Genomic DNA, 72,089 nt, shown 5'->3' with positions numbered 1-72,089 from the left:
TAATTATATTTAAATAGCGTGGACTTAGATAAAGTAAGGTTAATTCCTAGATATGTAATGTAATGCTTTGCATGTTGGAAGTGAAAGTTCTCTACTATTGAAGCTTGTTCGCCAGGAGGAGTGTTCAGAAACATAAACTCTGATTTATCGATATTGACCTATAAGCCTGAGATTTCCTCAAAAGAATTAAGTGTATTTAAGAGATTCGGCAGGGATATATGGGGATTTGTCATGGTCAGAAGTAGGTCGTCGGCAAACAGACTGACCTTGTATTCATGTCTACCTATAGTTTGGCCTGTGATATCGGGGTGTAAACGAATCTTCTGCGCTAGTGGTTCCATCACTAGAGCGAATAGGGCTGGAGATAGGGGGTACCCTTGCCTGGTTCCTCTGCCGATAATTATTGGTTCTGGAGTGGTTGAGGGTAATTTTAAATAGGCAACCGAGTATTGTATAGAAGTTTAAGTGAGTCGATTAATTGTTGTGAAACCCCCATTTTGTGCAAGATATTAAACATATATGACCAAGTAACGGTGTCAAAAGCTTTCTCTATATCTAAAGCTAGCAAGGTTAAGGGGGTTTTACGTTTGTTGGCGTTATGTATAAGGTTTAGGTTTTTACGAATATTATCCGCGGCTTGTCTGGTTGGGATGAATCCAACCTGATCTTTGTGAATAAGACTAGGCATTTATTAATTCTATTGGCTATTATGGAGGAGAAAATCTTAAGATACATGTTCAAAAGGGATATTGGCCTGTAATTTTTTTGTGAGCAGTGGGTCTCTCCCTTGTTTTGGGATGACAGTGATATGCGCCGTAAAGAATTCCGGTGGCATTGTTTGGCCTGTTAGCATATTATTGCAGTATTTTTGTATATGTTTTAATAAAATATTTGAAAATTTTTTATAATATAATGCGGTCAACCCATCGGGGCCACAATTGCAATTTTAAATGACTTTGTTAGGCTTCCGTTATAAATTTAGCATCTTTAAAAGCATGGCGGGCATGAGTTTTAATGAAATCAACTTCACTTGGTGGATTTTCTGCACAATAAAAAAATTTAGTTTATGCTATGTAGGAAAATGGCCTAAAAGTGCATTAAAGGGATACTCTCAGGTTTCAAAGTTTTTCCCTATCCATTGGATAGGGGATAACTTTCCAATCACTCGGGGTCTGACCACTGAGGCCCCCAGCGAGCTACAGAACATGAGCTCTGCAAATTCCTATTTGAATGGCATGGTGGTCAATCATCCACACTGCTGCGCCATTCATTAATTTTTAATCCATTCGATGGCTAAGTCTGCGCTCCCCTGGTCTACAGCATTCCTGCCTAATTAGTATACCTCACCTCATGCAGTGGTGCCATTCCAGAGACGTTGGCGCTTCTATTCCTGGAGGGTGATGTGACACTGATGTATCTGCTGCAGCCTGTCAGCAGCCGCTCTGTCTGCTGCAGCCAATCAGCTCATCAATGTTCCGTTTGGGCAATCACTGGTGGACTGCAGCGGACACATGACATAGGGTAAGTACAGTAGTTCACATAATTCAATTTGCCATTTTAAGCAACAAGTCTGCTGTGTGTGAATTCAGGCCCATTTCCACCAGCAGATTCTCTCATTAGCAATCGTCATTAGAAATACATTATGCAAACGAATTGAACAGACAATTAAGGCCCTGTTACACTAAGCGAGATCGCTAGCGAGATTGCTTAAGCGTCACCGATTTTGTGACGCAGCAGCGATATTGCTAGCGATATTGCTATGTGTGATACTTACCTCCAACCGGCTCCCCCGCTGGCTATCGCTGATCGCGCAAGAACGTCCTGGACCATTTCTCGTGGTCAGCTTCCTGCTGGGCTTCCTGCTGTGGCGACGAGCGACGCGTGGACGCAAGCGGGAGGACGTCTTCATCGCCGCGTCTGACAGGTAAGTAACGACCGCCGACCGCTGCTATGTCGCTGGTGAGATCTGACTGTTTGGCAGCTCACTAGTGACCATTTAGCGATGCACCAGCGACCGGGTCGTATCGCTGGTGCATCTCTAAGTGTGACGGTACCCTTACACACAAGGCCACTGTCCAAGCGCTTTTCTACATGTATCATGGGTCACCTATTTTATGTCAGGGTGCAAAGATGATTCAGGCTAGGTAAAAGAGGATATTTTTGGAAGTGGAAAATCTGTCGTTATTTTTTTTTTTTAAGAAATTAGACAGTCAAGTTTAAAGCTGAGTCCATGATGGCATCCGTGTCAAAGAAGGGATGTTGTGGCGCCCCTGAGGCTCAGTCGCCACAGAGGTACTGCACTGTTATGATGAGTCACCGAAGGAGGAAAAAACAAAATAGCAGCTAAGTCCAGAAAAACCAGAGAGGTTGGCAGCTATCGGATTGCAGACCCCTGAACCTATCCACAACAACTAGCAGTAGCCGTGGGGGGTTCCTACGGTGCCCTAGACCCCTCGATCACAGCCGGAGAACTATATAGCCTAAAGACAGAAAGGGGAAAAACTAAACTGCCCCAGAGCAGACCCCAAAGCAATAGGCAGCCCCCAACATATAATGACGGTGAAGCAAGATGAAAACACTAACACAGACAGAAAGATAGGTTGAGCAAATGATGGGGCCCAAGCTAACTACATAGGACAGGATAGGAAAGCTGCTGTCTGCCATCCGCAAAAACCCTATCAAAATGAGCCAACCGACTGATAGGAAAAACAGGCCCTCAAGTCGCTAGGCTTCAAAAGACTATATCAGCACTCAGGTATATTCTGAAGACAGAGCAAAAGATCAACAGATCAGAGACAAAAATGGAGTTCAGCTCACCCCCCGGCCGGGGATGGCAGAACTCCCAAAAAACAAGGCAAAACAAAAACAAAACTCAAGAGTACAAAGAAGAGCAGAAAAACTTAGCTTTGAGATGCAGGAATCAGACTGGTCTCCAAGAATCCAGCAGGAAAATCATCAGCCAGGAAGAAGGGCGTCGGCAGCCTTATATCCAGTCCTCAATTCCAGCCACCCAGTCATCATCTAGCTGCCCAGGTGTTTGGTAATCAGCCTCACTACCTTCCTTCACTAGAGGAGGGAGTTCATCAGCCCTCAATGGTGAAGGGAACAATGAACTCACAACACTGCACCTTCTCCTAAGGTGTAGTGCCCCACCAACTAGGTAAGTTGGGAACTCCTTTCCACACTCCAACACCTGCATCCCACACACAGGATAGTTCAGTAGGTCCGCCTAGCAGCTTCAGGCTGGGGGTAGCAGAGCACCCTTCGTGGAACCCTGCTTCGTAACACGAGATGTGCTGGGAGGTGGGTGGAGTTAGTATAAAAGAAGGGGAAAGTAGAGAATTGTAGGTCAGTCTGACAGTAGGTCAGTCTGAGAGAAGTTCAGTTCTGAAGTTCAGTTTTGAGTTCAGTTTGAGTTCAGTTTAGAAAGAGAGTGCTGCAGCAGCCTCAGTGATCTGAGCCAGCTGGCACGGGAAAGAGAATAGAAAGAGAAGGACGTAGACCTGCAACCTCAGCTTCCATAAGAGAGAGAAGGAACAGCGTGGAACGAAGGAGACAGAGAACAGAGAGGAGTTGTGGGTTGAGAGAGTACCCTGCCTGTAGGTTCTCAGCGCAAGGCCGGGGCCCGGTCCCCGAGGTTGTATGGACACTTATGGTTCTGCAGCAGACACCGGAGGAGTAGTTGGCTGTAAATGCACTACTTCCATCCAAGACTTTGTACACAACAGCAATCGATTTGCGAGCCAGGACTCTGAGAGGAGTCCCCGATAGAGGCTACAGCTGTCTGTCATACAAGTAAGGTTCTAGGAACATCTGACAGGAGGAATTCCAGAGAACTACGGTACTGGAGCTCTTCACATTAAAAGGCGCAATAGAGGAGTCGTTCAGGAAAGGCACATGTTGGCGGAGTGTTGGAGAGGAGAACCCTGACTTGCCCGGGAGGTTGATTGAGTCTCTACCAGAGAGGACATGGCACGGAGGCGGGCACCAGTGGGTACCACGAACTGTGAGTAAAGCTTTGAAACTGCAAGCCCTGGTGTCCTCCATTCATTCGCCGCTAACACCTTCAGCACCACTACATCTGGGTACCAGCATCTATACCATTCTCCGCCTCGCCTCATCCATTGCACCTTCACTGCCCTGGGACTACAGCTCCACCTGTGGTGAGCTACACATTCTTTGCTGCACCACACCATCTGTCCCAGTGGATTTGCATGCAGCGTTGGCTCAACATCTTATTTGCCAAACCCCACGGGTGGCGTCACGAACTATCTATATAAACTATACTATTAACATCAAAGCCATTGATATTGGGCACCCAGGGCCACGGACCGGGTCACCGCTGCTGTGACACATCCCCCTGACACCGGCCCGGTACCGAGTACCTCGCTGCCCTGGGTGTGAGGGGCGACCCAATTTTGGCATCACAAACAGGATGACGAGACCCGATGCCATCGGGTTCTGTGCGCCTGACATTTGTGAGACTTTGTGCTTTTGAAAATGTGCAGAAGACCAAATTTAATAGACTGTAGAATGGACATTAGAAATGGCCGCTGGCGCGGAGAAGAAGGGCGTGAAGAGATGGGAGGTCCTAATAAAAGACCGCGAAGAGTATTGGGCCTTCCCTGCCTGAATTACTATGTGACAGATACATGCCCACCCCCCGAGGGGTACGCATCCTGCCTTTGTATGGAGGCGCTGGAAGAAGACGCCGCCCCCGGAAGGAGGGGCAGAAGAAGCCAGTGGCGGGAAAGGGGCCAAGGCAGGAAGAAGAACGCCAGAACGCCATTTTGGAGAGTGAGGGAAGGAGGCCTGCGGAGCGCGGGGAAACGGATCTTCCTGGTGCCATGGCTGACGGCTCCAACCCGAACTCCGGAATGAACCGCCAGCAACTAGAAGCTGAAATTGCTGAATTGACAGCCAGCCCGCAGCTGAGGAAGGATGCCTTGGAGAAGCTGAGACGGCAGCGCGCCCCGGTGGGGCCTACACCAGCAGTACCCCCTCCATTGGTACCTGCCGCTACCACACCGGACTGTACCTGGGCAGCGCTGATCTACACTTCTAGCCTGACCGTACGGCTGAGTACCGCCTGCACGAAGGAGTTACCGGAGGACCCGGGAGTGGAAGCGGAGCTCCCGCCCGGACCTGACGCGGCTGCGCAGGTCCCCGCAAAGACCCCTGCGGATCCGGAGCCACCATCCGCTCCATCACCACCTGCAGCGGAGCAGAGACCGCACCGCCAGGAGGCCCCAGGTATGACGGATGTTCCTCCACCTGGGAAGGCCCTGGGGTGTACCGCAGTTGCAGCAGCTGGCCAGGTCGTCCTGGATCTGGTCTGGGACCGGGATGCTGGTGCCATGGGTGAGCGCAGGTCCCGGGAAGATCGGGAGAAAGAAGAGAGTTGGGCAGGATGTCGGGACACCATTCAACAGCTGGCAGCGGAATATCGGGAGAGGGAGCAGAGAAAGAAGGCTGTGCTGGGCCCGGATCTGGCCCGGAAGGAGAGGGCCCGTGCTGGGTATCATGGTCTCCGGGATGCAGCTGGTTGGGGGCAGGTGCTGAATGTAAACCGAGAGAAGGGGTTCGGATTTATTGTGGACCCCAAAAGAATCAGCGACCTGTTCTTTAACCGGCGGGACATGGAGCCCCATCTGAGGAGGGGGCATCCTGATAGAGACCTGCAGCCTGGGGAGTATGTGACCTTCACCCGGCATGAGGGACTCCGGGAGTGGTACGCCCTGAATATCCACCGTATTCCGGAGGAGTTTATCGAAAGGTACAAGCCAAAGAGACCTGTTGCTGCCCCTCCATCCACCGGTACCACTCAGACTGCTCAGGTACCTGATACTAGGAACCAGGCTGCTCTTGTATCACCTCCAGTCCGGCAGCGCAAACCAAAGATCCGTGGCTTAACACCATGGGAAGAGGAGTACTTGAGGATTGCCAACAACTACTTGGAATCTGGTAGCCGTTAAAATACTTTTCAAATCTCGTTACCCAGGAGGGTTTGTTTGCACCAGTTGTGCTTTGTTGTTTTGCTATCATGTTTTTCCAGTAGCACTTTTGTTGCCCTGCTTTTTATTGGCAGCTTTTTTCTACATTTGGAACTGAGGAGATCATGAACGCTGTATGATCCAAAACTTTTATTGTAAATAGTTTGCACCTCTTTTGGTGCCCTTTCTTGGCTTTACATTTAGAGACGCTTAGCGAAGATAATGTTTTTGCATGGACACTTTTCGAAGATGATGTCTACCTCAAAGGACACTGCAAGAGATCCCGGCTGGGAGCGGTGTCCAGCACCTTACAAGAATAACTGTTGAATGTTTTACTGTGAAGTATTTGATAATGTGTTTATGAGTATTAGTAACTGAGAAATGGCTTTTATAGAAGAATTAGGAATGTCTGATATGGAGATGAGTGATATGAATAAAGAATTGAAAGTAGACAGGTGACGGACCAGGTACTTGCGGTCAGTGTCTTGCGTCTAGAAGAGACAGTGAAAGTGGAAAAATAAATGTGTACTAGAGAAGAAAAATGAGAGAAAATGTGTTACAGAGAATAGCACTTTGAATTGAGAATTACACTTAGAATTAAAAATTTTAGATTTAAGATAGAATTGTTTGTAACGTTCAAGATGAGTACCTCCTATACTAGGAACATTAGTATAAGAAATGTTTATGCATTACAAAATTTTTTGTATGTTTCTTTGCTGTCTACTTTGTTATCTTGCAGCCCGCGGACGTGCTGTGTTTAACGGGGGGTATGTGGCACCCCTGAGGCTCAGTCGCCACAGAGGTACTGCACCTTCCCCTAAGGTGTGGTGCCCCACCAACTAGGTAAGTTGGGAACTCCTTTCCACACTCCAACACCTGCATCCCACACACAGGATAGTTCAGTAGGTCCGCCTAGCAGCTTCAGGCTGGGGGTAGCAGAGCACCCTTCGTGGAACCCTGCTTCCTAACACGAGATGTGCTGGGAGGTGGGTGGAGTTAGTATAAAAGAAGGGGAAAGTAGAGAATTGTAGGTCAGTCTGACAGTAGGTCAGTCTGACAGAAGGTCAGTCTGACGGGAGGTCAGGCGAGAGAAGTTCAGTTCTGAAGTTCAGTTTTGAGTTCAGTTTGAGTTCAGTTTAGAAAGAGAGTGCTGCAGCTGCCTCAGTGATCTGAGCCAGCTGGCACGGGAAAGAGAAGAGAAAGAGAAGGACGTAGACCTGCAACCTCAGCTTCCATAAGAGAGAGAAGGAACAGCGCGGAACGGAGTTGGAGAACAGAGAGGAGTTGTGGGTTGAGAGAGTACCCTGCCTATAGGTTCTCAGTGCAAGGCCGGGGCCCAGTCCCCGAGGTTGTATGGACACTTATGGTTCTGCAGCAGACACCGGAGGAGTAGTTGGTGGTAAATGCACTACTCCCATCCAAGACTTGGGACACAACAGCAACCGATTTGCGAGCCAGGACTCTGAGAGGAGTCCCCGATAGAGGCTACAGCTGTCTGTCATACAAGTAAGGTTCTAGGAACATCTGACAGGAAGAATTCCAGAGAACTACGGTACTGGAGCTCTTCACATTAAAAGGCGCAATAGAGGAGTCGTTCAGGAAAGGCACATGTTGGCGGAGTGTTGGAGAGGAGAACCCTGACTTGCCCGGGAGGTTGATTGAGTCTCTACCCTGGAGGACACGGCACGGAGGCGGGCACCAGTGGGTACCACGAACTGTGAGTAAAGCTTTGAAACTGCAAGCCCTGGTGTCCTCCATTAATCCGCCGCTAACACCTTCAGCACCGCTACATCTGGGTACCAGCATCTATACCATTCTGCGCCTCTCCTCATCCATTGCACCCACACTGCCCTGGGACTACAGCTCCACCTGTGGGGAGCTATACCATCTTTGCTACACCACACCATCAGTCCCAGCGGATCTGCATGCAGCGTTGGCTTACTATCTACCTTGCCAAACACCACGGGTGGCGTCACGAACCATTCAATTAAACCTTAACACCATTAACATCACCGCCATTGATATTAGGTGCCCAGGGCCACGGACCGGGTCACCGCTTCTGTGACACATCCCCCTGACACCGGCCCGGTACCGAGTACCCCGCTGCCCTGGGTGTGAGGGGCAACCCAATGTCACTTCTTATTTTCCTCTATGAGGTTTCTGAAACCTCTTTGGGGAAGACTCTCCAATAACTTACCCTTATGGGAATGTGCACAGTTTTTTTTTCTCAACTAAAAAAGAGAATCAGACTGTACTGTCCTATAGAAAGGGCAAACGGCAAAAAAGAATTAGAATAATGAGCCAAAAAGTGTCCATTATGACTTGCACCACATTTATTAAGACTAAGGTTTGTGCAAATCGATTTGCAGGAGCCGATCCACCGTCCACTTCAGTAATCTGGAGTTGTGAGAACCACCTCTGACCTCCGTGGCTCTTTTTCTGGTTAGACGGTTTGATCTGACAAAACACATGTGCATCAGGCTGGCTAATGACAGGAGGAGCCGCAGATGCCAGGAGATCGGAGGTGGTTCTCACAACACCAGATTATTGACGTGGATGATGGACCTGAAAATTGATTTGCACCAACGCTAATAGTAGGTGCACACGATCAGTGAACACTGCGGGTTAAACGCTACGTACTTGTGCAGTGTCCAGATTTTACAGCATAGTGGATGGGATTTCAAGTAATCCCATGTCCACTATGCGTCCACAGACGCGTCCAAATTGCTGCCGCTTCTGGATCGTGGGCATCTGAGTCGGGTCTAGAAGGACTCAATCCCCGTGTCCTTGGGGCTGAGTCCTGTGACTTGTCACTTGCGCTCATCTTATGTCACAGCGGCCCTGTGAAGTAACAGGGTTCGCCTCTTATACACTGGGTCAGTGGTTACCTGCAGGGGTTCATTTAGTTCTCCGCTATTACCAAGCAGCAGCTTTCCATCTCTGCACGGTGGACCCTGGGCTGCTAACGCACCTTATACTATCTTCATTATTTGGTGCGTTCCGCTAGCCCTTAACACCGTGTGTGTACGGGGTGTGCGGAGCGGAGCAGTGTGTGTACGAGGTGTACAGAGCGGACATGTGTACGAGGTATATGGAGCGTAGCCACATGTGTACAAGGTGTACGAAGCGGAGCCGTGTGTGTACGAGATCTACGGAACGGAGCCGTGTGTGTACGGGATATGCGGAGCGGAGTCGTCTGTGTACGGGATGTGCGGAGCGGAGCCGCGTGTGTACGAGGTGTACGGAGCAGAGCCGCGTGTGTGCGAGGTGTACGGAGCGGAGCCACGTGTGTACGAGGTGTACGGAGCGGAGCCACGTGTGTATGGGGTGTGCGGAGCAGAGCTGTGTGTACAAGGTGTGTGGAGCAGAGCCGTGTGTGTACGAGGTGTATGGAGCAGAGCTGTGTTTGTACGAGGTGTACGGAGCAGAGCCGCATGTATATAGGGTGTGCGGAGCGGAGCCACGTGTGCACAATGTGTACGGAGCAGAGCCGCTTGTGTACGAGGTGTACGGAATGGAGCCACGTGTGTACGAGGTGTATGGAGCAGAGCCGTGTGTGTATGGGGTGTACGGAGCGGAGCCGCGTGTACAAGGTGTATGGAGCAGAGCCGTGTTTGTGCGAGGTGTACGGAGCAGAGCCGCATGTGTATGGGGTGTGCGGAGCGGAGCTGCATGTGTACAATGTGTACGGAGCGGAGCTGTGTGTGTATGAGATCTACGGAACGGAGCCGTGTGTGTATGGGGTGTACGGAGCGGAGCCGCGTGTGTACGAGGTGTACGGAGTGGAGCCGTGTGTGTATGGGGTGTACGGAGTGGAGCCGTGTGTACAAGGTGTACGGAGCAGAGCCGCATGTGTATGGGGTGTGCGGAGCGAAGCTGCATGTGTACAAGGTGTACAGAGCGGAGCTGTGTGTGTGCGAGATCTACGTAACGGAGCTGTGTGTGTATGGGGTGTACAGAGCGGAGCCGTGTGTATGAGGTGTGTGGAGCGGAGCCATGTGTGTACAAGGTGTATGGTGCAGAGCCGTGTGTGTATGGGGTGTACGGAGCGGAGCTGCGTGTGTACAAGGTGTACGGAATGGAGCCGTGTGTGTACGGAGTGGAGCCGCGTGTGTACGAGGTGTATGGAGCAAAACCCTGTGTGTACGAGGTGTACGGAGCGGAGCCGCGTGTGTACGAGGTGTATGGAGCAAAGTCGCATGTGTACAAGGTTTACGGAGTGGAGCATGTGTGTACAAGGTGTACAGAGCGTGGCTGCGTGTGCACAAGGTGTATGGAGGTGTATGGAGCAGAACCGCGTGTGTACGGGGTTTACGGAGTGGAGCCATGTGTGTACTGAGTGGAGCCGTGTGTGTACGAGGCATACAAAGCGGAACCGTGTGTGTATGAGGTGTGTGGAGCCATGAGTGTACAAGGTGTATGGTGGGGAGCATTCATACCTCCCAACCATCCCGGATCCAGCAGGACAGTCCCGATTTTGAGAGTCTGCCCCACTGCCCCGGCCAAGAGCTTACTTTTCCCGTGGACACAGGAGTACACGGCAGAGCCCCAAGGAGCACTTTAAAATTCGCACATGATGTTCCACCAGAAGTGACGTGCTAGAAGCTGACCGTAAATGAGGTAATTTCGGGAGGAGATTGTGATGGAATCATGGAGGCACTTCAGGGAATGCTTCAGATCCATCACCGTGACCATGTCCTCCTCCGATAACGCGGACAGCGGGATCGCCTTGGACTCGGGGATGTCAGCCATGTGAGTGGATCACGATATGTCCTGCACTGGGAGGCTCAGGTGGGCATTACAATGGCAGCCGGGATGCTATAGTATCTTTATAGAATCTTTCTTTATTTCTCTCGGTTTCTTTCTTTCTCTCTTTAATCTTTCTTTTTTCTCTCTCTCTGTTCTTTCTTTCCTCTCTTTCTCTCTCTTCTTTCTTTCTTTCCCCTCTTCCTTTCTCTCTCTCTGTTCCTTATTTCCCCTTTCTTTCTCTCTGTTCTTCCTTTCCTCTCTCTCTCTTCTTTCATTCCCCTCTTCCTTTCTCTCTCTCTCTGTTCTTTCTTTTCCCTTTCTTTCTCTCTAATCTTTCTTTCTCTCTGTTCTTCCTTTCTCTCTCTCTGTTCTTTCTATCTCTCTTTTCTCTTTCTTTCCCCTCTTACTTTCCTCTCTTTCTCTCTCTCTGTTCTTTCTCTCTCTCTTTTCCCTCTTTCTTTCTCTTCCCCTCTGTTCTTTCTTTCTCCTCTTTCTTGTTTCCTCTCTCTGTTCTTTTTTTCTGTCCACTCTTTCTTTCTCTCTCTGCTCTTTTTATTTCTTTCTCTCAGTTCTTTCTTTTTTTCTTTCTCTCTCTGTTCTTTCTTTCTCTGTTATTTCTTTCATTCTTTCCCCTCTTTCTCTCTCTAATCTTTCTTTCTCTCTCTAATAATCTTTCTTTCTCTCTGTTCTTTCTTTCTTTCTCTCTGTTCTTCCTTTCTTTCTCTCTGTTCTTTCTTTCTCTCTCTGTTCTCTTTCTTACCCCTTTCTTTCTCTCTGTTCTTTCTTTCCCCTCTTTCTATCTCTCTCCCTCTGTTTTTTCCCCTTTCTTTTTTTCTCTCTCTGTTCTTTATTTCTGTCCCCTCTTTTTCTCTCTGTTCATTCTTTCCTTCTTTCTTTCTTTCTGTCTCTCTGTTCTTTCTTTCTTTCTTTCTCTGTTTTCTTTCCCCTTTCTTTCTCTGTTCTTTCTTTCTCTGTTTCTTTCTATCTCTCTGTTCTTTCTTTTTCTTTCTTTCTCTCTGTTCTTTCATTCCCCTCTTTCTTTCTCTCTCCCTCTCTGTTCTTTCTTTCTTTCCCCTCTTTCTTTTTCTCTCGCTCTCTCTTTGTTCTTTTTTTCTGTCCCCTCTTTCTTTCTCTGTTTTTTCTTTCCCCTCTTTCTCTCTCTGCCCTTTCTTTCCATTTTCTCTCTTTGTTCTTTCTTTCCCTCTCTCCCTCTGTTCTTTCTTTCCCCTTTCCCTCTCTGTTCTTTCTTCCCCCTTTCTTTTTTTCTGTTTTTTTTCTGTCCCCTTTCTTTCTCTCTCTGTTTCTTTCTCTGTTATTTCTTTCTTTCCCCTTTCTTTCTCTCTCTTTCTTTTTCTGTTTTTTTTTTCTCTCTGTTCTTTCTTTCTTTTTCTCAGTACCAGTGTGCCCACAGTGCCAGTCAGTGTGATCAACAGTGCTAAATGGGTGCAGTTGGGGTGTGGACATGGGTGTGACTAGTTGTGAAATGGGTGTGTTTGGGGCATGGCTTAAAATTTCCGAGCCACAGCTTTTGTCCCTCTTTCCCTTCTTCAAAAGTTGGGAGGTATGCATAACTGCGCTCTCTTAGGCTACTTTCAGATTTCCGTTTTCAAGCATCAGGCGCGATGCGGCGAAAAATGTTAAAACCGGATCCGGCTTTTTTCCCATAGACTTACATTATCGCCGCATTGCGCCTGATGGCCATGCGGCGTCCGGCTTTTGCCGGAAACGGCAAAAAATGCCTGTCCGGCGTCTGCAATAAAACGTTCCATGCAACGTTTTTTGACAGCGCCAGACCACTTTTTTGCAGAGGGCATGCGTGAAGACTCTCTCTCCCTCTCCTGCACCGTATCCGGCAGAAATAGATGATCCGGAAATCTGAAAGTAGCCTTATAGACCAGCATGGCTGCCTACTGGAGGCGATCCTGGTTACCAACCCCGTAGTCTCACTGTACATGACATTACTATTCCAAGCCATTACAATGTCCAATAAGACACCACCACGTTTTATGTCCGAGGACATCAATGTGACCATACAGCCACATGAGACCATGTACATGACATTACTGGAGGTCAAATATTGGGGAATTGTTATTTTAGCAATTGCAGGTTGCCCCGCCAATAACATGGCGGCCCCGAGACTGCCTGCGTATACGACACACACCACTTTACGATAAACGAATCTCGGCGCTGAACTTCAGACTGTCACGTGACTCTACTACGTGACCTTCTCCTATTCGTCTCTCTGAACATGCGGGCACTGGAGCCTCGCTTTGACTTGGTGACGTCAGAGCTATATAAAGTGGGCGCTGTCTTTGTCCGCGGTCATTTTCTTTCGGGAGCAGCGTGAGGAGAGGTTGTATAATCGGTGAGTGATATCGCGGGGCCTCGTGCGGCGTTGTTCTGGGGCGCATACTCGCTTTAGAAGCTTTCCTCCGCTTCACGTGTGCGCAGCTGCGCCTCTTCCCGCCTCAGAGCGCGGTGCACGAGTCTGAGGGCGCCAGCCGCCATTTTGTGACGGCGCGTGGTGACCATCTTAGCGCCGCTTCGCCTTTCTTATGAGACCTGGCGGAGCATGTGCTTGGGTAGACTGCGGGTGTGCCGGACTGGGGCATCAAGGGAGCCCTTGCCGCTATTTTTTATCACGGTGTGACAGCTCCGCCCGCCTGAGGCCTCTTCCCGCCAGTCCGGACGCCCCCTGCACGGTGCGGAGCCGCCATTATGCGGCATTTCCTCTGTCCGTGCTGCGTCCTGTCAGGCTGTTACATTTCTGGACTCCCTAATCACTAGCTTGGGCAGTAAATGCATAATTTAGGCGAGATTTATGGGCTCTACACCCGAGCCTGGAACCGCATGGTGCCTTGCGGCGTGCAATAAAGTGACTGGTTATCGGGGTGCGATTAACCCTCCACCTCCATGTAAGGCTACGGTCCCATGATCAGGAAGCAGCAGCGCTTTGGATGCTGAGTATTTTTGCTGCGTTCTTGTCACATGTAAATCTGCATGTGTTCACTGAACCGTGTGGATTTGCTGCATTCAATAGTCTATTGTGGAAGCTTGTGTTAAAGAGACTGGCGTCTCCACAACACAAAGCTATATGCTATGTCTCGTAAACCTGTGCCGTGGGTGAGTATTCGTGGAATCAAATGGAAACACTGAGTATGGGGATTACTATAAATGTAGTGCAAGTATGCTCCGTCCAAACTGCTGCTATTCCAGAACGTATGCAAGGACCCGAAGACGAGCAGCGTCTGGGTCTGTGATCCTCGGATCAGTACAATAGGGGATGCCTGACCTCTCTCACAGCTCTATAAATCTTTCTGGCCTGTGAAAGAAGTGCCAATCCACTGAAGATAACTGGCTTGGTGGGTGTCTTTACAGCAGTCGGGCTGATGGCCATCCCTTCTGAGACTGCTGGGGAAACCCCAGTGGCTGCATGTTCACTACTGCTATAGTTTAAGGGTGAGTGCACACGCTGCGGATTTTGCTGCGGGTTTTTTCACGTGGAAACGCAGGTAAAGTGACCTGCGGTTTCACACCTCTACTATGTTAAAGGTGTGAAAGCGCAGCAGAATCCGCAGAAACAATTGACATGCTGCGGAAAAAAACGCAGCTTTTCCGCAGGTAAAAAAACCGCAGCGTGAGCACTGCGGTTTTGAAAACCCATAGGCTAACATGGTAAAGTACCATGTCTGCGGAACTGCTGCAGTTCTGCAGGGCCAAAACTGCAGCGTGTGCACATACCCTAAGGGGGAGGAACAGTTCTGCTGATCAGTGGTGGTCTGTCCATGGTGACCCTCAGCTTATCCCTAACTTCACTAAACAAATAACTTTAATTTTGCACTTATTTGAGTCATTGTCTCTGTTCCCACCCCTCAGTTCCCATTGCCTGGGTGTGTGACTGCACTACTGCTCTTCATGTATGGCACTGAGCTGAGTGCAGAGCTCCCAGACTATGCATTTGTCCTGTAGATTAGTAATGGTTTATAATGTGCCAACTCTTAACCCCTTACTGACACCGGACGTACACTTAGGCTATGTGCCCATGCTAGCGTTTTTAAACGCTCGGGAAAACACGTGGAAAAAGACACGCGTTTTTTGACGCGTGATTTCTGGGAACATTGGGGATGGCTAAAAATGCTCAGCTATGTGGAAAATAATGTGCATGCTGCGTTTTTAGCCGCTAAGCGATTCCTGAGCGGTTAAAAAGGCATGCATTGGCACAAAAAGCCAAAAACGCATGCTAATGAATTAGAAGCATCATTTAAGCATTTCTGCAGCGTCTGAGCCGGCACAAACGCTGCGGAAACGCTTACAAAAGCGCAACTTGGACACACAGCCTTAGGCTATGTGTCAACGTAGCGGTTTTTGATGCAGAATATTCCTGAGCGGAAACGCACACCCTCTTCCCGGGAAAATACATGCGTTCTATGAAGCGCTTCTGTAAGTGCCTTGGGCTATGTGCACATGTTGCGGATTGTAAGTGTTTTTCGCCGCGGAGACGCTTGCACAATGCAACCCGTTGAATTCAAGTGGGATTCCGCAATGCTGTGCTAATGCTGCATAGTTTTCCGTGGCGGAATCGCATTGTGGAAAAATACGCAGCATGCTCATTCTTTGTGTGGAATCGCGGCGATTCCGCACACATAAAAATGCGTTGATCCGCTTACTTTCCGCATGTGGCTATGCTCACCGTGCACAAAGTAAGTAGATCATGTGCAGATGGTACCCAGGGTCTGGAGGAGAGGAGACTGTCCTCCAGGCCCTGGGTACCATATCCCTGTTTATATATAAAAAGAGAATAAAAAAATTGATATTCTCACCTTCCGGCAACCCCCCCCCCCCCCGCAGCCTTCCCGGTCCTTGAGATGCTTCCTGGCAACTCCCGTATCCAGTGATGCTTGCAACAATGACATGTGATGGCGTAGCGGTCTCGTGTGATGCTGCATCATCTGGTGTTATTGTTGCAAGGCTTCACTGGGTACAGGAGTTGCTGGGAGCATCGCGAGGATGGGGGGGCTGCCGGGAGGTGAGAATATCACTATTTTTTTTTTTTTTAAACATCTTTTTTCTTTTGATGCTGCATAGGCATCATCAATAGTTAAAAGAAAAAAAAAAAAAAAAAGTTGGTCACACTTGTCATACACTGTTTGACGAGTGTGACCAACCTGTCAATCAGTTTTCCAAGCGATGATACAGATCGCTTGGGAAAACGCTAGCATTCTGCAAGCTAATTATGCTTGCAAAACACTAGTTTTTAGCAGGAATAAGCATGCCAATTCCGCATGTGTATTTCCTGCCGCAGAAATTTCCTCAGATATTCCTAAAGTGTGCACATAGCCTTTCACCGATGTCTGTATCCCCCGCTCTGACGTGGGCTGTTTTGAACAACTGACGTGCCCGCAAGTGGAATCACGATCTGCCCACGGCTATTAACTAGTTAAATGTCGCTGTCGAACTGACAGCGGCATTTAACAATCGCTTCTGGCAATGCGCTCTCTGGTAACCCGCGTTATGTGATTGAGTGTCACTGGGGTGTCTCCTTGAGACTTCTTGTTGTTGATGCCAGATTGCTGTGAGTGCCACCCTGTGGTTGGCCCTAATAGCAAGTCTGCAATTCATCAAAAAATGAAAGTCTGCAATTCAGCTACATAGAGGTGATCTGAACATGGCCTCTATGTAGCAGAGCTGATCAAGTTGTGGCATCTTCTAGCCTCCCATGGAGGCTATTGAAGCATGTTAAAGAAAAATGGTTTTAAAAATATAAAAGTTCAAATCTCCCTCCCTTTCACCCCATTCAAAATAAATCTGATTGCTAAACGGTGTAGCGGGGAAAAAAATCGAAACGCCAGAATTACGTTTGTTTTTTGTCGCCATGACATTGCATTAAAATGCAATAATGGGCGATCAAAAGAATGTTTCTGCCCCAAAATGGTATAATTAAAAGCGTCAGCTCGGCACACAAAAATAGTCCTCACCCAACTCGAGATCATTGAAAAACTGAATTTTTTTTTTTTTTTTTTTTTTTTTAAAAGCAAAGTTTGGAACTTTTTCCACCTTAGATAAAAATGAATCTTGACATGTTTGGTATCTATGAACTTTGTAATGACCTGGCGAATCATAATGGCAGGTCAGTTTTAGCATTTAGTGAACCTGGTAAAAAGCCAAACAAAAAACTGGGATTGCACATTTTTTTTTTTTTTTTTTTTGCAATTTCACCGCACTTGGAGTTTTTTTTTCCTGTTTTCTAGTACACGACATGGTAAAACCAATGATGTTCAAAATTACAACTCGTACCGCAAAAAATAAGCCATTACATGGCCAAATTGATAAAGAAAAAAAAAAATGGCTCTGGGAAGAAGGGAAGTAAAACTGAAAAAAGTCCGGCCATTAAGGGTTAATCACTGGAAAACAACGTATGCGTACTAGTAACAGAGGGTCCTGAACACTTTAAAAAATTTTTTTTTTTTTTTTTTTTTTTAAAGAATTAATGGCGCAGTGGTTCCTGAGGTGCTTCTGCTCTCATTGTCTGGGAGAGTAGTTTGTTGCTGTCAATACTATAAATCACCTCCATCCCCATTGTCTCTAGTTATCCTTTATCCTATGGACATGTGATAACTTATTGGGTGTCTGATTGACCTCCACTCATTCTGTGGGACTGTTGAAGGTAGCATAGGGACATACTAACAAATCACTGGCACTCCCATAGTGTAGTGGAGACTCCATTCAGATCGGTGAAGGTCCCAGCTGTCGGGCCTCTAGGAATTGTCGAATTATCCCCTAGTTACTGGAAAGTGATAGCTCATTAACTTGGTGTGACCCCTTTAATAATGTGAATTAAGGATCAATTTGTCATTTATCTTGTGGCAGAGAAACTTTAATGGGCCATCCTTGAAGTCTCTTGGGTGTTCCTGTGTTTACGCCTATAGGAGATAAATGGCTGCCTTTCACCTGGCAATGGGTTTTCTCTTTGGAAACAGCTACCAGCTTTTGTTGCCCCTTGTACTAATTACTGTGCAATGAATGGAGGTGGTCCTGTAACGATGTTGGTCTGAGCAATGCTCACAGAGGATCTTTGAATAAGTGACTTTGTAATTTGATGCAACTTTGATACAAAAGTTTGCAACTAAACAATTGCCCACGTACCCGCAGAAGAATTTCACCTGTATGACTGTTAACTTGATGGATTTGTAACATTTCTCATTTTAGGCTAGAAAATGTTTGAAGCGGATCGCCCCGGCAAGCTCTTCATTGGTGGTCTGAACACCGAGACCACAGAGAAAGCTCTGGAAGGGGTGTTTGGGAAATATGGCCGTATTGTTGAAGGTGCGTTCTTCATGTGGTATTCAAAGGAACTGAAAGCGCTGTGATGAATTTTTTGGCAGTGATCAAGTTTTGAGCTGATGAAGCCTTTTGTCCTCTAAGAAGCTCTGAGCGTTTCAGTGGTGAACTATAAATGGTCTTCCTAAAAGCATGTATAACAAAGCATTCTCTTTCTGGCAGTCCTTCTGATGAAAGATCGGGACACAAACAAGTCCAGAGGTTTTGCCTTTGTCACTTTTGAGAGCCCATCAGATGCCAAGGATGCAGCGAGGGAACTGAATGGAAAGGTAGATTAATGGCAATCTGCTCATCCCTGGGTTTGTGTTGCTTTAAGATTCATATCCTGCAGTCATGTGTATCTAAAATTAATGAAATACTGCAAAGCAGATAAATATCACAAAGGGGTCATGTACTATTGCACAACTTAGTCACTTCTGTGCACCATAAAAAAAAGCAGAAGTTGATGCATTCCCTGCAGTGTCAGTGCTGCTTATTCTCTGGTTCACACAACATTGTATACTGATGGGCATGTGACATCAGCAGGTGTCCGCTCTGTTGGAATAATAAAGGCTGCAGCTGTGACCTGCTGAGAATAGGATCAATGTCATTGCAGGAATGACACCTCTGCAGGACACTAGAATCAGTTTTCATTTTATGGGCCACTTAAGTTCAGTTGGGGATGCCTATTAGTGGGAAAAACCAAGTAAGGTCTTGGAGGTGTGCCCTGGTAATGTGCTGATTCTCCACATTACTTACTCTGCAGGGATTCACATATATTATCTTTTGCCAAATGCTTGGCCACTGAATTCCTGCTAATATGACTTGACACTCTCTGCAGCTAGGCATTCATTTGCTGGGTGTGATTCTAGCAAACAAGACTTTACAGCCCCACCTGTAAATGATTCTCTAGCCTATGCCCCTCATTCTTAAAGACAGGAATTTTGCCCTCCAGTCTGAGTTGTGCTGTTCTAAGATGTGCCAAATTCATTAACTGGAATCTTGTCACCCCATTTTAGCCCTATCAGCTGCTGGCACCGCCCTCAGGGGCTTATCTACAGTATTCTGTAATGCTGTAGATAAGCCCCCTATGAAACCTGAAATATAAGAAAAACGTGTTAGGTTATACTCACCTGGAGGTGGGTGTTGCGGTCCGGTCCTGCGCCTCCCATCTTCATACGATGTCCTCCTTGCTTCTACCTCTGTTCCTGCGCAGGCGTACTTTATCTGCCCTCTTGAGGGCAGAGTAAAGTACTGCAGTGTGCAGGTGCCGGGAAAGGTTAGAGGTCCTGCGCACTGCAGTACTTTACTCTGCCCTCAACAAGGCAGATAAAGTATGCCTGCGCAGGAGCCGAGGGAGAAACAAGGAGGAGGACATCAACATATGAAGATGGGAGGCGTTGGACGGGATGGCGACACCCATCAGACCGGACAGAATGCCAAGGTGAGTATAATCTAAAGCCCCCGTTACATTTAGTGATGCACCAGCGATCCCGACCACGATTTTACTCGGTCAGGATCGCTGGTGCATCGCTAAATGGTCGCTAGTGAGCTGCCAAACAGGCAGATCTCACTAGCGATGCAGCAGCGGTCGTCACTTGTCAGATGCGGAGATGAGTCTTCCGCCCGTGTCCATAGCTTGCTCGTCGGCGCCAGCAGGAAGCCGACGACTAGAAATGGACTAGGCTGATCTCGCGCGATCAGCGATAACCAGCGGGGAGGCCAGTCGGAGGTGAGAGTCACATATAGCGATATTGCTGCTGCGTCACAATCGGTGACGCTTTAGCGATACCGCTATGTGTAAAGCCCCTTGAACTTTTTTTTTTTCTTTCAGATTAAGCCCCCCGTCGCACATAGCGACGCACCAGCGATCCCGACAACGATATGACCTGGTCAGGATCGCTGGTGTCGCTACATGATTGCTGGTGAGCTGTCAAATAGGGAGATCTCACCAAGCGATCAGGACCAGCAACGATGTGGGTAACAAGCGCGTGCGTTGTTTAGTTTCTTGCTGTGTACCTTGGATACCAGCGTGCTTGCTCAGGGAGCTGATATCCAGGGTAACTAAGCGCGTGGCGCTTAGAAACCCGCTGTTTACCTTTGATACCAGCTCCCAGCGCGAGCACGCTGGTATCCAAGGTACACAGCGGGTAGCTAAGCGACACGCGTGCTTAGTTACCCGCTGTTTACCTTGGATACCAGCTCCCAGCTTCTGCTTACAGCGCATGTCCACAGTGGTCGGTGCTCATAGCAAGTGAACATTTTTGCTACACAGAGTAGGACTTCAGCTTCTCCCATGGAGACTATTGAAGCAAGTGTAAAGTGAAGAGAATTTTTTTTAGAAATGTGTAAAAGTTCAAATCACCCCCCCCCCCTTTTGCCCCATTCAAAATAAAAATACACATTTGGAAGCCTGCATTCAGAATCACCCGATCTATCAATATATAAAAAGAATGACTTATCAGCAAACCGCATAATGAGAAAAATCAAGCTGCCAAAATTTTTTTTTTTTTTTGGTCACTGCAGCATTGCATTTAACAGGTGATCAGAATATTGTATCTACACCAAAGTGGTATCAATAAAAACACCAGCTCGGTATGCAAAAAATGAGGCCTCGCCCAAAACCAGTAGTGATGCAGTGCTGGAATCTGGAACTTCCCCTATAGTATTCTGCTCTTGGGTGGGGTGACAAAAACCTGATGACTGACTCCTTTAAGCTTGACAGCCTTTCTGAGCAGTCTTTCTGACCACCAGCCTCATTGGTGGCTCACTGTCTCTGGTTTCCCTGCCTGACATTTGTGCTATGTTACTGGCGCACTTCTGTTTAAATCCTTATCTGAGCAGATCTATATATTTCAGCAGTTTATTCTCCCCTCCCATGTTTCCCCAGGACATTGCTGTTGATAAGATTTTGATGTAATTGTGTGCATGGCTGTGTTGTCCTTTCTGATTTTATTTTTTTTTTTTTTCTGCTAGGCTTTGGATGGAAAGCCAATCAAGGTTGAACAAGCCATTAAGCCATCTTTTGGTGCAGACAGTAGGCGAGGACCCCTTCCACCTAAAAGCCGAGGCCCGCCCAGAGGTCTTAGAGGGTCTAGAGGAGGTATCTCTTGGCTAAAATATTAAAGTCCTAGCTATGCTACATTAATTACTTGACTCATTTGTAGTACAAGACTAAATGTATACTGTGTGAAAATGCTGTTCCCCATTCCACACATGGCTGGCTAGTCCTTGTTGAATGTACTTGAAATATAAATGCCAAAAGCCTCCACTACTTAAACAATCCCTTCTCAATCCTTATATTTCGCCCCTGTGAGGGTATGTGCACACGTTTCAGATTCTGCTGCATATCCGCAGTGGATTTGGCCCTGTGGATCAGCAGCAGATTCTCCCGCGGTGTACAGTACCACTCCAATCAATGTAAAACAAAAACGCTGTGCACATGCTGCAGATTTTTCCACGATTTGCTGCGGATTTGAATCCACAGCATGTCAATTCTTTGTGTGGAATCTGCAGCGGTTTTTACACCTGCTCCATTATAGAAATCCACAGGTGTCAAAACGCAGGGGAAATCGCTGAAAATCCGCATGTAAAACTGAGGTCATTTTAACTGGATTTAGCATAATCCGCACCAGAATCTGCAACGTATGCACATACCCTAAGAGTTGCGGCTCCTCACTTCCTCCAGACTTATGATTTGTCCACAGGCGAGGAGAGTGAAAATGGCAGTTTGGCTGCAGGGATGGTGTGACATTGTTACATGTTCCCTGGGAGAGCCAGTGCCAACACTGCAGGTGAGTAGCTCTTATTTTACAAGGTGGAAATGTGAGGGGGCTTGGCGTAGTGGACAACCCCTATAAGTTTATGAAATGTGGAGATCAAAAATATGTGGCTTTTCTAAAGTGGTTTGCATGTAATGTAACAAAGGGACTGTTTAGCATGGTGTTTACATAGTACTGATCCAGATCCTGGCTGCATGATGGCAATCTGGTATAGTTTTCTCTAAAATGCTTTGGCATTTTAAAGATTATTTGCTTTAAAAAAGAAAAAATTCCCTTAGTTGCTAGAGCTGATGGGTCCTATGGGTTGCTATAGTAGTCCTCTCGACATAAATCTGCATCTGGTGGAGGATGGTGTCTGACTAGCCTGCTATTGTCTCCCTGCTGGATCTTTAACATCCTTAAATTGTCTGAGCGTTTCATAAAATTTACATGACTGCGATCAAGTCAGGCTGATTCATGCTGCCTGTGGTTTGGAAAGCATAAATCAAGTGTCAAATTCCTTATACATGTCCTGCAATAAGGACATGAGTGCATAATCAGGTTTGGGTTCCACTAACACTGTAGATCTCTTGCTGTAACCATCATCCCAAATTAGTGGGTCAGTGAATTATCCAAAAAGTCTTCTTCCATAACAGTGTAACAGGTTGTGTGGCATTGCATTGTTTAGATGAGCTTGCAGCTAAAAGGAACTGTGGACTGTTGTGGCACAATTTCTGTAAGCAGTAGTACAGTATGCCTTTCTGAAGTGGGCAATTTGTACCTTCTCATTGTGACCACTTGTGGAAGTTTTCATCATGTGTTGGGGTTTTTCATAGGTGGTTCATCAAGGGGACAAATGCCTCTGAAAAGAGGACCCCCACCCAGAAGTGGAGGAGGTCCACCACCGAAGAGATCTGCACCATCTGGTCCTGTTCGTAGCAGTGGCATGGGTGGAAGAAGTATGTATTTGCTTGTCTAACTCTATTTTAGTAGTGCATTACTAAATGCATGTACAGTCAGTGCCAAAAGTTTAGAAACCGACACAAATATCTGGTCTTTTGGTGCTCTGGTCTCATCATTTTGGGCTTATGTAACAATTTCTGAGCCTTCAGTGGCCTGCCTCTGATTTTAAATGCTGTGCCTGTGCACTTAATATTCTGGTCTTCAAAATGACATACTAATGGAGCATGCACTCTTATCGGCAAGCGATGCTTTCAATCTGCACACTACAACCGCTGTTACAAGATCCAGTGCAGGAGTGCGCACAAAACGAGGAAATCATGGCTGCTGAATATGGTAACCCTCCGGCGGTGTAGTCCCTGTGGCCCCATTTTGTTAAATGCTTTAAGGCCAGAATATTAAAAAGGTGGCATTTAAAATAGGATTCAGGTCACTGAAGGTTCAGTGACGTGTCATCTAAGCCTAGAGTGAAGAGTCAGAAAACCTAAAAATGATCTGCCCAGAGCATGAGCATCTCATTATCTGAAAACTGCAGTCAGATTAAACAAGAACCACAGGATGGATTTCTTCAACCCACTTTTTAATCAGTGTAACAGTGCCAACCTGACAGTGCCTGTAGTTTACTTGTCAAAATCCTGATGACAGGTTTGCTTTAACTTGGCACCCACCTAGCAGTTGGGTATTGCCTGTATATTTTGCTTCTATTTCAACTTTTCTTGTCTAGTCCATGTAAGTCCTATAGTCCCTATAATGAATTCCCCTGAAACATGGGTCATCTATCCTGCCAGTTGGCTAGTGTTGGTTTTAAACTGGGTGAAGTAGGGACACTCTGAGCAAATTGCTCCTGACTTGTTCAGAGAAGATTCTCTTGTGGGGGATGTTTAGTTCCCACATGTCAGTCTTACATTTTAGCCAATGGACACTACATATTTTTTCCTCACTTTCTTGTTGCAATGCAAAATTGATAAAACTTTGTTCTTTGTAGCTCTATCACGTGAAAGAGATGGCTATGGAGGACCACCTCGTAGAGACCCTATGCCGTCTCGTAGAGATGTGTACTTGTCACCAAGAGATGATGGCTACAGTGGTAAAGACCGGTATGACGGGTAAGAGAGAGGCTTTTATAACTGGGGTAGGGACTGACGACACTTAACACATCAGGTAATGAGACTTGTTGTCTAGTTACTCTGGCAGAGATTATGGAAGCTCCAGGGACTCCAGAGATTATGCACCACCTCCAAGAGATTATGCATATCGGGACTACGGTCACTCCAGCTCCCGTGACGATTATGGCTCCAGAGGATATGGGTATGTTTATGTTGATGATCGCAGATTTTTTTATATTTTAATTCTCTGATTAAACATGGAAATGTAACTTTGTTTAACTTTATTTAGTGATCGTGATGGATATGGAGGTCGTGATAGAGATTATTCGGATCATGCTAGTGGCGGTTCATACAGAGACTCGTATGAGCCTTATGGTAAGGTGTCATTTTGCACATTGCTCTGTCTTTCAGGATATATGTTTGCCCCGTGCTGAAGATAATACTAAGAACAAACAAATACTAGTCTATTTTGGGGCAGAGACGAATTATACTCTACCACACATGGAAGGCCAATTGCTCTACAGCAAGATGTAAAAAAAATAAATACAATAAATCTGAAGCAAAAACAACTCAATGGATAACATGTGGCAGAATCTGCAATCTGAGCTGCAGCTCTGGAGATCAGTGCCCAAATGAGATTTGTCTTTTATGGTTATGTGCAACCTTAGGTTATTTACATTTCCGTCCTATTCAATAGAATTTCCTGAACCAGGCAGACAATGCAAAGTCAAACTACTTAAAAAAAAAAAAAAAAAAAATACAAGCAAACGTAAATAAGCTGCAAATATCAAATTTCTATGTGATATGTAACAAAGTATTGCCCTATTGCCTGACCATTGACCCTGCAGGTAACTCACGTAGTGCTCCACCTGCCAGAGGCCCCCCTCCATCATATGGTGGCAGCAGTCGCTATGATGATTACAGCAGCACTCGGGATGGATATGGAGGCAGAGACAGTTACTCAAGCAGCAGAAACGAAATCTACTCAAGTGGTGGACGGGATCGAGTTGGCAGACAGGACCGTGGCATGCCACCACCAATGGATAGAGGCTACCCACCTCCACGTGATTCATACAGCAGCTCAAGTCGTGGTGTCCCCCGTGGTGGTGGGCGAGGTGGGAGCAGATCTGATAGAGGAGGTGGCAGAAGCCGATATTAAAGTAAAAGCAAATACTAAACAATGGACCAAAGACCTTTTATTGAATGACATGTGGCATATGCTTTGCCTTTACCACCAGCGGACGACTATAAAGGAGTTTGTTTGGTTTTTATTTATCCTTACTTTTTTTTAACCTGTAAGTTTTTTTATTTTTTTCCCCCTCCTCCCATGAATCTTGTTCAGTAGAGGAAGTTAAAATGCTTAATCTTCACATCTTGTTAGCCTTTCTCTGAAATGTACAATGTGTAGTGAAAGTTGTGTATTAGTGTTGTAACTTTTTTTTTTCAAAAAGTAAAAAGTTTCAGTGAAACGCCACATCTCAGCGTATTTCATACCTTCCCCCATAACTGACCACACACCAGATGCAATGGAAACTACAAAATAAGAAATAACGCAGCTCATCTGTATAATTGTAAACGAGTGCTGCTAACACAACAAGCCCTGTCTCTCCAAACTTGTGTCAAATGGGTATATAAAGGATCTTAAGATATACACTAAGCCTGGATAATGCATACCCAGCTTGCCAACAATTGTCAAACCAAAAAAAGGACTCCTTGCACACCCACCTTAATGAATTTGACACACGGTTAAACAACATAGTCCGTTCATTCAAAGAAGCTTCCAAACCAAATGTACTTTTACTGTTTCAATGTGTTTGCAAATCTGTAGTGTCACTTTTTAAAGGATTGACTCTAAAGGCAAATGAAGAACCAAATGATGTCTCAAAGAACATGAGAGCCTAAAACAAGTGAATCTTTCCACTGTAAATCACCATATTCCTGAGATACTGCTGAGGGTAAGCAAAGACAAACACCTTTTTGTTTTTCAGTCTTAAGTCAAACTTGCGCTGCATATGTCTCATGGTACAGAGTTCTTTACATTATGGAAATTAAACCTGGAAAGGCACTGCTGGATAACTAAATACAAACCCTGTAATGCTTGGAGTAACATAAATCAATTAGTGTGGAAATGGACCCCAGCTTTTTCTATAGGAGAGAGTTCACTTAAACTAATGATTAGAAGTGAAATGCTCTGGCTCTCGCCTTGAGCATCGGAAGTTCAAGCACAAGTGCCCATCTCAATTTGTTAAAAAAAATTGAACCAAAAAAGCAGCTTATTGCCACATGTATATGTTTTGACACATCAACTTTTGACGTTTCAAACTTGAATATACTGGATCTACAAAGCCTAAGCTAATCATGGCGGTGCACAATGGAAGCTACGTGTTTAAGTCATCCCAATGTTCCTTTCCAAACAAGTGGCTCCTGGATGTCATTTGAAGATACAGAATAGGGGTGCTTGGTTTGGGGCTGTGGCCTTTAAACACCCACTTATAACTGTGTTCTTACAGGTTAAGCATTCGTGAGGAGCTGGTTATGTGAACAGACCTTGATATCCTGGAGTACTTGAGGTATGATTTTATTTTTGGTGCACTGTTGCTACTAAAAAGAGCAGCTTCTAGATGGGAATCTGTTTCACAACTGATGGCTGAAGGGCAGAAGCACTCACCTGAAGGGCTTTTCCTCAGGCTGCAGTCATCTTTGTTCTGTGTGGTGCTTTGCTGATGGCTTCTGCTCTTCAACAGCTGTATCGCTTACCCCAGCTGACCATAACTTCTGATATGCTATATTTTCTACTGGTGCAGTTTTAGGTTTTTGTTGTGTTTTTTTTGCGCAATTCATTGGATTTAAATGTCATGCTATCACTTTCTAACTGCATTTTGTACTTTTATGGATGCTGTTGCATATTCATCAGATTGCAGTCCTCTGCAATACAGGATTTGGCAGTGTGCTACATGACAGCCTACTTGTCCTGTCACCTATGACAATCTGTTAAATGAAATGTGAACTGGTTTTACAACCTGTATGTAACAGTTACAGAAATGAGTCAGTTCATTACATTTTTGGCTTATAAAATTCCATACAGGCTGATAAAAATTTAAATGTGACTGATTTGTCTTCCAAAACTTCTGCCACAACTGGCAAGTGTGAATATGCCTCTAGTTCTAATAAAACAAACACACTGTGACTTTGCATGTATTTAATACCAATGACTAGTCAAATCCATATGGCACTAGTTGGAGTTTTATTTTTTTTATTTTTTTTTATCTTTCACCCTCTAAATTTAAGTGCCATGTTCTTTTAAAAAGGTGGTTCAAATAAATTTTCATCCTAAAACCCTATCTGTTAGTGATAATTTATTTTCAAAAAATTTAAATTAAAAATCCCAACTACACTGCTTTTCTACTTTGACTCTTGGTTTGAGAATACCAGTGCATGATTCTTTTTTTGCACATCCCAGCATCCAGTGGGTAGAGGCTCACTACTGCAACCCCTGCCCCTTCCCTGAAACAAAGCTTCATCAGTTATGCTCACCTTAGGGGCTGGGCTATAGTCCCTGCACAATGCACAAACATGGTTTGCTCTGTTGCCAACTTAGATCAGCAATAACAAGCTGGCAGCAGAGCACACTGTTAAGAATACTTGGTATGCTGAGGCCAGTGACATCCCTTGTGGTGGCCTCTGCACAACAGACACTGACAGTGTGCTCTTTGCTGGCTCATTTACTATTGATCTGAGCTGGCAGCAGAGCGTGCTGTCGTGCACATCATGCAGGGACTAACAAAGCTTCTGAAATGTCACGGACTCTTCATTTCAGGGAGGGAACTGCAGTTGTGACTGCAGCCACTTCCCCTTAATGACCCTTCATTTGAGCATCTCTGCATGCACAGGGATTCCCAAACAAAAAATCGTTAGTGAACCGGTTACCAGTTTTCTCATAAAAACTAAAACTATGACCTTATTTAGTGCCTGTGCTGCGTTCCATAAATGTATAACTCGCAAAAACATTAAGTTCTCTGGCACTGTATGGAAATTGGATCTGTCTTGCCAATGGGAATGGTTTCGGGCTTCATGTCATCCACACTGCCAGTCAAAATCTCATGCACAAACTGCGGCTTGTGCATGAGCACAATGCTTTTCCCTAATGCAAGCAAAGTGAAAAATATGAGCATGCAACTGCAGAAGGGCAAAGCATAGTGCGCAGGCGTGAGCCTTGATTTTTGTGCGCAGATTTCGCCTGGCAATGTGGCTGACGTGAGGCCTCATTCGTGTCAATCAGTGGAGGATGGTGAGCAGCAATCGGAGGGGAGTAGGGCAATTGAGAGACCAGATTACCATACACTGGAGGAGAACTTACAGGTTGGAGGTATACAGGGGGTTATATAGCCTTTATGGAAAGCAGCACAGGTGCTGAATAAGGTGATGGTTTTAGCTGTTAGGACAAAACTGGTGGGTCAGAAAAAAATCTATTAAAGTAAAGAATCTTCCAGGTATATTAGAAAAGAGTTTTATGGCACAAAATGGGGATTTAAAAGGAAAATTACATAAGCTGAATGGTGGTGGTCTAAAGTCATAGGACGTGTTCACATTTAGAACTATGGTCACAGTAATCAATGTTGCAGAAGATCCATCCTAAAAAAAAAAATTTTATTTCCTCCTTTTTGCAGTGACCTTGACATGTGGAGTCGCAAAGTGAAGAAGTATCCCTTTGAAAGGATGTAGGTGTGGTTTTATTTTTGTGGGGATACCTAGTAAGTGGTTTTCCCCCACCATATACTTGGTAAAAGTATTGCGCTGCCTTTTCAGACCTCCTTTTTTAAATGAAATCTGAATGTACTAGAAGAGGGAGGACCCTATTCTTGGCCAGTATAGCTGTAGACTGATTCAGACCTATACATACCATCATATCGATGAGGCTTCAAGATTACTGAGGTATGAATCTTTGACTGAAGCCTTAAAGGGGTATTCTCATCTCAAAAATTCTATCCCAATATGGAGTAGGTATAATATTGCCTCCAATTAAGAATGTTGTGTAGTTCTTCTGTATTGCTAGGTCTCATGTGCAGGGCATTACAGTAGCTTGAGTATCCATGGTTGACCACTAACAGCTGTCACTGAGTGGTTGTAACCATTGATGTGCAAGCTACTGCATTACCCTGCACATGGGGTAAGCGACATGGCTAATTAGAAGAACTTGAGGTATTTGCTAATATACCTACTACATATCAGGATAGGATCTTGGAGATGAGAAAACCTTAATCCCCATGGGGTGTGAATGGAGCCGTCATAACATGTTTTCAGTAATAGTTGATTAAAAGCTTGCTATAGGCAAAGCATCCAAAGGGAACCTGTCACCATTTTTGTCGTACCTGCTGAAAATATAATCGTGATCAGTGTCTGCTATGCATTTCCTAAATGCTTATGCGGCCCCCCCCCCCCCCCCCGTATAGCCCCACAAAAAATGAAAAAGATTCTCCCACTCTGCTCTAATCGGGTCTGTCGTCCACAGGTTGTGGATTTGGGCCATTCCACCCCTAACCGGCTGCAGCTTGGCTTCCTGGGTGCAGATGACTCTGCATCATCCTCATCGCTGTGATAATTTTACTGCCTATACAAACAAATCATGTCTTGCACTAGTGCAGTATGATGTGCCCAACTGTGAGCAAAGCCAAAAAGAAGTGTGCATGCATTGTCAAACGTATTTCCGGCTTATGTACTGGAACTGTTTGCCAGCACAGCTGCACTTCTGCTTTTTGGCTTTGTACGCAGTTAAGAAAAGCATACTGCACAAGCATTACATTTCTCATGGCAATGATCATGATGCAGGAGGTGTCGTCCACATCCAGGATGGCAGTCGGGGGGAGGGGTAGTTTGGCACACAGCAGTCCCCATCAGACCGGACAGACCCTATTAGAGTACAACACGGGAGAAATTTATTTTTTTAACGCTATACAAGGTGTTGTATAAGTATTTGTGGCGTGCATCATGGCTCTATAGTGCATTATAATCTCCCCCATCATTGCATCATGGCCCTATAGTGGCGTATAATCACCCCCAGCATTGCCATAGCCACAAAGACAGACCCACACGCCAGTGTTCAGGTTTTGTGATTTTGGAGGCGATGCCACAGCAATTGGGGATAAGCTGACGATTCCTCTGACACTGCACTGTAGGAAAGAGGCGGAGGGAGTCTGAGAGCAGCAGAGAACTGCGCATGCCCAAGAGTTCTAGCCCCGCAGTGTGAATAAGTCATAAGCGACTGCGGGGCGGGATCTCTGGCCACACGACAGGAAGGCCAGGATGTGATGTGAGAGCTTGGGCAGTGCTAACTGCACATGCCCTCTACAATATAGTATCTGGTTTAAATTAGTAAAGGTAAATCACTGTTTGTGAGCCTGCTTCCAAAAACTCGCTAGTTTTACCTTAAACTGACTTGCTGTTCAACCTCTTACTGCCAGTTGACAGAATAGTATGTCAGCTGGCAGTATTCCCTGCTTTTAGGTGGGCTCCAGCGGTGTGGCAACCTCAAAGCCTCGACATGTCAGCTGTTTTAACCCCTTTACCCCCAAGGGTGGTTTGCACATTGATGACCGTGCTAATTTTTACAACTCTGACCACTGTTCCTTTATGAGGTAATAACTCTGGAATGCTTCCATGGATCCCAGTGATTCTGACGTTTTTTCGTGACCTATTGGGCTTCATGTTAAGTGGTAAAATTACATTCATATAACTTGTGTTTATTTGTGAGGAAAAAACGAAAGTTTGGTGAAAATTTAGCAATTTTCCAACTTTGAATATTTATGCCTGTAAATCAGATATGGCACACAGAAAACTAAAGTAACATTTCCCACATGCATCAGCACAAGTTTAAAACCATTTTTTTTTTTTTCTGGAAGTTATAAGGGTTAAAAGTTGACCAGTGATTTCTCTGGGACCACATCACATTTGAAGTCACCTTGACTATGATGGAAAATACCCAAAAGTGACACAATTCTAAAAAACTGCACCCCTCAAGGTGCTCAAAACCACATTTGAAGTTTATTAACCCTTCAGGTGCTTCACAAATTTTTTGAAAGTTTTACAAAAAATGAACATTTAACTTAAAAAAAAAAAAAAAAAAAAAAAAAAAAAAAAAAACCCAGCAAGGGTAACAGGAGAAATTGGACTGCAAAAGTTACTGTGCAACTTGTCCTGAGTACTCTGATACCCCATATGTGGGGGTAAACTACTATTTGGGCACATGGCAGAGCTTGGGAGGGAAGCAGCGCCATTTGACTTGTTTGGCTGGAATTGAGATTGGACGCCATGTCGCGTTTGAAAAGCTCCTGATGTGCCTAAACAGTGGAAACCCCCACAAATGACACCATTTTGGAAACTAGACGCCCTCCCCCCCCCCCCCCCCCCCCAAGTAACTTAAGTAGATGTGTTGTGAGCACTTTGAAAACCCCCAAGTGCTTCACAGAAGTTTATAACGCCTGGGCGTGAAAATAAAAAAATTATATTTTTTCCACAAACATGGGTATTTGTGCCCCAATTTATTTATTTTTCCCAAGGGTAACGGGAGAAATGGGATCCCAAAAGTTGTTCAATTTGTCCCGAGTAGGCTGATGCCCCATATGTGGGGGTAAACCACTGTTTGGCCGCATGGCAGAGCTTGGAAGTGAAGGAGCACCGTTTGACTTTGTCAATGCAGATTTGGCTTTTTTTTTTGTTTTATTTTCCCTAACTAAGGGGGTGTTAAAGGGATTTGATTTACTATTTTAAGCGGGTTTTTGTTTGGCAGCTGTTGTATAATTTTTCCATATTTTGACCCACTGAGTCATGAGGGTTTTTTTTTTTTTTTTGCGGGACGAGTTGACGTATTTATTGGTACGATTTTCGGGCACGTGACATTTTGATTGCTTTTTAATCAGATTTTTGGGATTGCAGAATGAACATAAAACAGCATTTCATGATTGTCTTTTGGGGGGGTGTGTTTACACCGTTCCGCGTGTGGTAAAATTGTTTATATACGTCTTTTAATCGCGTGTTATTGCACTTTTTGTTGGTGGTATCATAAAGCATTGCCTAGTTTTTTTTTTTTTGTTTTTTTTTTTAAAGGGTTCACTAAAGGGGTTAACTAGTGGGACAGTTTTATAGGGCAGGTCGTTACGGACGCAGCGATACTACATGTGTTTTTATTTTATTTATAAAAATTTATTAGGGATTTTTTTTATTTGGGATTTTTTTTTTAATTAACTTTTTTTTTTTTTTTTTTTTTACTTTATTATATTGTGTAAGTGTGGGACAATATAATGAAGTGTCAGATCGCTGATCTGACCGTTTGCACAGCACTCTGTCAGATCAGCGATCTGACAGGCGCTGCACAGGCTTTCTCAGTGCCTGCTCTCGGCAGGCACTGAGGAAGCTGCCTCCCTGCAGGCCCTGTAGGGTCTCGGGGAAGCACCCAGGAAGCCCCCTCCCTCCACGTTTCTTCCCTAATCCCCCCAGTACACTGCGATCATGTTTGATTGCAGTGAGCCAGGGGTTAATGCGCCTTGGACGGTCCATGACCGCCCCTGACACATGGTGCCAGGTGTCAGCTGTAATAATCAGCTGACACCCGGGCACAATCAGCGGCAAAACCCACCCACTCGCTGACGTGCTATCCTGTCCCCGATCATACAGGTACCTTGGACGGGATAGTATGTCAGAAAGGGGTTAAGCAGCTGTCATGTGCCTGCAATAGGCGTGCGTGGAATTACGGTCCGCCCGGTCCTATTAACTTGTTAAATCTCACTGTCAAACGCTGACAGTGAGCATTTAACTAGAACTTCCGGAGGGAAATGCACACATCACTGACCCCTGTCATGTGATCGGGGGTCAGTGATGTGTTGCCATAACGACCTGAGGTCTCCTTGAGACCTTTATGGTTGTTGATGGCAGATTGATGTGAGCGCCACCCTGTGGTCAGTGTTCATAGCAATGCTGTAATTCAACTACATAGAGGTGATCTATTCATCTCTATGTAGCAGAGGCGATCGCACTATGGCAACTTCTAGCCTCCTATGGAAGCTATTGAAGCATGCCAGAAGTTTGTTTTAAAAAAAAAAGTTTAAATCGCCACCCTTTCGCCCCAATCAAAACAACAAAAAAATTCAAACCTACATATTTGGTATCGCCGTGTTCAGAATCGTCTGAACTATCAATAAGTAAAGAATTAACCTGATCGCTAAATGGCTTAGCGAGAATAAAAATCAAAACGCCAGAATTACGTTTTTTGGTCGCCACAATATTGCATTTAAATGCAATAACGGGCGATCAAAAGAATGTATCTGCACAAAAGTGCTATCATTAAGTCAGCTCAGCACGCAAAAAATAAACCCTTACCAAACCGAGATCACAAAAAATGGAGACGCTGTGGGTCTCGGAATTTTATTTTTAGCAGAATTTGGAGGGTTTTTTTCACCACTCGGATAAAAGAGAAACTAGACATGTTTGGTGTTTATGAACTCTTAATGACCTGGAGAATTCATAATAGCAGGTCAGCTTTAGCATTTAGTGGACCTAGCTAAAAAGCCAAACAAACAAGTGGTGTGGGATTGCACTTTTTTTGCAGTTTCACCACCCCCCCCCCCCCCCCCCCCCAGGTACACTGCATGGTAAAACCATGGGCCATTTTGACAGAAAAATAAAGTTATGGCTCTGGGAACAAGGGGAATGAAAACGCTCTGTCATGAAGGGGTTAAACAGCAAACAAGTGTAATTTTTGCAACCCCTACACAAACAAGATTTCAAGTTTTCAGGAGACAGGAGTTTAGTCAGTGGAGAGTCAGTTAAATTTATTATTGAATTGCTCAGTTACTGTCTTTTGCCCATCTTTGCATTTGTGAGACTTTTCACCTCTTGGAATACTTCATGAGGTAAAATAGGATCAAAATATAAAACCTGTCTCCTAATCAGATAATGTGTCTCCATTAGTGATAGTGGGTCAGGCCTTTTAAGAAGCTATGGTTGAGACTTCTGCTGCTAAATGTAGTTCTAGAGCCTAAACAACTGAAGTCAATCTGGTGGCTCTTTAGTGTGCAGTGAAACTGAGTTATCCTTTACAGTCATGTCCTCTTGCAGATTAAATTAAAAATGTTGTCCCTGCTCAGACAATGCCTTGATAAATAAAATCCTCAACTTCAAACTCCTCCATACCAGTGCTGCTCCAGCAACACTTGGGGAGATCTGGTGCTGTGACACGGTTAGTGAGGCCTGAAGTCAATATGATCACAAGGAGATGTGGTGCTGATAATAAATGAGATGGCTGAATATTAAAATTTTTTTTTTTCTTTTTACTCATTTACATGGCGCCATGAACTCCACAGTGCTTTACAGACATTATTTGCACTATCCCTGATGAGGCTCACAATCCAAATTCCCTATCAGTATGTCTTTGGAGTGTGGGAAGGAACCCACGCAAACACATGGAGAACATACAAACTCCTTGTAGATGTCCTTGGTGGGATTTGAACCCAGGACACCAGCTCTTCAAGGCTGCAGTGACAACCACTGAGCCACCGTGAAAGTATAAAGTGTATATTTTACAGGATTGTAATTTTATCGGGATTGCATTCTTCAAGAAGCAGTTGACTGAGTAATGGACAGCCCTTTTAGGCCATGTGCACATGATGCAAATATCCAGCGGATCCGCAGTGGATTTTACCACCCAGAAACGTTTCATATCCGCATTGTGATGTACAGTAGCATGTTAAGCAATAGAGAAAAACACCGCTGTGCAGATGCTGCAGATTTTTCCGTGCGGTTTTCTTGTGGTTCAAAATATGCAGCATGTCACTTTTGTGCGGTTTTCCACCTGCTCCATTCTCCAAATCCGCAGGGGGAAAACCGCAAGAAAAAAGAGATCCGCAGGAAAAAAAATGCAGGTCATTTGACCTGCGGATTTCTTCAATTCTGCGCGGAAAAATCCGCAGGGCAAAAAAGTACGTGTGCACTTAGCCTTAACCTTTTTGAAACAACTGTACCAAACTCTTGTTAGCAGGACTACAAAATGCATAGTGATATTTCACCAAGTAGCCAATATCCTGTGTAGCAGATTGCACTCCTAGTTAAAAGGGGTAATATTTTGTCTATTGCTGCACTTTAGGATTTATTGGTGAATAAATTCATTGATTTTTATTAAATTGAGAAATAAGTGAATTCTCCCATTTATATTCTAGTTAGTCATTTAAAACAATAAACAGGATAAATCTGTATGTACGGCTCCATTTACATTCATGTGCTAAATAGAATTGGCTGCCCTATGCCATGCTCACCTTTAGGTTTTATGTTCACTTTACTGTCACTAATACTGAGGGAAATCTTCTGATTTCCCATTGATGTATATTTAAGAATGTGTTCTTGAAATGGATTAGCCTGTTACAAGGTCAAGTGGCCTTTTCTTTCCTGGGACTTGGGCCTTTAGTGCTGCTAACGTAAGTCTTCACTAAGGGGGTGTAGCTCACAGGTTCCTCTGGGGTGTGTCTTTAGGCTGCTATATATTACTGTGAGCTGTGTTCTCTTGGAAAAAAAACACCCCACACACACACACACCTACCTTAGAACTAAAAAGCCTATATCTCAAACTGATGACTAGAAAAAACCCTAGAATATTTAGTGAAGCAGCTGGAATGCAATAACAAAAATTGGCCCCTTTTCACCTGCTGATTCTTTTCACCCTGTGGTGGGACACTGAAGTTCTTTGAAGATTTGGCTCTATCTACAGATTACAGTGCTGGGGGTGGAGGGTTTTCTTTTAAATTTTGTATCCATACTGATGTCAGATGATAAAATGTCTGAAATAAAAACTACTTCTTGCATCTCATTTCTTTTTGTTCTCAATTTCCTAAATTTCACTTGCTACTTAGTAAATTTAGACATCTGTAGTCTGTACATGAGCTGATGATACTAATTAATATCCAGTGGGTTGGCATTTTTATACACTAGTAGAAGTACAAGCTGTATATTGCCTATACAGCCACAAAAGTATGCAACAGTTTCCCATAATCTAGAATGTTTTCAGTCTACTGAATACCTTGGCTTTCAAAGTAACTTGTTCACCTTGAGCCCAGAATTGTATTTTCAAACAAAAGGCTAACACTGCTTGGTATGGGATCAGACAGGCATACACAAGATCCTACAATGGACAGTAATGAGAAACAATTTTCATAAATCAGTGCTGAAGTTAAATTAATAAGTTACAAAGTTTATCGTACATATACTTGTCTCCTTCTGGACTGATCATTTAGTGTCAATTTCTGTTATCAGAGTTGGTCTATTGGATGAAGAAAGCCATTTCCCTTTACTGAGATGGGAGGTGAAAGATGCTGCTCATAAAATTCTATGGTGGGGTGTAGGGGCTTGTGGCTGGAGGCAGAGAGCTTTTGCTGGAAGTTCTACAGAAAGGATGTTTATATCTTCAAAAGCATGGTTGTCTCTGCTAAAGGTTTGCATTCACACATGTCAGATCCATAAATTGTTTGCTTCAAAAGTGGATGCTGAAACCTATGAGCCTTTCATTGCAGGTATGATAACTACATTTTGTAATAAACTTTGCAAACCTGTCATGGTTGGTGTCTTGAACTAGTAATTTCTCACTGGGTGAGACAGAAGGATATTGTTCAGTTAGTGGCTTAAAGGCAATCTGTCACCCATTTTTGTGATCTAATGTAAAGATATTCAATTTAGTGTCACATGAGCAGCATAGCAGTACTTTTGATATACACCCTGACTCCAGACCTTTGATGCATAAATACCGTTTTAGCTCCTGTGGTGTATGGAAATCTCTACAGTCCGATGGGCGGGGACTTATTTCCCCCCCCATGCTTGCTGTCCGTATTGTGATCTGAATATCGCAGATCCTGTAGAGTGGCTGCGCATTGAGCTTGCCTCTCGTGCGTTCGCTGTATGCTTTGCTCAATTGTGGGCAAAGCATGAAATCATTATTGCACATGCAATTGCGTTCTATGGCCCGGAAGTATTTCGATACTTCCTGGCCATGTAATGTTATATGCTGGCGCATGCACAATAATTTTATGCTTTGCCCACAGTTGGACAAAGCATTCTGTTCATGCGTGGCAACTCTATGGGATCTGTGATAATTCACAGACCACAATGTGTGGGAGGACATTTGAATGCACACGCACGGCAACTCTTATGGGATCTGTGATATTCAGGTTACCATGGGTGTATGCTGCTGCTAGGAGGCGGACACTATGCAAAATAAAAGTAGCTCCTCAGCAGTTTACACCCACCGACAGGCACCAAGTACCTCAGTTTGTGCTTAGTGGCTGTAGGAGGCGGACCTGGATCTCCCCAGATCCGCAACTAACCTTTTTCCTTCCAGGTTTTTTTTTTTTTTTACATTTTTTTCAGATACAGCTTTGGGGAAACAGGGTGTAATTTCTCACCCTGCCTTCCCATATTATGCAGCTGAGCTAGCAGTGTGGTGTCACCCACATCTCATCACTCAGGCTGCAGGCAGGGCTCTATCCCCTACCACCCTCATGGGTGCTTCTGGCCGATAACCGGTGGCTAGTCCTTGCCGATTCCCCTTCTCACCCCTCCGGAGAGGGCCGAGAGGAAGACTGGTCACCTGTGGTGATCTCCCCCTTTGCAGAAGGGGTTGATGCAGTCTTCTGCACTGTAGGAACAGTGTGGGAAGGAGGACATTTGTCTCCCAGCTACCCTCCATCCAGGGGCCCCTGCGGTATTCCTCCTCAATATAGACTAAGCTGGAAAGAAAACACTCCACATAGAAGTCCACGGTACCACAACCCCTCATGGCCGTGCACTTTATTAATAGCTTCATATTTCACTCAGCGCCCGGGCCCTGCGGTGGACCCACTGCTATCACTGACCCCCCCCCCCCCTCTTCCTCATAGTGCTGTTCCTCTGTTAGGCGCTGGCATCTGCAGCTTCACTTCAATTTTCACATGGGCTTTCCTTGTCCAGCGCGTGCTTTTTTAGGTGCTTATTTTTTTTTCCCTCCATAATCAGGCCTGGAAGCCCGCATGATGCATGCCCCTCTCCCTCAGTATCTACCTCACTAGAGAGTTTAACTGCAGGGGAGTGAGTATCTTTACCTCACGAGAGAGCTGCTCATTCCCCTGCAGTATCTTTACCTCACTAGAGTGTTCAAATTGGCTTTATTGGCAGGACCAAAATACAATTAGTGTTGCCAAAGCAAGAAAAGAAGTGTGGCAGGGGAGTGGATTAGGGTAGTGGGGATGGGGTGTTGGGGGCAAAATTTGGGGAGTGATTGTCCATTTGGAGGTCTTTAGTTCCTCTCATCTTATGACATGTGGTGACATATTGGGCGGCGACCTCCACCATTTATTCTTCCCCCAGTAGGATGCAGAGTTTCCTCTCCTCGTCCATGGATGAGAAGTCTGGGGTGTATGGGTGGTAAGTTTCTGGAAGTGGGAGTCCCTCACTGCTGAGTATTTGTTGCAGTGCAGCAGGAAATGCACCTCATCTTCCAGAGCCCCCTGCTGGCAGTGCTGGCACAGTCTGTTCTCTCGTGGCTTGTATGTCTGTCGGTGCCACCCTGTTTCCACCTCTAGGTTGTGGGCGCTTAATCTGTATATACTCAAGGTCTGCCTGTCTTTGGGGTGGCGTAGCCTTTCCAGGTATGGAGCCAGTGTGTAGTCCCTCCGCAGTGACCGGTAGATGGTGAGTTTCTGGGAGTTCTCCAATTCACTCTTCCAACCCTCTATGTATTGCATCTTGCAGTAACTTGTTACTCTCTACATATGCCCAACTCCACAAGGGCTCCCCTTACTAGGCACACTGTAAAAAAAAAAGTGGATGGCAGGTCGGTCGTCCCCTCTCTGCCCATCCTGCAGTACCGCCACCATGTCTGCCCCACAGGAGCACACTGACTCCCAGGATGAGGGCACTCCCCCTCTGGAGTGGGCTGTTGCAATGTCTGAGTTGGTCGCAGACCTAACTAAAGTGGTATCCCAGTCCCTGGTCCAGGTCTTAGAATGACTTCCACAGCCGGTTACAGCCACCAGTGCTCCGACTGCCTCTCACGGTGAGCCGTCTGCACCTGACCACGACCTCCAAAGGGACAGGCTGGGTCGGAGTTCAAGGAAGTGGGCTGTCTAGCTCTTCCAGCTCACCAGGAACCTCTGCAACATCCAGGCTGCTTTTTTTTCGTCCCAGCTCCCCCCTCTGAGGAGGACCTTGGGTCAGATATAGATTCATGGTCCGGATATGACTCCGATACAGTCCTCATGTACATGGTAGATAACCTTATCAGCTATTATCCAAACACATGCTAAAGGAGGATGAGATCCGACCGAACCTTTCCAAAGCAATGAGTTTGAGGCTTGAGCAAACACTGGGAATATCCAGAAAAGCATTCTTCAAGATGAAATCGGTGCTCCTCACAAAGTGGGCTGTGCGTCCCCTAAGGTGGATCTGCCGGTTTTCTCGCCTGTCTTCCAAGACAGTTCTATCACTACCCGACACTGAAGGATTCGACAGATCGAATCACTGTCCAAATGTATTTGAGTCCGCTGGCGTCCTCTCTCTGTCCCAACTTCGCCTCAACTTGGGTGGTGAAAGCCATCTCGGCCTGGGCAAAGATACTTTGTAAGGGTTTCTCAGCGTCGGCTCCTCAAATTGAGCTAGCTGAATTGGTGGATGAAATTGATCATGCCGCCAAATACCTTCTAGCTGCCTCAGTGCAGCCGGGTGTACCGCAAGGTCAAACCGTTACATCATGGTCATACGCTGCATCCTTTGGTTGAAAACATGGAATGCAGACACCATCTCTAAGAAGTCCTTTTTTAACAGGAAGGCTCCCTGGCCGTTTAGGTTCTCTCGACCTTTCCATTCTTCGGAAAAGTTCCTCACAGCAGGACCTTCCTTCTAACTCCGGAGAAGGGAGGAGACCATCATTCAAACCCTCGCCCCACTGGAGATCAAGGGCAGGACCCTCAAGTTCCCGCTCCAGCAGATTTTCTTCCAAGTGTTGGGTCACCCCACCTGGAGGTCTTTCCAGGGTGGAAGGCAGACTTTCCTTCAGGGATGAGTGGCTGTCGGCGGCGCCTGAGTAAGGGAAATTCCCACACAGCAATGGCATAAAGTGAGACTAGGGACTTTTTTTTTTTTTAAGTGGCGGAGGAATACAGTGCGGAAGGATACCTACCTTCCGTCATTGGATTCCTGCAGCCCGTAGAGAACGGCGGCATCAGCTGATGCTGCAGTTCTCTACCCAAGATCGTCGTGGGACACACTCGTGGACTGCTTCGGATCGTGGGTGAGTATTTTTGTGGTTTGTTATGTTAATATTTATTCCTTTAAAAGACAATGGCTTCGGGGAACAATGTGACAAGTAGTGGTATGTATGTGGTATGTAGGTATGTAGGTATGGTGGTATGTATGTTTTTTTTTTTTTTTACATTCAACACATTAGCCGGATGATGGGACTACTACTGTCCCATCATTGGCTAATGTGTCAATCACTGTCATGGTAGCAGGCATCGCCCGATGGGACTTGTAGTCCCATCGGACGATGCCTGCACAGACCCCCGAAGCCTGCACAGCCCACTGGAGCCTGCACAGCCCCCCGGCAGGCCGGCACAGCCCACCGGAGCCTGCACAGCCCCCCCGGCAGGCCGGCACAGCCCCCCGGAGCCTGCATAGACCCCCTGGCAGGCCGGCACAGCCCCCCGAAAGGCCCGTACAGACCCCAGAGAGGCTGTACAAGGCAAAAACAGGGTTTTTCTTATTCCGATACCGGAAGTCCCATAGACTTGAATGGAACTTCCGGTATCGGAATCGGCGATACCGATACTTTTTTTTAAGATCGGCCGATCCATTCCGATCCGATACTTTGAAGTATCGGACGGTATCGCTCAACTCTAGTCAACACTGCAAATATTGACTTGCTGCATTAACTCATTTTAACTGTCAATATAACCTTTTGTTACTCATAATATGATTGCAATTATATTTCTGTATGTGATAAAAACATCTGACAAACACATAAAAACCAGAGGGCAGCAGATCATGTGAAAATATAATATTTGTGTCATTCTCAAAACTTTTGGCCATGACTGTACTTCAGCTTGGAGAACCCACTGGTCCCAGACTCACCCCTTGCACGGGACGGGCTTAACTAAGCGGCTGCCAGGTCCGCGGCATCTGCCAGGTGCCATTCCCAAGGTTGTTGAGTCTTGCTGCTATAGTCCTGCAGCACGGGGATCCTGTATACAAGTTCAGGCGAAGTCCAGCCAAGTTCCTATAACTTCCAGACACACTCACCATGTGCCAAACACCAACCTCCATTCCATAACCCCTCCTACAAGTGAGGTAAACATCACATGGGCTGATCACGTGACCATGACATCGCAGGTCCTGTCTTTAGGGAAAAACCCGGCCAAACATTAACCTGCTATGAGAAATGTATCTCCCATCCAGTAAAACACCCTTTACCACAGTTGGTACATATTTTGAGAGTTCTTGTTACTTCTATTGCTTTTTTCACTAACCGAGGTACTTGGTGCCTGTTGGTTGGTGTATACTGCAGAGGGAGGAGCTACTTTTCTTATTTTGCATAGTGTCAGCCCTTTAGCAGCAGCAGCAGCAGCATACACCCATGATAACCTGTGTCCCCCAATGAAGGCTCCAAGAAAGAGATCTTACTGTGAGTACCAAAAATCCTTTATGCATCAAAGGTGCGGAGTCAGGGGGTATCAAAAGTACTGCTATAATGCTTGTGACACTAAATAAATTGAATGATATGATGTAAAGATATCACAAAAAATGGGTGGCAGATTCCCTTTAATGTGAATTCTGGATATTGCACAAAGATTGGGGAACCCAATGTTGGGATGAATGTAATGGCAGAACACAGTATGTAATAGAATGAAATACAGAATTCCTACAGTAGGTGTCACTTAAGTTGCAGAGGAGGTATACTTTTTTTTTTTTTTTTTTTTCAGGTAGAGGGGTTTTTCAAAATTGCTAATTGGTAAGACTAATCTCACACTAAGGCTAGGTTCACATTTGCGGTTGAGCACGCAGCTTATCGTATGCAAACGCATATGTTTGCAGACAATTGGCAAGTGCTATTTTCCTGGCAAATTTTTGAATGTACACAAGCCATGCCCAATGGGTGTGTCTTATGCAAACGCAAAGCGTACGCATGCGCTTGAGTACGCATGCGTTCCCATAGACTGTAATACCTTGTTTAGACGCATCCCTTCCGCAGGCATCCCCGCATACATTTGGAGGCGGCAATCAGGGCTGTGGAGTCGGTAAGCCAAACCTGTGACTCGGACTCCTCAATTTCCCTTACGCCGACTCCCACATATATTGCTTATATTTAAGTGAAAAATTTATTGTAGTACAATGTGAACATTAGACATTGAATCATTTTTATGATACAATAATCAAGATATTTAGATAGCACATAATATATATTTATTGGAATACAACTTTAGAACACAAAAAACTAAAATTGTAAATATGTAATACACTATATAATATTGATTACATATATACAGTACAGACCAAAAGTTTGGACACACCTCATTCAAAGAGTTTTCTTTATTTTTATGACTATGAAAATTGTAGATTCACTCTGAAGGCATCAAAACTATGAACTAACACATGTGGAATTATATAAATAACAAAGTGTGAAACAACTGAAAATATATCTTATATTCTAGGTTCTTCAAAGTAGCCACTTTTTGCTTTGATTACTGCTTTGCATGCTCTTGGCATTCTCTTGATGAGCTTCAAGTGGTAATTACCGGAATATGGTCTTCCAACAGTCTTGAAGGCGTTCCCAGAGATGCTTGGCACTTGTTGGCTCTTTTGCCTTCACTCTGTGGTCCATCTCATCCCAAACCATCTCGATTGGGTTCAGGTCTGGTGACTGTAGAGGCCAGGTCATCTGGCGTAGCACCCCATCACTCTCCTTAGTCAAATAGCCCTTACACAGCCTGGAGGTGTGTTTGGGCTCATTGTCCTGTTGAAAAATAAATGATGGTCTAACTAAATGCAAACCGGATGGAATAGCATGCTGGTTCAGTATGCCTTCAATTTTGAATAAATCCCCAAGTGTCACCAGCAAAGCACCCCCACACCATCACACCACCTCCATGCTTCACGGTGGGAACCAGGCATGTAGAGTCCATCCATTCACCTTTTCTGCATCGCACAAAGACACGGTGGCCAGCGGGAGACCAGCGATCAAAAAAAATGTCCTGGCCATTTCAGGACGATCAGCGACAACCGGCAGTGGGGCCGGTCGCTTGCCAGTGTCACACACAGCGATCTCGCTGGTGAGATCGCTGTTGCGTCACAAAACTTGTGACTTCGCAGCGAGATCGCTATGTATGACGGGGGCTTTAGTCTGTGCTACCCGGCTTTCATTCTTTTTGGTACAGATAACATGGATTAGAGCAGATTTCTAATCTGCTTTTGCTATTGAAAACATCTACGAGCTCAAAAACCTTTCAGGTGATGTGTTTTTTTAGAAAGCTGATCTGCTTTTGCAGCTGAAAATCGTATCCTCAAAAAACGTAGGAAAAATGCTGAGTGAATGTAGCCTTAGATCAGGAATAGAACAGCCATTTATAGGACATTTCATAACTTTACCAAATTCCTATGAAAAAATATTCTGCATTGAACTACTGTGCCCAATTTATTATATGTTTTAGGAGTCTGTCCATTTTATACAGACTCCGACTCCACCAAAATGAGCACAGACTCCACATTCAGCACATTCTGCATTGAATTACAGTACCCGATTTATTATATATTGTCGGAGTTGGGCCATTTTATACCAAACTCCACCAAAATGAGCACTGACTCCACAGCCCTGGCGGCAATTTGACGCTACAAATATTGCAACATGTTGCGTTAGCCGTGCTCTGCTGCATAACCTGAAATGACGCATGCGTAAGCAAACACGGTCGAACACATACAAACGCATGTACCTGCGTCCACAACATTAAAGAGGGGAAAACACGATGCATGGGGATGTGTGTCAAACACTGCGGACACAACCGCAAAAGTGAAACCGGCCTAGGTTGTTTTTATGCTAATGTTCAGCTGCTTTTTCCAGTACCAGCAAAGCCTGAGATTTCAGAAATGTTATGCAGTTTTTTTTTGTTTTTTTTTCTTCAGTATTTTGTGCTTTGCATGGTTTTTTTGGACATAAGCATGTCGCTTTCAGCGTTTTTCACTCACTGACTTGAATGGGTGGTGAAAACACCAGTGTCATGTTTTGCAGCATTTTTGTGCCAAACCTCATTCTTTAAGGGTATGTGCACGCGTTGCGGATTTTTCTGGGCGGATTTTGCTAAATCCGCAGGTAAAATTACCTGCGTTTTACCTGTGGATTTAGTGCAGATTTTCTGCAGATTGTGTGGATTTCCCCTGTGTTTACACCTGCGGATTTCTATAATTGAGCAGGTGTAAAAAAAAAAAAAGCTGCAGATGCTGCACAAAGAATTGACATGCGGCAGATTCAAATCCGCAGCAAATCTGAGCGGAAAAATTGCAGCATGTGCACAGCGTTTTTGTTATACATTGATTACAATAGTACTGTACACTGCAGGAGAATGTGCGGCGGACCCGCAGGGCCAAATCCGCAACGTGTGCACATACCCTAAGAAAGTACTTATTTTTTTTCTCAATACTTTATTGAGCCTGAGGGAAATTATGGTATTACAGCAGTGTTACAAACAACATTACAAACACTACAACATTACAAACAGCATTACATAAAGTAATTCCTAAACAGATCGGCATGCACAACAGGCAAATCTAGCATGCCAAAACCACCACAAACTTTAAGGATAATATGCTGCTTTCCTTCTGAGAAAAAAAAAAAAGCGAAACTGAAATGCCTAGTGTGAACTTACCCTAAAAGTTCTTGGTTTCTGTAAAACCTATGGGATTTCAAATGACCTGTTGGGGAATGTGTACACATTAACCCCCTTTACCCCCGAGGTTGGTTTGCATGTTAACCCCTTCACTACCAAGGGTGGTTTGCACGTTAACTACCGGGCCAATTTTTACAATTCTGACCACTGTCCCTTTATGAGGTCATAACTCTGGAACGCTTCAAAGGATCTAGGCGGTTCTGACATTGTTTTCTCGTGACATATTGTACTTCACTTTAGTGATAAAATTTCTTCGCTATAACTTGTGTTTATTTATGAAAAAAACGGAAATATGGCGAAAATTTAGAATATTTTGCGATTTTCAAAGTTTGAATTTTTATTACCTTAAACCAGAGAGTTACATGACAGAAAATAGTTAATAAATAACATTTCCCACATGTCTACTTTACATCAGCACAAATTTGGAAACATTTTTTTTTTGTTAGGAAGTTATAAGGGTTAAAAGTTGACCAGCGATTTCTCATTTTTACAACAAAATTTACAAAACCATTTTTTTTAGGGACCACCTCACATTTGAAGTCACTTTGAGGGGTCTATATGGCAGAAAATACCCAAAAGTGACACCATTCTAAAAACTGAACCCCTCAAGCTACTCAAAACTACATTCTAGAAGATTATTTACCATTCAAGTGCTTCACAGGAGCAGAAGCAACATGGAAGGAAAAAAAATAACATTTAACTTTTTAGTCACAAAAATGATCTGTTAGCAACAATTTTTTAATTTTCCCAAGGGTAACAGGAGAAATTGGACCCCAAAAGTTGTTGTCCAATTTGTCCTGAGTACGCTGATACCCTATATGTGGGGGGGGACCACTGTTTGGGCGCACGGCAGGGCTCGGAAGAGAAGCAGCGCCGTTTGACTTTTTCAACCTAAAATTGGTTGGAATTGAGATTGGACGCCATGTTGCATTTGACGAGCCCCCAATGTGCCCAAACAGTGGAAACCCCCCACAAGTGACCCCATTTTGGAAACTAGACCCCCTAAGGAACTTATCTAGATGTGTGGCGAGCACCTTGAACCCCCTGGGGCTTCACAGGAGTTTATAACGCCCGGGCGTGAAAATAAAAAATCATATTTTTTCCACAAACATGATCTTTTAGTCCCCAATTTTTTATTTTCCCAAAGGTAGCAGGAGAAATTGGACCCCAAAAGTTGTCCAATTTGTCCTGAGTACGCTGATACTCTATATGTGGGGGGGACCACTGTTTGGGCGCACGGCAGGGCTCGGAAGGGAAGCAGCGCCGCTTGACTTTCAACCTAAAATTGGCTGGAATTGAGATTGGACGCCATGTTGCGTTTGACGAGCCCCTAATGTGCCCAAACAGTGGAAACCCCCCACAAGTGACCCCATTTTGGAAACTAGACCCCCTAAGGAACTTATCTAGATGTGTGGTGAGCACCTTGAACCCCCTGAGGCTTCACAGGAGTTTATAACGCCCGGGCGTGAAAATAGAAAATCATATTTTTTCCACAAACATGATCGTTTAGTCCCCAATTTTTTATTTTCCCAAAGGTAGCCGGAGAAATTGGACCCCAAAAGTTGTTGTCCTGAGTACGCTGATACTCTATATGTGGGGGGGAACCACTGTTTGGGCGCACGGCAGGGCTCGGAAGGGAAGCGGCGCCGCTTGACTTTTTCAACCTAAAATTGGCTGGAATTGAGATTGGACGCCATGTTGCGTTTGACGAGCCCCTAATGTGCCCAAACAGTGGAAACCCCCCACAAGTGACCCCATTTTGGAAACTAGACCCCCTAAGGAACTTATCTAGATGTGTGGTGAGCACCTTGAACCCCCTGAGGCTTCACAGGAGTTTATAACGCCCGGGCGGGGATGAAAATAAAAAATCATATTTTTTCCACAAACATGATCGTTTAGTCCCCAATTTTTTATTTTCCCAAAGGTAGCAGGAGAAATTGGACCCCAAAAGTTGTTGTCCAATTTGTCCTGAGTACGCTGGTGCCCCATATGTGGGGGAAAACTACTGTTTGGGCACACGTCGGTGCTCAGAAGGGAAGAAGTGACGCTTTGGAATGCAGACTTTGATGGAATGGTCTGCGGGCGTCATGTTCCGTTTGCAGAGCCCCTGATGTGGTTAAACAGTAGAAACCCCCCACAAGTGACCCCATTTTGGAAACTAGACCCCCTAAGGAACTTATCTAGATATGTGGTGAGAACTTTGAACCCCCAAGTGTTTCACTAAAGTTTATACTGCCCAGGCGTGAAAATAAAAAATCCTATTTTGTGCCCACAAAAATGATCGTTTAGTCCCCAATTTTCAATTTTCCCAAGCGTAAGAGGAGAAATTGGACCCCAAAAGTTGTTTTCCAATTTGTCCTGAGTACGCTGGTGCCCCATATGTGGGGGAAAACTACTGTTTGGGCACACGTCGGGGCTCAGAAGGGAAGAAGTGACGCTTTGGAATGCAGACTTTGATGGAATGGTCTGCGGGCGTCATGTTCCGTTTGCAGAGCCCCTGATGTGGTTAAACAGTAGAAACCCCCCACAAGTGACCCCATTTTGGAAACTAGACCCCCTAAGGAACTTATCTAGATATGTGGTGAGAACTTTGAACCCCCAAGTGTTTCACTAAAGTTTATACTGCCCAGGCGTGAAAATAAAAAATCCTATTTTGTGCCCACAAAAATGATCGTTTAGTCCCCAATTTTCAATTTTCCCAAGCGTAAGAGGAGAAATTGGACCCCAAAAGTTGTTGTCCAATTTGTCCTGAGTATGCTGGTACCCCATATGTGGGAAAAAACTGTTTAGGCACACGGCAGGGTCGGAAGGGAGTGACGTTTTGAAATGCAGACTTAGATGGAATGGTCTGTGGGCGTCATTTTCCATTTGCAGAGCCCCTGATGTGCCTAAACAGTAAAAAAAACCCACAAGTGACATTGATTTGGAAACTAGACCCCCAAGGAACTTATCTAGATGTGCCCCAACTAATCTAATGTTTCCGGTAACGAAATTTAGTAGTGCATTGAGGTGTGGTACAATTTGAAGCAATCCTTCATACACAGGCCAGGTTTTTCGGGGCAGGTGTCGCATTGATAAATGGTGTCCTTGCGTATTCCGTTTTTGTAACACACTCGGCACCTTTTTTGCGATTTACCTCTTTTTCCAGTTTGCGGGACCTCCCCCGGGAAATGCTGACCTGGTACAATACGAGCACCTTCAGTTCCGGAAGTTCTGGGGCCCGCTCCTTCCTGAGTGCCAAACATCAGGGCCTTAACCACTACCTCCTGAAACTGAAGGTACGACGTATCGCTGGGGCATGCACATTGTGACAATAGGAATGCGTTGAGCATTGCCAATTGGACGATGTGCACGACCAGCTTTTTGTACCACGCCTTGGCCTTTCTCAAAGCATTGTACGGTTGGAGGTATTGATCAGAGCGATCAACGCCCCCCATGTTTTTATTGTACCCCAGCACACATTCAGGTTTGCTGACCTGTGCCGAGGTACCCCGTACAGTGCTGAGGGCGCTGCCATCACCGTGTATGGTGGTCAAGAGAAAGACATCCCTCTTGTACTTGACCACCAGCAGGTGGTCGCTACATTGGGCCCTGCTCTCACCTTTTCGGAGCATCTGCCCAAGTAGCGTCTTCGGGAGGCCTCTCTGATTTTTGCGGACAGTACCGCAAGCTGCGGTACCTCGCGCAAAGAGGGCTTTGTAGAGTGGGACACTGGTATAAAAGTTATCAGTGTAGAGGTGATAACCTTTATCCAGCAGTGGGTGCACCAAATCCCACACAATTTTCCCACTCACTCCCAGGTCAGGAGGACACTCAGGGGGTTCAATCCTGGTGTCCTTTCCTTCGTACACTCTAAACCTGTGGGTGTACCCTGAGGTACTCTCACACAGCTTATAGAGTTTGATTCCGTACCTGGCCCTCTTACTGGGCAGGTATTGACGGAATCCGAGCCTGCCCTTAAAATGGACCAAGGACTCGTCCACGCAGATGTTCCTTTGGAGCACGTACACTTCAGCAAACTTTTTGTTGAAGTGTTCGATGACCGGCCGAACTTTGAACAGACGGTCAAAGTTGGGGTCATCTCGTGCGAGACACTGTGCATTATCGTTATAATGCAGAAACTTGAGGATGGCCTGAAAACGCGCCCGGGCCATGACCATTCGGAATACTGGAGTGTTGTATAAAATATCAACACTCCAATATTGCGAAATTTCAGGCTTCTTCAGGATACCCATGTGGAGGACCAGGCCCCAAAACTTCGTCATTTCAACTGCGTCCACAGGAGACCAGTTAGTATAGGATGAAAGCGGGTTTTGCTCCAAAAATTGCCGAGCGTACAAATTAGTTTGCTCCACCATGTGGTTAACAAAATCCTCAGAGAAAAAGACTTTGAAAAAGTCAATTTCTGTGAGGCCGGTGGTGTCAAACTTGATTCCTGATTCTGCCACAAAATCAGGAATCAGTGGCTCGTAATTTTCGGGGGGCGAGGTCCACACAGGGTCTGCTGAATCAGCTGCGGGCATGGTGGGCGCTGCCTCATCTTCTGTCCTGGAGCGTCTGCGTGGCGGTTCCGCAGGACCCGAGGAGGAAGATGAGGGGGAAGAGGAAGAAGAAGAGGATGAAGAATCCGAAAAATAAAGAAAAGTCGGATCGTCATCCTCGCTATCAGTGTCGGAGGCAAGGTAAGAATATGCCTCCATTGAATAGCGCTGTTGGGAGGAACGTGATGGGCGGGACATTTTTTTGTGTAAATATGGTGCTTGGGTGTACTTTATTTATAACTGTGTATGTGGTGGGGGGCTAGTGATTGGTGCACACTATCCTGTAAGAAAAAGCTAAAAGGAAATGTGGAAAAAAAAAGTCTAAAACAGCAGGACCTAGATATGGTAAGTGAACGGCGTCACTTACCAAAATTCAGTGGCTGCTGGATGTGTGCACAGGGGTGGCTCAAAGGGGGGGGAGGTGAAAAAGAAAAATGGAAAACAGCCGGCACGAACTTTTATAAGTGAATTGCGTCACTTATCAAAATTCAGCGGCTGCTAAATGTGCACACGGAAACGGCACAAAGGGGGGTAAAAAGAGGGGGCTGGGGGGATTGGGGTGGATGAATAGAGATCGGACAGGGATCAACAGTTAGGGTTGTAGTTACGTGGCACAAAAAGGGGAGAAAAAAATTTAAAACGGCAGGCAGGTGGCGCAAAAGTGGGGTGGAGGGGGATGGGGGGATTGGGGTGGATGAAGAGAGATTGGGCAGGGGTCAGTTAGGGTTGTTGTTAGGTGGCACAAGGGGGGGAGAAAAAAAATGAAAAACGGGATGTGTGTGCGAAGGAAAAAAGGCGAGCACGAGTGTTGATCGGTGAACTGCGTCACCGATCAACGCTCGGTGGCTGCGCACGGAGGTAGCGCAAAAGTGGGGTGGAGGGGGGTAAAAATAGGGGGAAGGGGGATGGGGGGATTGGGGTGGATGAAGAAAGATTGGGCAGGGGTCAGTTAGGGTTGTAGTTAGGTGGCACAAGGGGGGGAGAAAAAAATGAAAAACGGGATGTGTGTGCGGAGTAAAAAAAAGCGAGCACAAGTGTTGATCGGTGAACTGCGTCACCGATCAACGCTTGGCGGCTGCACACGGAGGCGGGCCAAAAGGGGGGGTGGAGGGGGTAAAAGGGGGGTGAGGGGGGGGTAAAAAGGGGGGTGAGGGGGGGGTAAAAAGGGGGACGGGGGAATGAATATAGGTGGGGGGGTGAAGATAGATTGGGCAGGGGATCAGGGATCAATTAGCACTTACAGTTGTAGTTTTCTTTCTTCTTCTTTCTTCTGCAGGGATTGTGATGCTACAAGCTGTGGCACCACAATACCCAGCACAGGAGCTCTTGCTGCGTCCGACCTCTCTGCAGGAATCCTCAGCTAGAGTGAGGACCCCTGCAGACAGGTTAGACAGGTCAGAGGCAGGTCACAGAGCGGTCACTTCGCTGCTGTGACCTGTCATTGGTGGGATCGAATGATTACATCGATCCCACCAATCCCTGATCTGCCTGGTGACCATGGTAACTGCCTAGGATCGGAGCTCACCGCTCCGATTCCTAGGCAGGTCATGGCCAGGTCATCAGCAGGGCACAGAGCGGTCACATGGTGACCGCAGCTGTGCCCTGTGGCTGGCGCGATCGCCGATCTAATCGATCGCGCCAACCACTTCCTGCAGGCCCTACTGGGCCTGTCCTAGGCTCTGGCCTAGGATCGGTGCTATTACAGCACCGATCCGGGCCGGTACCGGCAGGGCACAGCGGCGATATTGCGCCGCTGTGCGCTGCGATTGGCGCGATTGATTAGATCGGCGATCGCGCCAATCTGGGGGCTTTTCTCCGGTGCCTGGCGTTGCCAGGCACCGGTCCTAGGATCGAGTACATCGGTACTCGATCCTAGCCTAGATTCCTGTTGTTTCAGCCAATCTGATTGGCTGAAACAAAGAGAGTTGCTGTGATTGGTTGTTCTGAATTGAACAGCCAATCACAGCTCAGAGAGGGGCGGGCCAGGGCGGAGACTGCCCGGGATGCCGAGGCCATCTATCCTGAGGTAAGATGGCATCGGCATTTTAATGCGATCACCGCGACTTAAGTCGCGATGTCGCATTAAAGGGCATGACGTAATATTCCGTCCATGGTAATTAGGTCCATGGTCACATGGACGGAATATTACGTCAATTGTAGGTAAGGGGTTAATGACCGAGCCAATTTTTACAATTCTGACCACTGTCCCTTTATGAGGTAATAACTCTGGAATGCGACTCCTCAATATCCCTTACACCAACTCCACGACTCCGACTCCAACATATATTGCTTATATTTTAGTGAAAAATTTATTGTAGTACAATGTGAACATCAGACATTTAATCATTTTTATGATACAATAATCAAGATATTTAGATAGAACATGATATATATTTATTGGAATACAACTTTAGAACACAAAAAACTGTAATAAATTGTAAATATGTAATACACTATGTAATATCGATTACATATATATAACACTAATAAACTATATAAGTGGCAAAAAACAGTTTTCAACAAAAACATACTAAATAACATTTGTGCAGTCTGAATTTGTTCTAAGAAATAGAATTGCCTCCATCAGATCCTCCTTCATAGATGACCACAAATCTGACCTAATAATTTTAAGGCCAGAGAACAACCTCTCTACACTAACTTGGGTTGGAGGCAAAGCTGTAACCACATGGGCAACATCTCTAACAATTTCCGGGTATAAAGGAATTGCCTCATGCACAGTCAGTTTTGATGAACGGGTTGAATTTTTCTATTTGAGAGCAAGTGAAACATTTTGCTGAAATATAGTCAGTCTGCTTGCTATAGGAGACGAAGTGAAATCTTTTTCCTTGTGGCAACGCTTTGCATGCTCCATGTCATCCAAATACTTGTCAAAGTCAAACGCCTCATCTGATGAGGATGAAGATATGACAGCATTTTTCATCGGCTCCCACCCGTTACTGCACAGCGCTTCTGCACCAGATTGTCTCCTATGACCTACTCATGATTCTCCCGTGATTTCTCTCTTCTAATGGGCTTCAATCTTAAACCGTCTGATGAAGGTCAATGAATAGACCGAAACAACATGTTTTTTGGATTATGCCCTCTGAAATAAAATAAAAATATTCATTATCAGCATTTGATCTTTTGAGTTCCGGATTAATTTTTTACATAGATTAAGGATTGGTTACCCTTATCCGGGCACCACCATAATTTGAGGAGTGACGTGTCATTATATTTTGGAAGATATGGCAGCAGTAGCACTGTCAGGACCCAAGTCCTCTTGCGCCTGGCAGGCCTCCTGTAGGCCACTCATCCTAACTGCTACCTCAGTCAGAGCTTTTCCTTTAGTAAACTGTTGATCATCAAGCAGTATACGATGAGTTTGGGTCAACATAAACAGCTGCCAGAAAAATTTTATTTTCCAATAGCTGTGCCTCCGTTTCATTGAAGCAGAAATGACATCTGCGATTTAAACCTCTTTGGGACAGGCAAAATAGCAAGTTATTCCACTCCCTTATGAAAATGCCAGGATTTAAATCCTCAGCTTGTAATTTTTTAGTCACTGTAATTGGGTGATTAAGCAATTCCTTCAATTCAGCCACCTGTGTCCATTGACCTTCATTTAGGGTTACCTGAGGGTTCGTCATATCTATAAGAAACTTTTAGTTCAAGCAATCGCTCAATCATTAAACAAGTGCTGACCCACCGTGTGGCTTGATTGACAATTGCCCCTTTCCCAGCACGTCTCTTCAAGGTGGAATCAATTTTAGGGGTTCTGGCGGCAATAACCAATTTCCTCACTTTTCCAATCAGATTTCCAGCTTGTCCCTCTTGCAGACTCTTATTGCCAGCTGCAGCGTGTGCACAACTTTCTCCAGCTCGGGGCCCAGGAATAGGATCCTGTGCAGGGCAGGCACCCCTCCCCCTCCTCTCTCTGGTGAAGACAGGACCGAGGAGGTAGTCCATGAGCCAAGAGCCAATTTTGACGATATCGGTACCACCCGGAGTGACTAATTCTCTTTGGTGTTTTTAGGTAGATGCATGTCTGTAGTTTATGTTTTGATATGATAGCCCTTGCACATCAGTAGCTTAACCCCTTCAGGCCTATTTGTACCCAAATGCCTAGGCCATTTTTTGTAAATCTGACCTGTCACTTCATGCGGTAATAACTTTGGGACGCTATCACCTACCCACGCCATTCTGAGATTATTTTCTCATGACATATTGTACTTCATGTTAGTGCTAATTGTGAGTCAATAGATATTACCTTTCTGCATAAAAAATTACAAAATACACGAAAATTTGGGAAAAATTCGCTATTTTTGAACTTTGAAATTCTCTACTTTTTACAAAAATGCTGATACCCCCCCCATAACAGTTATTAGTTTACATTCTCCACATGTCTACTTCACATTGGCATCATTTTGGAAATGAAATTTTATATTTTTCGGATGTGATAAGGCTCATAGTTTTATACGCAATTTTTAAAGTTTACGACTAAATTTCCAAAACCCATTTTTCCAAGGACCAAGTCAGTTCGGACGTCACTTTATGGGTCTTGTATAACAGAACCCACCCATACATTACCCCATTTTGCAAACTACACCCCTCAAGGTGTCCAAAACGGATTTTCAAAACTTTGTTAACCCCTTATGTGTTGCACAGGAATTCAAGCAAAATGACAGTGAAATATCAAAATTTCAATTTTTTGGCAGATATTCCATTGTAATCCAATTTTACCTGCAACCCAGCAAGGATTAACAGCAAACCCAAACCCAAAATTGGTTACCCCAATTCCGCAGTTTATAGAAACACCCCACATGTACACGTAAACTAAATTATGGGTGCGCAAGAGGGCTCAGCACAGAAGGAGAGCTAGGCGGTTTTTGGGATAATAGATTACACTGGAAGAAATCCAGTGGGCCATGTATTGGAGAGACCCTGAGGTACCCCCAGAGTGGAAACCCCCAAAAGGTTACCGCATTTTGGAAACTACACCCCCTAAGGAATGTTTTAGGGGGTATAGTAACCACTTTGACCCAACAAGCACTCCATTGGAGTTTCATGCACTTGGTTGAGGAAATTGAAAAGTACGTTTTTTTACCGGGAAAAGTCGCTTTAGTCCCACATTTTTCATTTTGAGAAGGGGGACCAGGAAAAAGTACACCCCACTTTTTATTCCCCATTGTCTCCCGAACACGGCAATACCACAAGTGTTGTCTAAAACCACAGTATTGGCGCATATGGGAGGGGGGGGTGTTGTGTAGTGTTATTTTTTTTTTTTTAACTTTCTTTTACACTTTTTGCCTGCCTGCCCAGACTTGCTGGGACTTGTGGTACCACAAGTTCCAGCGAGTGCAGGCAGGTCCGGCCAGTCTGCACAGTGCAGCGATCGTCCCTGTATGAGACCCTGTGCTGACAGGATCTCATACAGGCAGAGGCGACAGTGTCAGCCCTACTACATCGCTGCTATGGCTAGAACGATGTTCTAGCCAATCGCAGCACAGGGGGAGGAGATCAGACACTGACATCCTCCCCCTGGCCTGTGGAGTGACTGGTAAATGCACCAGTCACTCCACAGGCACGAACCCCTGCAGCGAATCACGCCATGTTTTACAAGGCACGCTGCGATTCGCTGGGCTATATAGCCCAGCGAATCACAGTGATTCTAGCTGCAGGGGGTCGGCGCGATGGCCACACACGGCGAGGGGACAAGCCCTGCTGCCGGTAAGTGCGGCCATCTACCCCCGATCCCCGCGCGATTAGCGGCGGGGACGCTAAAGGGGTTGTGCCATACTAGTACTGCTCTTGTCCTTTGGTCCAGGACGAGAGAGTAGTACTCGTACGGCGCTCGGTGCCAAGGGTTTTAATGTTTTTCTTTGTGTTTGCAGGTGTTTACTGACATATCTAATGGCATGATGGAAGTACCAGCGAGGAAGAAATCATGGATCGACTGTATCATACACTGCTCTAATGATGACAGTGATGATCTGGCGTCCCTACAGGATTTGGACTCCTGGAAAACATTGCTTAGGGCTGCAGAGATCAGACAGCATGAATCCGTCCTGGAAGCAGCTAAGGGCCTTGAAGAACGAGAAATACCACACATACAATATCACTGTAAATGTCGTAGTCTCTTTACAATGAAGAAGTCACTGGATTCTATCCTTGCCAAGGGTGTCAATGTCGAAACAGCAAGCGAAATCCCCAGGAGGAGGCTACCAAGGGGTACCCCCAGTGATAGGGTGTATGCCAAAGTATGTATGTTCTGCGAGAAGTCAAGCAAGTATCTCAAAGGAGAAAAAATAAGGGAGCCAATCGTCCAGTGTGTTGAGCTACGAGCAGATGAGACGATCCGCAGAGCAGCGATAAGGAAAGGCACACAGAGAATCATTGGTTTACTTAGCAGAGACCTTGTTGCTTCAGAGGGGCACTACCACAAGTCGTGCTACAAACTTCACAAAAGATGATTCCCAAGTGGCCTGTAGGTCTGGTGCAGCAGAAAATCAGGAAGAAAGCAAGGAAGTACGCTACGGAGAGGCAGAGAGAGAAGCCCTTGAGGAACTCTTCTTGTATATAAGGACTGAATTGTTCCCAAACCCAGAAGTACTGCCTATGATAAACCTCACATCTAGGCTTCAGAGATGCATGATGTCCCGTGGTATCATCAAACTGAAACCATCGACAAAGAAACATGTTCGCCGAAAACTTGAAACAGAGTTTGGTGAATCACTCCGCTTTCTCTCCGATGAGAAAGGTAAGCTTCTAGTCTATCCATATAGCCTATCAATGGACGACCTTGCCCGGCAAGCACACAGCATGACAAAAGATCTGCAAGAAGCAAGAGCCGCTAACTCTGGAGATGTCGTAACCAAAGCAGCAATGCAGCTGAGGAATGAGATCAAGAAGCAAGATGTGAGTCAGCCATGGCCTCCGGATACAGATCAGAATGTCGTTCCTGCATTAGTCACTCAATTCCTGCAAACCCTGCTTACAGGAGATTGTGAGTGCCAAACTCCCTCTGAAAGAGCTCAACGTCTTGCCACATCCTTCGGCAGTGACTTGTTTTTTGCTGTAACCAATGGAAAGACAAAGCCACCCAAGCACGTACTGCTGTCCTTTGCAATTAAGTCTTTGACCGGCAATACAGAACTGGTTCGAACTCTGAATCGTCTTGGCCACTGTGTGTCATATTCAACGGTTGAGGAGATCGATACAGCCCTTTGTATCCAGAAGTTGGAATGTTCAACGGATGACATCCCAATGCCAGCAAATATCTACCCTGGTGTGTTCACAACCTTGGCCTGGGATAACATTGACAGACTTGAGGAGACACTAAGTGGAGCAGGTACATCTCATAGAGTCAATGGCATCGCTGTTCAGTCCAATGTTGCATGCTCTGTGACAAAAGTCCTGCCAGATGTAACCAAGTCGAAGAAAAGAAGCATAATTCCAACAGAATTAATGCTACCAATATACAATGTTGGGCGGCGGGAAGGGCCACCCAGGATTGAGACTGCGAATGTTAACACTACCGAGGAGGTCCAGGATTCAAAAACCAAGAACCATTTCTGGCTAGAATGTCAGACCATGAGGATCAGACCATTAGCAGTTGGACTGGGTTCAACATCCAAATCCGCAGCGACATTGTAGTGGCCCAGGACACTGTAAGCTACCTGCCCACTATCAATGCTCCTGCAACAGCCATGTCCACTGTGAATGAAGTCTTGGAGCAAACACATGCCATCATGCAGACCCTGAAGCTTAACAGAATTGTGTGCGTGTTTGATCAAGCACTCCTATGCCAAAGCTGCCAAGGTTATCTGGAAACAGGAGAAGTTCAAGAACATTATAATTAGAATGGGTGTCTTCCACACAATCTGTAATCTCCTCTCCATCATAGGTAAGAGATTTCAGGATGCAGGCCTTAGAGATCTGTGTGTTGAATCCGGTGTCATCGCTGAAGGATCAGTGTCTGGAGTGATGGACGGCCGGAGGTACAACAGAGCAGTGAGACTACACAATCTGGTCTATGAAGCACTTATGAGGCTTGCATGGAAAAAAACACTGAAGAACATCACAAACTTTCGCATCAGTGTGTCGCAGGGATCCTTCGAAAAGTTCTTGGATAATGAATCTTGCACACTTACCCTGAAGCTCTTTCAAGTTTATCTTGAGACCTTCAGAAATGAACAACTCTCAGCATTCTGGATGTCATACTTGGACATGGTCGAGACCATGCTGGCCCTGGTTCGAGCTTCAAGAGAAGGCAACTGGATGCTTCACCTAGGAGCAATCCGACATGATACCGTGGTGTTTTGCCTATGACAAGGTCAACTATGCCCGATACCTAACCTATTACTATGCTACGATGTCTCGGCTGCCCATAGACCACCCAGAGGTCCATGAATACTTCATGAAAGGTGGCTTTTCGGTTCAGATCGGTAGCAAGAATCCTTTTGGATGGATTCCTGTGGACCAGACCATCGAAGAAACAATCAACAAAGACACCCAGACACCAGGGGGCACAAAAGGCTTCAGCCTCAACGTTGGAGCTGTCACCAGATTCTACCTGACATCGGAGTATTGCAGCATGTACTTGAGGCAGCTGAGGGCCCTAGTAGGCCAACAATATACTGACTTCAGTCATTCAGACCTACAGGTGTCCAGGATTAGAAGAGATGAAGCCGATGTCCAATCTTTTGTTGAACTGCTGGAGACTGGTTGGTTGAACCCCTTCAACAAAGAGCATAATGGTGAACTTATCAGTTTATCAACAGCGACTGCAGCACCACCAGATGTAGCCAAAGACCTTCTAGGGGTATACAGTATAGGAGAGGATGCATATCACACATTCAAGGATGAGCGTTTGGGTACCGATACACCAACTACACTGTTTCATGACAAGATGACGAAGAACAATCTTAAAACGTTCTCTAACATCAGAATGAAGACACACAGACAAGGCCTTGGCAAGGAGGTAATTTTGAAGGCTGACAGGAACCTATTTGGCCAGATGATACTTGTAGCTGAGAACAGAAAGCTACAAATGAGTGATGTCTTGGCTCATCCCCTGGGGCCATTGCCATGGGCACTTGCCAACGGTGATGGGTCTATCCGCAAGACCAACAAGGCTGCCCTAGCAAGGGAGTTGGAGAGGAATGCTCCTCCTGCAGAGGTGATCCCTGAGCCCTCTGCAACCATCATTGATGGGATGAGCCTGGTTCAGAAACTGAAGGGAAACGATGCAACATTTGCCCAGCTAGCAGGCACAGCAATGAGTCGCGCTATCCATGAGGGTGCTAAGAGCAAGCGCATTGATATTGTCTTTGACGTCTACAAGGAGACATCCATCAAAGATACAGAAAGAGTCAACAGATATGAAGGCACAGGGATCCATTTCAAGAACATTCAACATGGGCACAACATCCAGCAGTGGAGAAAGCTACTAAGTAATTCCTCCAACAAGGCAAGTCTCATAAAGTTTCTGGTAGAAGAATGGAAGGCGAAACACCACAGGGAGAAGCTTGAGGAGAAGGAGATGTATGTCACATGTGAGCAGCTCTGCTTTAAGATCACCAAAGAACAGTGGGAAGAGGCTGCTGACCTTAAGTCAAGTCAAGAAGAAGCAGACACACGCCTCCTTCTCCATGCTCTTCATGCAGCAGAATCTGGTTACAAGTCTGTCATCGTCACTTCAGAGGATACTGATGTCGTGGTCCTGTGTCTGGGCATGTGCCACAAAATCCCATCCCACCTGTTCCAGAAATGCGGTACACAGAACCGGACATGATTCCTGGATATCACCACTCTGAGCAGAACATTGGGAGGCAGCGTGTGTGATTCATTGATTGGTATGCATGCATTTACAGGCTGTGACACAGTCAGTGCATTCGCTGGCCGTGGGAAGATGACGACACTCAAGCAGTTGAAGATGAACAAGACATACCAGGATGCCTTTCTGGAAGTTGGTCGTTCATGGGAAGTGTCTCCCGAACTCTTTGAGAAGTTACAGGAAATCACCTGCCACATGTACCTGCCAACTACCCAAACAACTGAGGTAAACAGGCTCCGGTATCAGCTGTTCTGTGCCAGACGTGGAGTGGTAGAGTCAAGTCAACTCCCTCCTTGCCAAGACTGCCTTTTCATGCATGCACTGCGTGCAAACTACCAGGCTGCGATCTGGAGAAGTCTGCAGAGCCAGCCATTTGTTGCAAACCCAACAGACTGCGGTTGGATGATAGATAATGACGGAAAGCTTTTTGTCAAGTGGATGCGAGGGGCACCAGCACCAGAAGCTATTATCCAGCTACTGCCCTGCAAGTGTGTGCGGTCATGCGAACTTCCTCAGTGTACTTGCCTCAGCAATGGCTTGAAGTGCAGGTTACAGACATGCCAGAACAAGGGTATTGAAGACGAGCCAGTAGAACAACAGTCAGATTCAGAGTCTGATGTTGAAGATATTATGGAGTAACGTTATATAATTATACATACACACACAATATATATATATATATATATATATATATATATATATATATATATATATATATATATATATATATATATATATATACATACACACACACATTAGTATGGACAAGCCCATGACATGTTCAGTGTGTATTTACATAACTTGGATTAAATTTTGTTACAAATTGTATTGACATTTTGGCATTTCCCCTAAATCGACCTTTAATCATTATTTTTTGGAAATATAGGTAGGATCTATTCAAAAGGTGAAAAATACCATTAACCCCTTCGCGCCGGCCGCCGTAGCGGTAGGGCGAATCGTACCCGGATCATATGCCGGGCGATCGCCGCGGGTCGGGAGCCGGTTCCCGGTGCAAAGTGGTTACTGTACCTCCTAAAACATTCCTTAGGGGGTGTAGTTTCAAAAATGGGGTCACTTTTTTGGGGTTTCCACTGTGCGGGACCTCAGGGTGTCTCCAAATGTGATATGGCCCCATAGATTTCTTACAGTGAATTTTGCCGCAGCTTCGCTTACGAAGCCTGCCGTGCGCCAATACTGTGGTTTTAGACAACACTTGTGGTATTGCCGTGTTCGGGAGACAATGGGGAATAAAAAGTGGGGTGTACTTTTTCCTGGTCCCCTTTTCAAAATGAAAAATGTGGGACTAAAGCGACTTTTTCCGGTAAAAAAACGTACTTTTCAATTTCCTCAACCAAGTGCATGAAACTCCAATGGAGCGCTTGTTGGGTCAAAGTGGTTACTATACCCCCTAAAACATTCCTTATGGGGTGTAGTTTCCAAAATGCGGTAACCTTTTGGGGGTTTCCACTCTGGGGGTACCTCAGGGTCTCTCCAATACGACATGGCCCACTGGATTTCTTCCAGTGTAATCTATTATCCCAAAAACCGCCTAGCTCTCCTTCTGTGCTGAGCCCTCTTGCGCGCCCATAATTTAGTTTACGTGTACATGTGGGGTGTTTCTATAAACTGCGGAATTGGGGTAACCAATTTTGGGTTTGGGTTTGCTGTTAACCCTTGCTGGGTTGCAGGTAAAATTGGATTACAATGGAATATCTGCCAAAAAATTGAAATTTTGATATTTCACTGTCATTTTGCTTGAATTCCTGTGCAACACCTAAGGGGTTAACAAAGTTTTGAAAATCCGTTTTGGACACCTTGAGGGGTGTAGTTTGCAAAATGGGGTAATGTATGGGTGGGTTCTGTTATACAAGACCCATAAAGTGACGTCCGAACTGACTTGGTCCTTGGAAAAATGGGTTTTGGAAATTTAGTCGTAAACTTTAAAAATTGCGTATAATACTATGAGCCTTATCACATCCGAAAAATATAAAATTTCATTTCCAAAATGATGCCAATGTGAAGTAGACATGTGGAGAATGTAAACTAATAACTGTTATGGGGGGGGTATCAGCATTTTTGTAAAAAGTAGAGAATTTCAAAGTTCAAAAATAGCGAATTTTTCCCAAATTTTCGTGTATTTTGTAATTTTTTATGCAGAAAGGTAAAATCTATTGACTCACAATTAGCACTACCATGAAGTACAATATGTCACGAGAAAATAATCTCAGAATGGCGTGGGTAGGTGATAGCGTCCCAAAGTTATTACCGCATGAAGTGACAGGTCAGATTTAAAAAAAAATGGCCTAGGCATTTGGGTACAAATAGGCCTGAAGGGGTTAAGCTACTGATGTGCAAGGGCTATCATATCAAAACATAAACTACAGACATGCATCTACCTAAAAACACCAAAGAGAATTAGTCACTCCGATATCTGGCCCGGCTCATGGACTAAGGGGAGATTGCCCCCTGCAGGCTGGAGCCGGTACGGGACGGGAGCACTGCAGCATACCAGTGAGTTTTGATAAGTGGTTGCCCCTGCTTCTAGGGGGCCAGCTGCCCCTCGCTGGCTACGGCCATGATTCACACAGGGTTTTTGTGGATCCGTTTTTTTTTTGCAGTAAAATGCAGTGACTCTGGGCATCCCAGCAAAGTCAATGGGTTTCAACATATGACATTCAGACACATCGTTTTGTGAGGATCCGTTTTTGGGCTGAATGAGCATGTCAGTTTGTGTGGCATTTTTCTAATCTGCTTTTGCTATTGAAAACATTATCTATGAGCTCAAAAACCTTTCAGATGATGCAGTTTTTTAAAAAGCTGATCTGCTTTTGCAACTGAAAAACGTATCCTCAAAAATCGCAGCAAAAATGCTGTGTGAATGTAGCCTTTGATCAGGAATAGAACAGCCATTTATAGGACATTTCATAACTTTCCCAAATTCCTATGAAAAAATATTCAGCACATTCTGCATTGTACTAGTGTACCCAATTTATTATATATTTTAGGAGTCGGTCCATTTTATACCGACTCCTCCAAAATGAGCTCCGACTCCACAGCCCTGCACAACGCAGCGCATGTAATGAATATGAAAGTGTTTTGAAGCACCTTCAACAAGATCATCTATTTCTAAAGTATAATTTTGCTGTTCTTCTGTTGTAATATCTGTTTGTTCCTCAGTTACATGAACAGCACTGTGGCCTTCCATCTCAAACATACTGAATCCTAAATTTTCTTCTAGCTGTTGTTCATTACTCTCATTCATCAGTTTAATTGTACTTATGTTAGAAGCATTGTCCGTTACAATAGCAAGAACCTGTTCTTGTGTGAATGTAGCCTTAGATCAGGAATAGAACAGCCATTTATAGGACATTTCATAACTTTCCCAAATTCCTATGAAAAAAATATTCTGCATTGAACTACTGTGCCCAATTTATTATATGTTTTAGGAGTCGGTCCATTTTATACAGACTCCGACTCCACCAAAATGAGCACCGACTCCACAGCCCTGCTTCCATGGATCCCGGTGATTCTGACATTGTTTTCTCGTGACATTGTACTTCATGATAGTGGTAAAATTTCTTTGATATGACTTACCTTTGTTTGTGAAAAAAGCGGAAGTTTGGTGAAAATTTTGAAAACTTGGCAATTTTCCAACTTTCAATTTTAATGCCCTTAAATCACAGATATGTTACACAAAATACTTAAGTAACATTTCCTGGATCTACTTTACATCAGCATGATTTTGGAACCAAAAATTTTTTATTGTTAGGAAGTTATAAGGATTAAAAGTTGACCAGAGATTTCTCATATTTACAACACTTTTTTTTTTTTTTTAGGGACTACATCAGATTTGAAGTCAGTTTGACTATGATAGAAAATACCCAAAAGTGACACTATTCTAAAAACTGCACGCCTCAAGGTGCTCAAAATCACATTCATGATGTTTATTAACCCTTCAGGTGCTTCACAGGAATTTTTGGAATGTTTTTAAAAAAATTGAACTATTAAGTTTTTTTCACAAGGTTACTTCAGATCCAATTTGTTTTATTTTACCAAGAGTAATTGGAGAAATTGGACTTCAAAAGCTGTTGTGCAATTTGTCCTTAGTATGCTGATGCCCCATACGTGGGGTAAACCACTGTTTGGGCGCATGGCAGAGCTCGGAAGGGATGGAGCGCCGTTTGACTTCACCGCAGAATTGGATGGAATTGAGATCAGATGCCATGTTGCGTTTGGAGGACCCCTGATGTGCCTAAACAGTGGATACCCCCCAATTCTAACTCCAACACACCCCTAAGGGCTCATACTCACTGGCGATAAAATCGGACGATTGCAATCCGATTTTTAATCGGATTGCACTCTGACCCATGTTAGTGAATGGGTGACATCTCACTTGCTATTTTTTTCTCAGCCAAAATCGGTCTGATAAAAAAATTGCAGTATGCTGCGATTTGCAGCGATTTTTGCCAATAGAAGTCAATGGGTGCAATTAAAAAAACGGACCATCTGTTTTTAACTGATACATCACCATTCTGTGGTATAGAACACTGTAAATGGTCCTGTAAATGACTGTAGAAAGAGTGGCTGGGGAAAAAAAACGGATGGAAAAATAAAAAATTGCATAACACGCCACCCTTTTTTCCAGTCCAGAAATCGGACCGTTTTTTCAATCTCCAATGGGTATGAGCCCTAATACTAACTTTAGCCTTATCTCTATTGGGAAAATGGAAATAAATACTTTTTTATTTTATTTTTCCCTAACTAAAGTGGGTTTGATTTACTATTTATAGAAGGTTTTTATGTTTGGCAGCTGTCACACTAAAAGACTCTTTTTATTGCAAAAAATAGTTTTTGCATCACTACATATGAGAGCTGTAATTTTTCCATCTTTTGGCCCACAGTCATGTGAGGTCTTATTTTTTGCGGGACGAGTTGACGTTTTTATTGGTACCATTTTCGGGCACATGACACTTTTTTATCGCTTTTTATTCCGATTTTTGTGAGGCAGAAAAAACAAAAATCAGCAATTCATGAATTTCTTTTGGGGCTGGTGTTTTATTAATTTCCGCGTGTGGTAAAATTGATAAAGCCGTTTTATTCTTCGGGTCAGTACGATGACAGCAATACCGCATTTATCTTTTTATGTTTTGGGCTCTTTCATACAATAAAGCTAGATCCCCAGTGACGGACGGGGATAGTGACTCGGGTGAGATTGTCTTGGCCTAATCTGCTTTGACTTGATCCTCTTCAGATGCCCAGTCAAGCTATTACTGCTTCCCTATTGACCAGGTAAATAAGGCTAGTTTCAGACTAGCGTTCGGAGGCGCAGGGCAGCCGCAAAGCTCCTCCCCCGGCCGTGCCTCCTCCAGTCAGCTCCTCCTCTGATCGCATCACACTGCATGCGATCAGCGTACCCTATAGTTAGCGTTGGGTACGCTGGCTGTGCGTTGGGCTGATTTTGACGGCGCTTGTGCCCTTTTGGCGCGCTGAGCGCACAAAAATGCAACACTGCGTTTTTGTGCGCTCGACGCAGCGCCAAAAGGGCGCAAGCACCGGAAAAATCAGCCCAGCGTACCCAACGCTAACTATAGGGTACGCTGATCACATGCAGTGTCATGCGATCAGAGGAGGAGGTGACCGGAGGAGGCACGTCCGGGGGCGGAGCTTAGCGCTAGCAGTGCGCTGCGCCTCCGAACGCAAATCTGAGAGTAGCCTTAGCTAGTAAAAGCGGTTAATAATACCATTTGGGATTGATGAGCCTAGGCTAGAGAAATCCATGCAGGATGTAATGTTCGGTGGTCTGGATCAGAGAACACACAGGTCCTTTCCGCTGAACAATAAGATTAGAGCTCTTATTTTGCGGGAATGGAGGAAACTAGAAAGGAAAGGCTCACCTTGCCTCCAGCCTTCAAGTGAAGGCATCCATTCGAGGAGTCTGCTTCGTCCTTGTGGGATAAAGCCCCAAAGCTGGATGCAGTGGTTGGCATCTAAAATCTCGCTACCCTTTGAGGCCATGGGAAATCTGAAGGACCCACTAGATAAGAAAGCGGATACTTTTCTAAAAGGCACCTGGGAAATGTAAGGGTCCCTTAGGTCGGTGGTAGCAGCCAACTTAAACAGCCAGGTCTTTAATGGTCTGGCTGGACCAATTAAGAGTCACAACGGACAAGGCAACCAGAGAAAGCATCTTGATTACGCTTCCCATGATGCAGGGAGCTGCAGCCTTTCTGTCCGACACATCGACTCTGTCAGGTTAGTCACAAGAGATGTGTCCCTTTCTAATGCAGCCCGAAGGACCTCATGGCTAAAGTGTTGGCCGGAAGACATCCAGGTCAGGTCGAAGCTTTGAGTAATTCCTTGTGAAGGGGAACACTTGTTCAGACCAGTATTGGACGAACTCCTGGAAAAGGCATGGGACAATTAAAAAAAAAAAAAAAAAAGTTTCCTAACCTGTTGGTCTACAGGAGAAGATTCAGCTGTGGAAAATCCTCCAGTGATAGAGCAGATGAGACAACAGGAAAAGAAAAGGTTGAGGGTACATGTTTGGCACCTCACAAGATAATAGGAAACCACCCCAATGACTGCAGCCCAGATAGGGGGAAGGCTGTTGGCCTTCTACCTGGCCTGGTCAAGAATATCGAATAGCAGATGGATTCATAAACTGATCAGATCAGGACTTAGGTTGGAGTTCCGTTCAATACCGCGGGTCAAATTTATGATAACGCCCACTCGTTCCTCAGCTTTGAAACGGCAAGCCCTGGAGTCAGAAGTACTGGTGCTATTGCGTAAAGCGGTCTTGGTGGAGGTACCTGTGTCAGAAATAGGGGTTTTTTACCCCCCCCCCCTTTTGGACCATTATTAAGCTAGAAGGTCTTAACAAGTTCCTGATAGACTCCATCTTAAAGGGGTGCACTGTTAGGTCAGCAATAAAATTGCTCTTCAAAAATTGCTTTATGTTAGTGTTGGATCTTAAGGATGCATACTACCACATGCCTATACATGCAGATCACCAACAGTTCCTTAGAGTGGCGGTGTCACTGGGGGGTACTGTAAGACATTTCCAGTCTAAAGTCCTCCTGTTTGGTCTCGCCATTGCCCCACGCGTCTTCACCAAGGTGGTCGCAGAGGTCATGGCACATCTCCATGAACAGGAAGTCGTGATGGTCGACAAGGAAAGAAAAGTTCCAGCTTCTAGGATAATAGACTTTATTCCAAAATAGAAATTTAAAATTCCATACACAGCTTTCTCCCCGTAAGCAAATGGATGTGTGTCAGGCACTGAATCAGCTACTCGTTTCGATCCTTTGTGGATCTTTTTCACAGCTGAAAAATTAGTGACATGACGCAAACCTTATACCTTTCAAGGACCAATAGAAATGACAGCCACTGTCACATGATTGAATTGACAGGTCCTGCAAGCATTTGTCTACATAATGCAAGATTGCGTTATACTAATTCATTAAAATACGTAACCGAAACAAATTTAACATATATTAAAATACAAAAATAATACATAATTTTGTTTCTTTTGTTAAGACCGCTGGGATATCTAGAGCCTAAATATAGGATCCAGAATGCTTCTCTTGTGAGAAGCCGTTTTTTTTCTATCTCCTCCACGTTTGGAGCTTTTAACACATTCTATTCCAATAATTGACATAGTTTCTAAATTACCATTATGTTGTGTCAGGAAATGTTTTGAAGCCATGGATATGTTGCGCATATTTGTATTATTGTTTTCTACATCCCTAATATGCTCTAAAATACGAATTTTTAACTTTCTTGTGCATCCTATATATGATAAATTGCATTTATCGTAATGTATTTTATATACCACATTTTCTGTATTGCAGTTAATAAACTGTTTAATGCTAAATGTTTGCGTATTGCCTGAATTATTAAACTTATTTGTTTTATGTTCATTTTTGCACTTTTCTGAGCCACACTTATAAATAACTGGTTGAAGGCCATGTGCACACGATGCAGATATCCAGCGGATCCGCAGCGGATTTTACCGCGCCGAAACGTTGCATATCCGCATTGTGATGTACAGTAGCATGTTAGTCAATTGGAAAAAAAAAAACGCTGTGCAGACGCTGCGGTTTTTTCCCGCGCGGTTTTCTTGTGGTTCAAAATATGCCGCTTGTCACTTCTTTTGTGCGGTTTTCCACCTGCTCCATTCTCCAAATCCGCAGGGGGAAAACCGCACAAAACCGCAAGAAAAAAGGAAGAAATCCGCAGGAAAAATGCAGGTCATTTGACCTGTGGATTTCTTCAAATCTGCACGGAAAAATCCGCATGGCTAAAAAGTACGTCTGCACTTAGCCGAAAACTACAGGTTTTTTAACAGGTGCTGATGAGAAAAAACTCGGAGAATCCAAATCCACAATGGTAGGAGCACGTCTAGCAATGACATTAGTACCTGATTCTAAAATTTTTGACAAAATGTCATCTTCGTACAGAATTGGTAGATTTTCGAAAAATTTTTTTTGATTTTAACAAATTGAAGACTATACTCCAGACTTAAAAAGGTTTTTTTATTTATATCACTTTTATTTTCATGATTTTCTTCTGGTTCTAATAGGTCAGGTCTGTCCTTTTTCTCTGCAATCCTCTGCTCTTTTCAACATCCAGTTAGCATAACCGCGTTTTTTTAATTTTTTTTTATGCAATTCAGCAAATTCTTTATTTTTAGTTTGATTATCCTTGCAGTTTCTTTTTAATCTTATATGTTCACCTGTGGGAATAGACCTGATTACATGTTTAGGATGTCCACTGCGTGCATGCAATATCGTGTTCCGAGATGGGTTTGCAGTACGTGTTGGACATAATATTCTGTCCTTCAAATCCCCATAATTCTAGATCTAAAAAAGATATGAGTTTTATCTGTTTTATAAGTAAATTTTATGTTGTATGTGTTTTGAATTGAGATTCCACAAAAACTGGTATGGTAGATGCATCCCCCTCCCAAATGATCAGGGTATCATCAATGTATCTACCATACCAGTTAATGCTCTGCACAAACGGATTTTCCACCGAGTATATAAATTGTTTTTTCCCAATACACTATTGTTAAATTGGCGAGCAATGGGGAGTATTTCGCTCCCATAGGAACTCCTGATTTTTGCAAATAAATTGTACCATCAAATGAAAAAAAATTATGTTTCAAAAGAAAATAAACCACCACAGAAAATTGATAAGATCTTCCGAATAATTACTCAAACGAACTAAAGAAAACTTTAACGCTTCTATGGCTAGACTATGCGGAATACAGGTATACAGCGATATAACATCGCAACTTAGCCACATGTAATTGTCATGCCACATTTTTTTCAAAAAAGTGGCCAAACATCTCTGGAATCTTTGAGGTAACCTGGTAAGTTCCTTATTAAAGGTTGGAGCAGAGAATCTGCCCATTCACAGAGATGCTCGTTTGATGAGCCAATTCCGGACACTATTGGTCTCATTGGGGGAATATTTTCAGTTTTATGGATTTTCGGCAAACCATAAATAATTGGTAAGACTGGATTTTTTTTTCCTCTAAATATTCTGCTTATTTTTTATTTAATATGCCCCAATATACCAGGGAAAACAGGAAGGTGCATCGGTTCTGCTCTCTAAACCCCAGAGAAGGTCCATAATCTGTAGATGCTCTGTTAATTCCACGGGACCTCAATCTAGTATATGCCTTACCCCTGATAGCCCTAATTCTTTTGGTGTTGAGGAAGATCCGGGTGGACAGGGCACGTGTTATCTTAATCGCCCTAGAGGCCGTGCTTTTCCTGGCTGAGGAGGATGTCCTACACCAACCCATGGGTTCTTCTGGAACTCCCAGATTTCCTCTCCCAAGGACCAGTTTTCCATCCATGAGTGTCCAATTTACATCTGATGGCGTGGACTTTGAGAGGGTGCTATTGAAAGGGAAAGGGTTTTCTCATAATCTAATAACCACTTTTCTTCAGGGTAGGAAAGTATCCACAGCAAGGATATATGCCAGAATCTGGAATAAGTTTCTATCAGCCTCAGGTGCAATGATTGGGGGAAAGGTTCAGATCGGCCAAGTTCTGGAATTCCTACAAAAGGGACTAAGATTGCTGTAAAAGAGAAATAGCGCAGTAGTGCATTATCCAGTGTGCAGATAACAACTGCAAGTAATACACTCACCAAATGGAGTTTTGTAACAGGCAATGGAGGATTCGCTGCTGCAGATCCACGAGGGACCAACATGGCAGATTCAGAACAGGAAAAATGTGGTCAGGCAATCCGCGCTGCAAATCACTAAAAACTCGGATTAATACAGTGGTCTTTATTCTACGCGTTTCAGAGTCTCACAGTACTCCTTCCTCAGGAAAAAAACACCGGTGGTTTTTCTCTTCAGGAAGGCGTTCTGTGAGACTCTGAAACGCGTAGAATAAAGACCACTGTATTAATAATCCGAGTTTTTAGTGATTCGCAGCGCGGATTGTGTGACCACATTTTTCCTGTTCTGAATGTACAAAAGGGACTAGAAATAGGACTATCCACCAACACCCTCAAAGTCCAGGTATCTGCTCGGGGGCCCTATATAATTGTGATATGGCGGGCAATTATTGAGCGGCTAGGTTTATTAGAGCATTGACTAGGTCTAGGCCCATCCTTAAAGAGAGGATAATGCCTTGGGATCTGAACCCATTTCTATTAGCATTGACAAAGTCTCCCTTTGAGCCCATTGTTTTAGCTCCAATAAAAATTTTCCCTTAAGACGGCCCTTCTCGTTGCATTAACATTGGTGTGTAGGGTTGGTGACATTCAGGCCCTGTCCAGAGTTCCACCATATACCCACTTTGGGAAAGATGCTGTCATTTTGAAGCCGGGTCCCTTTTACCTACCGAAAGTAGCCTCTAAATTTCACAGACTGCAGGAAATAGTTCTTCCTTCCTTATGTGCCAGCTTCGGGAATCAGAAGGAAGAGAGGCTCCATTCACTAGATGTCAGGAGATGCCTACTTAGATATACAGTCATATGTTAAAGTTTGGGCACCTCTATTAATGTTAACCTTTTTCCTTAATAACAATTTTGGTTTTTGCAACAGTTATTTCAGTTTCATATATCTAATAACTGATGGACTTAGTTATATTTCTGGCTTCAAATGAGGTTTATTGTACTAACAGAAAATGTGCCATCTGCATTTTAACAAAATTTGACCGGTGCAAAAGTATGGGCACCTCAACATAAAAGTGACATTCATATTTAGTAGATCCTCCTTTTGCAAAAATAACAGCCTCTAGTCGCTTCCTGTAGCTATTAATGAGTTCCTGGATCCTGGATGAAGGTATTTGTGACCATTCCTGTTTACAAAACAATTCCAGTTCAGTTAAGTTTCATGGTCGCCGAGCATGGACAGCCCGCTTCAAATCATCCCACAGATGTTCAATGATATTCAGGTCTGGGGACTGGGATGGCCATTCCAGAACATTGTAATTGTTCCTCTGCATGAATGCCTGAGTAGATTTGGAGCGGTGTTTTGGATCATTGTCTTGCTGAAATATCCATCCCCTGCGTAACTTCAACTTCGTCACTGATTCTTGCACATTATTGTAAAGAATCTGCTGATACTGAGTTGAATCCATGTGACCCTCAACTTTAACAAGATTCCCGGTGCCAGCATTGGCCACACAGCCCCAAAGCATGATGGAACCTCCACCAAATTTTACTGTGGGTAGCAAGTGTTTTTCTTGGACTGCTGTGTTTTTTAGCCTCCATGCATAACGCCTTTTTGTATGACCAAACAACTCAATCTTTGTTTCATCAGTCCACAGGACCTTCTTCCAAAATGTAACTGGCTTGTCCAAATGTGCTTTTGCATACCTCAGGCGACTCTGTTTGTGGCGTGCTTGCAGAAACGGCTTCTTTTGCATCACTCTCCCATACAGCTTCTCCTTGTGCAAAGTGCGCTGTATTGTTGACCGATGCACAGTGACACCATCTGCAGCAAGATGATGCTGCAGGTCTTTGGAGGTGGTCTGTGGATTGTCCTTGACTGTTCTCACCATTCTTCTCTGCCTTTCTGATATTTTTCTTGGCCTGCCACTTCTGGGCTTAACAAGAACTGTACCTGTGTTCTTCCATTTCCTTACTATGTTCCTCACAGTGGAAACTGACAGGTTAAATCTCTGAGACAACTTTTTGTATCCTTCCCCTGAAAAGCTATGTTGAATAATCTTTGTTTTCAGATCATTTGAGAGTTGTTTGAGGAGCCCATGATGCCACTCTTCATAGGAGAATCAGATAGGAGAACTACTTGCAAGTGGCCACCTTAAATACCTTTTTTCATGATTTGATACACCTGGTTATGAAGTTCAAAGCTCAATGAGGTTACAAAACCAATTTAGTGCTTCAGGAAGTCAGTAAAAAGTAGTTAGGAGTGTTCAAATCAAGAAAATGATAAGGGTGCCCATACTTTTGCACTGGTCAAATTTTGTTTAAATGCAGATTGCACATTTTCTGTTAGAACAATAAACCTCATTTGATTCCAGAAATATAACTGAGTCCATCAGTTATTAGATATATGAAACTGAAATAGCTGTTGCAAAAACCAAAATTGTTATAAAGAAAAAAGGTTAACATTAATAGGGGTGCCCAAACTTTAACATATGAATGTATTTCGGTAACTGAGCCTTGGAAAAGGGATAATTCTTTGGGTCCTTTCAGGGAGCTAGAAAGTGGCATAAGGTTTTAACTAGCAGGATCAGGGAAGCAATTTCTTTGGCCTATGCAGCAAGTGGTAAGGCAATTGCAGAGGGTCTGGAGGCTCATTCCACACGAGCCGTTCGACTTCCTGGGTAGAGAGATCGGAGGTGTTGATTCAGCAGATATGTAAGGCGGATACATGGTCTTATCCCTCCACGTTTTATA

The 72,089-nt window shown here is 44.8% G+C and overlaps 1 protein-coding gene and 1 non-coding gene across 3 annotated transcripts; both read left to right on the top strand.

The window, feature by feature from the left end:
- Positions 1–12,952: 12,952 nt before the first annotated feature.
- Positions 12,953–35,734, top strand: RBMX (RNA binding motif protein X-linked). 2 transcript variants are annotated; one of them, XM_073543560.1, is made up of 11 exons: positions 12,953–13,107; positions 17,949–18,065; positions 18,243–18,349; positions 21,036–21,162; positions 22,657–22,779; positions 23,766–23,886; positions 23,963–24,088; positions 24,176–24,261; positions 24,735–25,841; positions 26,397–26,456; positions 28,554–35,734. In XM_073543560.1, the coding sequence occupies exons 2-9, from the start codon at positions 17,957–17,959 to the stop codon at positions 25,043–25,045; spliced, it is 1,110 nt and encodes a 369-aa protein (XP_073399661.1). In that variant the 5' UTR covers positions 12,953–13,107; positions 17,949–17,956; the 3' UTR covers positions 25,046–25,841; positions 26,397–26,456; positions 28,554–35,734. The 2 variants fall into 2 exon arrangements, with proteins under 2 accessions (XP_073399661.1, XP_073399662.1); XM_073543561.1 differs by lacking the exon at positions 24,735–25,841.
- On the top strand, positions 18,103–18,177 carry LOC141048235 (small nucleolar RNA SNORD61). The gene has a single exon (XR_012220007.1). It is a non-coding gene; the product is annotated as a small nucleolar RNA SNORD61 (small nucleolar RNA).
- Positions 35,735–72,089: the final 36,355 nt, after the last annotated feature.

This window comes from Dendrobates tinctorius, unplaced genomic scaffold (assembly GCF_039654945.1).
Source record: "Dendrobates tinctorius isolate UK_male_01 unplaced genomic scaffold, ASM3965494v1 ptg000133l, whole genome shotgun sequence".
Taxonomy (NCBI): Eukaryota; Metazoa; Chordata; class Amphibia; order Anura; family Dendrobatidae; genus Dendrobates; species Dendrobates tinctorius.
Note: the sequence above shows the minus strand (reverse complement) of the source record. Positions and strands in the feature narration are given on the sequence as shown.

Coding starts and splice junctions, on each gene's coding strand:
- RBMX (XM_073543560.1), top strand. CDS start 17,957: ATGTTTGAAGCGGATCGCCCCGGCAAGCTCTTCATTGGTGGTCTGAAC. Junction 23,887..23,962: donor GGTAAAGACCGGTATGACGG/GTAAGAGAGAGG, acceptor CTTGTTGTCTAG/TTACTCTGGCAGAGATTATG. Junction 24,262..24,734: donor AGACTCGTATGAGCCTTATG/GTAAGGTGTCAT, acceptor TTGACCCTGCAG/GTAACTCACGTAGTGCTCCA.